The sequence below is a fragment of the Schistocerca nitens genome, chromosome 9 (genome assembly GCF_023898315.1).
Source record: "Schistocerca nitens isolate TAMUIC-IGC-003100 chromosome 9, iqSchNite1.1, whole genome shotgun sequence".
Taxonomy (NCBI): Eukaryota; Metazoa; Arthropoda; class Insecta; order Orthoptera; family Acrididae; genus Schistocerca; species Schistocerca nitens.
In genome coordinates, this window is record NC_064622.1 from 15,359,416 (window position 1) to 15,431,504 (window position 72,089).

Below are 72,089 nucleotides of genomic sequence, written 5' to 3' on the forward strand. Positions count from 1 at the left end.
GCAAAAGAGAGAGCGGATGGATGCAAAGAGCAGATTGAAGCCCTCTATGAGTGGCAAGACTCGTCAGATGACGTGATATAAGAAGAAACAGGACACTTTATAGAAGAGATAGGGTATCCACTATTAGAAGCAGAATGTAAAAGAGCTCTGGATGACTTAAAATCGAATAAGGCAGAACGGATAGATAACTTTCCATTGGAATTTCTAAAGTCATTGGGGCAAGTGGCAACAAAACGATAATTCACGTTCGTGTGCAGAATGTACCTGGATGTATGGCGATATACCATCAACGTCGTCCACACAATTCCGGAGATTGCAACAGCTAACAAATGCGAGAATTATCGCTTAATCAGCTTAACAGCTCATGCATTCAAAATCCTGCCAAGAATAATATGGAGACGGGTGGAAAAGAAAATTGAAGATGTATTACATGACAATCACTTTGCTGTAGGAAAAGTAAAGGCACAAAAGATACAGTTCTGACGTGGTGGTTGATAATGGAAGCAAGATCGAGGAAAAATCAAGACACGTTCGTAGGATCTGTCGACCTGCAAATAGCGTTCGACATTGTGAAACGGTGCAAATTGTTCGGAATCCTGAGAAAAACAGGGGTAAGCTATGGGGGAAGACGTGTAATATGTACAGAAACCAAGAGGCAATAATAATAGTGGGAAACCAAGAATGAAGTACTCGATTTAAGAAGGGTGTAAGACAGGGATGTAGTCTTTCGCCCCTGCTGTTCAATCTAAGCAATTACGGAAACACAAGAAAGGTTCAGGACTGGAATTAAAATTCAAGGTGAAAGGATATCAATTATTAGAGTCGATGGTGACATTGTTATCTTCAGTGAAAGTAAAGAAAAATTACACGATCTGCTGAATGGAATGAACAGTGTAATGAGTACAAAATATGGATTGAGAGTAAATCGAGGAAAGATGAAAGTAATGAGAAGTAGCAGAAATGAGAACAGCGAGATACTTAAATCAGGATTAATGGCCACGAAGTAGATGAAGTTAAGGAATTCTGTTACCTAGGGAGCAAAATAACCAACGACGGTTGGAGCAAGGAAGACATAAAAAGCAGACCTACACTGGCAAAAAGGGCATTCCTGGCGAGGAGAAATCTACTAGTCTGAAACATAGGTCTTCGTTTGAGGAAGAAGTTTCTGATAATTTACTTTTTGAGCACAGCATTATACGGCAGTGAGACATGGACTGTTGGAAAACCGGAACACAGGAGAAGGGGAGCATTTGAGATGTAGTGCTACAGGCGTATGTCGAAAATTAGGTTCAATGATAAAAGGTAGTCCCGGGTTCGATTCCCGGCGGGGTCAGGGATTTTCTCTGCCTCGTGATGACTGGGTGTTGTGTGCTGTCCTTAGGTTAGTTAGGTTTAAGTAGTTCTAAGTTCTAGGGGACTGATGACCATAGCTTTTAAGTCCCATAGTGCTCAGAACCATTTGATAAAAGGTAGGGAATGAGTGAATGGAAGAGGGCAGGAATATGCGGAAAGCACTGACAAGAAAAAGGGACAGGATGACAGGACATCTGTCAAGGCATCAGGGAATTCTAGAGGGAGCTGCAGATGGTGAAAAACTGCAGAGGAAGACGGAGACTGGGATACATCCAGCAAATAATTGAGGGCTAAGGTTCCAAGGCTATTGTGAGACGAAAAGGTTGACACAGGAGAGGAACTCTTGGCGGTCTGCATGAAACCAGTCAGAATACGGATGACCAAAAATAAAAAATAAAAAATCTGACGAAATGTACTGCTCGAACAAGCAAAGTGTACGTCTGGTGACGAAGTCGGCACCGTAGCGTGTTGTTTGTTGTGGGAGGTGAATTCTTCAAGTTACTCACGTCGTTATGCAAACGTCAAAACTGCACAGTGTTTATTCACAATTACCTCTGTCGTTTCGGAAGATGACTGAGCGAAAACTGAAAGGCATACAGAGAACAATAGGCCTACATCAGTGTACAGAGCACCTCTCCGGATTTTTTTAATAAAAATGTATTGGATGCGAAAATATTGCGTCTTCTCTTTTAACAACCGTAATCTCGGCTGTGCGAAGCAACGTAGCGTCCCATGTGATTACAAAACAGCTGCAGATTGTCCTAGATTCTAGTGAGAGTAACCCTGTAAGTATGTTCAAAATGGTTCAAATGGCTCTGAGCACTATGGGACTTAACATCTGAGGTCATCAGTCCCCTAGAACTTAGAACTACTTAAACCTAACTAACCTAAGGACATCACACACTTCCATGCCAGCGGCAGGTTTCGAACCTGCGACAGTAGCAGTCGCGCGGTTCCGGACTGAAGCGCCTAGAACCGCTTAGCCACCGCTGCCGGCTGTAAGTATGCAAATGGCTTTATATAAGGAATACGTTTTTGCTCTTAATCTGTAATATAACAGACGATCAAAAAGAATCCTTTAAAGGGCGTTTTTACAGCGTATAAGCAAAGTAGAGCGACACCGAAGCGAATATATAAGCACTGACATGCGGGCCAGGGTGTTAGTCTGGCATTCGTGTTGTTCCGACGAGTGTGAGGTAAACGCGGAAATATGAACTACGGCGATGTTATTACCAAATTGTTCCGAACAGGAGCGACGTGCTGTCATTCTTTTCTCCGTTGCCGAAGGATGAAGACCGGTACACGTCCAACGGAGAATGAAGAATACGTGTGGGGCAGTTTGTCTGTTTTTGAATGGTGCGCCAAGTTACGTCCTTCGGACGGAAACTTTTTGATTGACCTCTATAGAATGGCATGTACAGCATTCTTGTAAATCTGATACACAGGTAAATAGAACTACTATCAACTCTATGAAAGCGTGCCTCAGTTTACACATGTAACATACCGTTACCTCCCGTCCTTTCTTGTACGCAATACCATTAGACAATAGCGCCGAACAGGACACATTTATCTCGCTATTCACCTGAACCGAGCGAGGTGGCGCAGTGGTTAGCACACTGGACTCGCATTCGGGAGGACGACGGTTCAATCCCGTCTCCGGCCACCCTGATTTAGATTTTCCGTGATTTCCCTCAATCGTTTCAGGCAAATGCCGGGATGGTTCCTTTGAAAGGGCACGGCCGATTTCCTTCCCAATCCTTCCCTAACCCGAGCTTGCGCTCCGTCTCTAATGACCTCGTTGTCGACGGGACGTTAAACACTAACCACCACCACCACTATTCACCTGAGACATATAATGTGAGCCAGCCGCTGTGGCCGAGCGGTTCTAGGCGCTTCAGTCCGTAACAGCGCTGCTGCTACGGTCGCAGGTTCGAATCCTGCCTCGGGCATGGGTGTGTGTGTTGTCCTTAGGTTAGTTAGGTTTAAGTAGTTCTAAGTCTAGGGGACTGATGACCTCAGATGTTAAGTCCCATAGTGCTCAAAACCATTTGAACCATCTATAATGTGATGTTCGCATGGCAATGGAAACGAAACTGATGTACAATAGTTCCTCAATAAGATAACTCTTTCAAAATAATAGAAGCTAATACCAAGAAAAAGGACGTAAGGTAACTGTCTTCTTCTTTGTGTGTACAACACATGTTTGATATCGTTGTTTCTACCTTTAAAATACACTGCTGGCCACCGTAAATGCAACACCCTGAAGGAAGCATCCGAATCAAGTGAAATTTACACCATGGGTTTGCAGCGATGAGATATGCAACTGATTAGAATTTCAGCGCAGACGCACATCACGCGCGCCTGTGGCGCCACCTCATAGCGCCATTTAAGGCTTGGCGATTTTGACGAGTGTACGTTCGGCACGTGTGTTTACCTTGTGGTTGTTTCACAAGACGATCAGTTATGCCTCATAGACAACAGCGAACATCGTTTGATCAAGTATCCGAGTTCGACAGAGGAAGGATAGTGGCTTACCGAGATTGTGGATTATCATACAGAGAAATCGCTAGTCGTGTTGGACGAAACCAAACAACTGTAATGCGGATATGTGACCGTTGGATGCAGGAGGGTACGACGGACCGACGTGGTCGACCGCATTCACCTCGGTGCACCACTGCACGTGCTGATAGGCAAATTGTGCGCATGGCAGTGACGGATCGCTCAGTGACATCCCGAACCATAGCACAGCACATTGCGTCTGTAACGCATCATCCAGTGTCTGCGCGTACCATTCGACGCCGTTTACAGCAGAGTGGTCTGTCCGCAAGACGTCCATTGCTTCGTCTACCATTGACGCAGAACCACAGACGTCTCCGTCGCCAATGGTGTGATGACAGACGGATGTGGACGGCAGAATGGAATGACGTTGTCTTTACTGACGAGGCACGCTTCTGTCTGCGGCACCACGATGGTCGGATTCGAGTGTGGAGACACCGTGGAGAGAGGATGCTGGACAGCTGCATTATGCACCGCCACACTGGTCTTGCACCGTGTATTATGGTATGGGGCGGTATTGGATATTACTCTCGCACGCCTCTAGTACGCATTGCCGGTACTTTAAATAGCCGGCGCTACATATCCGAGGTGCTGGAGCCAGTTGTCCTTCCTTACCTTCAGGGCTCGGCCACAGCCATATTTCAACAGGATAATGCGCGACCACACGTGGCACGCATTGCCCAAAGGTTCTTCGTCAATAACCAGATTGAATTGCTTCCCTGGCCGGCTCGCTCTTCGGATCTTTCGCCGATAGAAAACATGTGGTCCATGGTTGCTCAACGAGTGACCCAGATTACATCCCCAGCTGCCACACCAGATGATCTTTGGCAACGTGTGGAAGCTGCTTGGGCTGCTGTACCCCAGGAACACATCCAACGTCTCTTTGACTCAATGCCGAGACGTGTGGCAGCGGTGATCTCCAACAATGGCGGCTACTCTGGCTACTGATTCTGGCAGGAACCACATGTCACAGACGTCTGTAAACGTAATCATTTGATACTTGGTCAACATGTTATCTACAAAATAACTTTTGTTGTGCTACCTCTTGTCTTTCTTGGTGTTGCATTTACGGTGGCCAGCAGTGTATTTCAGGGCTTTGTTTCTGGTCGACGGTCGTAAATATCTCTGGTGAATTGAAGGATAATCACTATCATTCAGAGACGCATGGGATTAGCCGAGCGGTCTAAGGCGCTGCAGTCATGGACTGTGCGGCTGGTCCCGGCGTAGGTTCGAGTCATCCCTCGGACATGGGTGTGTGTCTTTTTGTCCTTAGGATACTTTAGGTTAAGTAGTGTGTAAGCGACTGATAGCAGTTAAGTCCCATAAGATCTCACACACATTTGAACATTTTTCTGAACTATCATTCAAAGTTTTTTTCTGAGCGGTGACAGAATGGGAGCACTTGACCACGGAGGTCGCGCCGTACGGTGACAGCCGGGACCTGACCTAGCTGGCGCGTTACTCCGTGAGAACATCGTGTCTCACGTGATGCGGTTGACTAATTTCAGTCCTTCATTTATATCGACCTCATAGTCGAAGGGATGTTAAACCATCATATCCCTTCCTTAAACTTAATTTTATGCGTCTTCGAGTGGCATGCAGGCGTATATAGTATAAGTACACTACGCAGCTTTGCAAAATCGTAACAATAACAAATGAAGACTCGCTCGCGCATGTATGTCTCGCCATTACAGGCGATAACTAGGGACCGTGATAAACAACCGCTGGAATCCCGCAACGTTATTGTACCTCCGGTTGGTGTTTGTTCTGCGTTTAACGAGACGGGGAAAACCGCCGCTTCTGGGTCCCGCTAACCAGGTTACCGGCTCTAACGAATCCCATTTTCGCTTCCCTCGTGTGGGAACGTGTCAGTGAACTTCCGAAGTGCTGCGTGTTCTGCGGAAGAAAACATTCGGCGATGCGAACGCCTCTATCGGTGGTCGGTCGGAAAGGGCAGTAAAAAAAAAAAAGAGTGGTCGTGCAGCGGGCAACTTACGGTGCAATTAATGACGCAGCTGATTACTGTCAATGAAACCCGCAATTGAATATTATACAGACTGTAGCGTAAAAGGCACACACGCTTAATTCATCATCATCTCCATTTTTCCTGTTACCTAAGCAGGTCCTTTACGTCTCCTTTTCTGATGGCCCGCTCTACGCTTGTGTGCTGCCATGAAGCACATTGTCGAGCGTCTGACATCTGGTCCTCCATCGCCTTCTCTTTCCGTTCTCATATCCTTCTATAAACCCTTCTTACTTTCTTCATATACGTCCTATCCCTTTACTTTTCCTACTTTTTGTACATCCATTAAGTGCTTCTGCTCTACGACTCTTCTCGGCACCTCCATATTTTTCACCCTGTCTATCCAACTTTTCCGTCCTCCCTTATGTTTTCCATCTTTCATTCATGATTTTTAAAATAACTTTGGCTACTTGTCATATGGAAATGGGATGCCTACCGGGACTCCATTCACACCCACGTCTACGTCCAAGACGTCACCCTCCAATCTCCTGATGACATCTCCCGCACTGCTGCATTCCTGAACCACACTTTCGCGTCATTGGTCGGGAGGCCCCTTGCGGGTCAAGTCCGGCCGCCTTGGTGCAGGTCTCATTACATTCGACGCCACACTGGGCGACCTGCGCGCCGGATGGGCATGAAATGACGATGAAGACAGCACAACACCCAGTCCCTGAGCGGAGGAAATCCCCGACGCAGTCGGGAATCGAACCCGGGCCCGAAGGACGGCAATCCGTCACGCTGACCACTCAGCTATCCGGGCGGACGCTTGTCACACGAGAGTAACTGTTCTGTGCTCACTTTTCTGGATTCCTTGTTTCAGTGATGTTCGGATCATCATCAGTGTCTTGCTATTTGCCACTGTCAAGTGTTTTGTTGTCTAGCCTCAATATTTCTTTTATTGTTTGTTGGAGGAAACACTGTAGTATTTCTCCTAGCGTCGCACGTGCGGCTACAGATTTTCCGTTTTGTGTTGCATTTGTGGCGCACTTAACTTGTTCTATTACGATTGGTGGTAGTTCCTGATCATTTTACACACAGCATGTACCACGACCCCCCCCCCCTGCCCCCATGAACCAGAACCATGGACCTTGCCGTTGGTGGGGAGGCTTGCGTGCCTCAGCGATACAGATAGCCGTACCGTAGGTACAACCACAACGGAGGGGTATCTGTTGAGAGGCCAGACAAACGTGTGGTTCCTGAAGAGGGGCAGCAGCCTTTTCAGTAGTTGCAAGGGCAACAGTCTGGATGATTGACTGATCTGGCCTTGTAACAATAACCAAAACGGCCTTGCTGTGCTGGTACTGCGAACGGCTGAAAGCAAGTGGAAACTACAGCCGTAATTTTTCCCGAGGGCATGCAGCTTTACTGCATGATTAAATGATGATGGTGTCCTCTTGGGTAAAATATTCCGGAGGTAAAATAGTCCCCCATTCGGATCTCCGGGCGGGGACTACTCAAGTGGATGTCGTTATCAGGAGAAAGAAAACTGGCGTTCTACGGATCGGAGCGTGGAATGTCAGATCCCTTAATCGGGCAGGTAGGTTAGAAAATTTAAAAAGGGAAATGGATAAGTTAAAGTTAGATATAGTGGGAATTAGTGAAGATCGGTGGCAGGAGGAACAAGACTTCTGGTCAGGTGACTACAGGGTTATAAACACAAAGTCAAATAGGGGTAATGCAGGAGTAGGTTTAATAATGAATAGGAAAAAAAGAATGCGGGCAAGCTACTACAAACAGCATAGTGAACGCATTATTGTGGCCAAGATAGATACGAAGCCCACACCTACTACAGTAGTACAAATTTATATGCCAACTAGCTCTGCAGATGTCGAAGAAACTCAAGAAATGTATGATGAAATAAAAGAAATTATTCAGATAGTGAAGGGAGGCGAAAATTTAATAGTCATGGGTGACTGGAATTCGAGTGTAGGAAAAGGGAGAGAAGGAAACGTAGTAGGTGAATATGGATTGGGGCTAAGAAATGAAAGAGGAAGCCGCCTGGTAGAATTTTGCACAGAGCACAACTTAATCATAGCTAACACTTGGTTTAAGTATCATGATAGAAGGTTGTATACATGGAAGAACCCTGGAGATACTAAAAGGTATCAGATAGATTATATAATGGTAAGACAGAGATTTAGGAACCAGGTTTTAAATTGTAAGACATTTCCAGGGGCAGATGTGGACTCTGACCACAATCTATTGGTTATGACCTGTAGATTAAAACTGAAGAAACTGCAAAAGGTGGGAATTTAAGGAGATGGGACCTGGATAAACTGAAAGAACCAGAGGTTGTAGAGAGTTTCAGGGAGAGCATAAGGGAACAATTGACAGGAATGGGGGAAAGAAATACAGTAGAAGAAGAATGGGTAGCTCTGAGGGATGAAGTAGTGAAGGCAGCAGAGGATCAAGTAGGTAAAAAGACGAGGGCTAGTAGAAATCCTTGGGTAACAGAAGAAATATTGAATTTAATTGATGAAAGGAGAAATTATAAAAATGCAGTAAATGAAGCAGGCAAAAAGGAATACAAACGTCTCAAAAATGAGATCGACAGGAAGTGCAAAATGGCTAAGTAGGGATGGCTATAGGACAAATGTAAGGATGTAGAGGCTTTTCTCACTAGGGGTAAGATAGATACTGCCTACAGGAAAATTAAAGAGACCTTTGGAGATAAGAGAACCACTTCTATGAACATCAAGAGCTCAGAGGGAAACCCAGTTCTAAGCAAAGAAGGGAAAGCAGAAAGGTGGAAGGAGTATATAGAGGGTCTATACAAGGGCGATGTACTTGAGGACAATATTATGGAAATGGAAGAGGATGTAGATGAAGATGAAATGGGAGATACGATACTGCGTGAAGAGTTTGACAGAGCACTGAAAGACCTGAGTCGAAACAAGGCCCCCGGAGTAGACAACATTCCATTGGAACTACTGACGGCCTTGGGAGAGCCAGTCCTGACAAAACTCTACCATCTGGTGAGCAAGATGTATGAAACAGGTGAAATACCGTCGGACTTCAAGAAGAATATAATAATTCCAATCCCAAAGAAAGCAGGTGTTGAGAGATGTGAAAATTACCGGACAATCAGTTTAATAAGCCACAGCTGCAAAATACTAACACGAATTCTTTACAGACAAATGGAAAAACTAGTAGAAGCCGGCCTCGGGGAAGATCAGTTTGGATTCCGTAGAAATACTGGAACACGTGAGGCAATATTGACCTTACGACTTACCTTAGAAGAAAGATTAAGGAAAGGCAAACCTACGTTTCTAGGATTTGTAGACTTAGACAAAGCTTTTGACAATGTTGACTGGAATACTCTCTTTCAAATTCTAAAGGTGGCAGGGGTAAATACAGGGAGCGAAAGGCTATTTACAATTTGTACAGAAACCAGATGTCAGTTATAAGAGTCGAGGGACATGAGAGGGAGGCAGCGGTTGGAAAGGGAGTAAGACAGGGTTGTAGCCTCTCCCCGATGTTATTCAATCTGTATATTGAGCAAGGAGTAAAGGAAACAAAAGAAAAATTCGGAGTAGGTATTAAAATCCATGGAGAAGAAATAAAAACTTTGAGGTTCGCCGATGACATTGTAATTCTGTCAGAGACAGCAAAGGACTTGGAAGAGCAGTTGAACGGAATGGATGGTGTCTTGAAGGGAGGATATAAGATGAACATCAACAAAAGCAAAACGAGGATAATTAAGTCGGGTGATGTTGAGGGTATTAGATTAGGAAATGAGACACTTAAAGTAGTAAAGGAGTTTTGCTATTTGGGGAGCAAAATAACTGATGAAGGTCGAAGTAGAGAGGATATAAAATGTAGACTGGCAATGGCAAGGAAAGCGTTTCTGAAGAAGAGAAATTTGTTAACATCGAGTATAGATTTAAGTGTCAGGAAGTCATTTCTGAAAGTATTTGTATGGAGTGTAGCCATGTATGGAAGTGAAACATGGACGGTAAATAGTTTGGACAAGAAGAGAATAGAAGCTTTCGAAATGTGGTGCTACGGAAGAATGCTGAAGATTAGATGGGTAGATCACATAACTAATGAGGTGGTACTGAATAGGATTGGGGAGAAGAGGAGTTTGTGGCACAACTTGACCAGAAGAAGGGATCGGTTGGTAGGACATGTTCTGAGGCATCAAGGGATCACCAATTTAGTATTGGAGAGCATCGTGGAGGGTAAAAATCGTAGGGGGAGACCAAGAGATGAATACGCTAAGCAGATTAAGAAGGATGTAGGTTGCAGTAGGTACTGGGAGATGAAGAAGCTTGCACAGGATAGAGTAGCATGGAGAGCTGCATCAAACCAGTCTCAGGACTGAAGACAACAACAACAACAACAACATGTACCACGAAAAATGTTTCACATTCAGGGATATGACACGCTCGATCATTTGAAGTAATATCCTTGATATCGCTCTGAGCACTATGGGACTTAACATCTATGGTCATCAGTCCCCTAGAACTTAGAACTACTTAAACCTAACTAACCTAAGGACATCACACAACACGCAGCCATCACGAGGCAGAGAAAATCCCTGACCCCGCCGGGAATCGAACCCGGGAACCCGGGCGCCGGAAGCGAGAACGCTACCGCACGACCACGAGCTGCGGACGATCCTTGATATGGACATATTTTCTCCTCCGAATGGACCACATTTAACATACATGGAAGCAAATGTGATTATCATTTAACAGGTGACAAAATTCAAATCGTGTGGCATTGTCGCCAATGTGAAGATTGCCGGCCGGAGTGGCCGTGCGGTTCTAGGCGCTACAGTCTGGAACCGAGGGACCGCTACGGTCACAGGTTCGAATCCTGCCTCGGGCATGGATGTGTGTGATGTCCTTAGGTTAGTTAGGTTTAAGTAGTTCTAAGTTCTAGGCGACTGATGACCTCAGAGGTTAAGTCGCATAGTGCTCAGAGCCAATGTGAAGATTGTGGACACGATGTATGTGAAATGGGTACAAGTTTTCCGCACGAAATGTTCGCCTTACACGTGTGCGGCGTACACTGGCACGTGCAGGAAGTCGCCGCGTAGGTGGAGAGACCACGAGGGAGGCCCTCACACGAGAAGCACAACACGCTCTCGCAAGACTGCACAAATGCACCGCTGAAGTTGACACTGGGATACTCGAACGTTTTTTGTGAGCTGCACAACAGCTGTAATTGTAAGGTGTACGATAATACTTGAAGGTGAATGTGTCAAAATAAGATTTTTTCCCATTGATGCTTGTAAAACGCATGTTGTAGTGTTGTACCTGTGTAACTCTTGTACGGTTTTTATATGTTTCTGCCACTGTATATAATTAACCTTTACTTGCACTGGGACAAAGATGCATGAGCGCGCTGCACGAGTAGTGGATAAGATCCGTGACTCTGTGTTTCACGTAATTTGTGGTGCGCTTGCTTACCAGTCATTTGTGCAGTGCTGGGGCGCTCTTGTTACAGGCGTAGTAGCTAGCAGTCGAGGTTTAGAGACGGAGATCTGATATTTGAGAATCTGGCAGAAACTATCTGGAATACTTTACTATGGAGATGACAACATGTTTGTAGTGCTATTTTACTGATCGTACTGATTGTGAAGTTTTTTGGGGGAATATCTGAAGAATGAAATGTTTGTTTGCCAGGACTGTTAATTGAAGGAAATCTTTTTCTGTTAGAAAACGAATAATATTCATCATGTGTGTTAATTTGATCCATTTGTTTTCATTATATCTCAAGTTACTCAGGTTGAAAAGTCAGTAATTTCTGTAACGGGGGAGTTTCGTAAATGGTAGAGTCTTCTTATGTTGTACAGCATTTTCTATCAATAATCAGACTTTCATTTTTCAAGAACGATTTTCTTTAAAGTAAAACCGACCTCTGCCGTTCTCAGTAAAATTTAAAAATATTTTGTGGTGAGCGCCTTGGTTCTTATGCCACACGCAGCCACAGATTGCTTCTGACAAGCAGGGAAAAATTTAGTTTATTTTTCTTTAGCTGCTGCATCTGGCGATTCAACTCGGTTTCGAGAACATCGGTACACTAGACACAAAACAGTCTGCTCAGTATGATGTAAGTTACTCTTATTTCAGGGCAGATCTCACTTTGCCTTGTTGTGAGTAAACTGTACGTAGTCAGAACTTACAGGTGTTTTGCTAAGTAAGCAGATTAATATACAGTGAACAGTGCAGGTTGTCTTAAACAGTTCTTTCCTACCATGTTGAGCAGTATTTTATTTTTCGGATATTTCAAGTCACATTACAATTCTTCACTGACTACACAATTAGTTTCTTTTAGGATTTAATGAGATTCATTTTCAAATTCAGCACTCCACTAAGATTACAGTTCATATGCGCCACACAGGGCCAATCAGCAGTCTGTTTTGATCAGCAGTTTTCATGCGATATCTCAAGTACATGTTACACGAGGAGGTTTCTTTTTAGAAAAAAGGATATTCAGTATTCCACATACAGGTAAATTACATAGAAAGCTGTATTCAATAATAGACAAAATCAATAAGAGTGTACATTAATTGTACCACTCGGAAAAGAGCATAATTATGTCCATGTGAAGATTTTTGCATCAAATGACCGTTCCTGTCACATCCTTGTACACAGACAATATCTCATGTGACACCCTGTATAAAAACGAATGTGTGTGTGAGTTTTCCAGCTTTTGAACACCTAGAGAAATTTCAGCCAAACATGGTTAATATGACGCAGTACTGGGGCATAGCTGCCGTGCAGTTAAATAAACCTAAACAGTTATTTGTGGGGATATGTGTGGAAATGTGGTGGTAAGGAAGCCCAACTCTTAAACATGTTGAAAAAAATTTCAAGGAAACGTGGTACACATATGACTGCTACTTAACTAGGAATAAATTCTGTGCGTGTAATATTCCACTAGCGGCGTTATTCGTGCACGTGTGACCTGTAAGCATACCCCTGGAATAATTTCAACCAAACCTTGTAATCGGCGCAGTACCACGAGATAACTGCCGGTAGCTTACACACCCTTATTGCGACTTATTACCTGAAAAGAAACATACTACTCGGGTAAGACACCCAGTTGCCGTTTACCGTAAAGCACAAAGAGCTGGAATGCGGGGCATAAATGTGCGTCAGAGCAGGCTCGAACCCGCGCAGAGGATTAAGGGGGGTAGGACGTCAAACAGGCCGACTTCGAGAGGGAGAGGCACCACAGGACATTTTAATTTTCACTGTGTGTACTTTTACAAATAAATTCATAAAACTTTGTCAGCAGGACCAGGAAGGATTCAGGATTCACACTCATATCAGTGGAAGTTCAAAAACACGAAAAAATAATATTTTTTAAATGTGAAATTTCATGATTTTTTCCACTTACTGTTGGCTGCATTTGTTGCTATAGGTACACTTTTCTTCATAAGTAACAGAGATTCTTCGATGAATTTTGCACAGCTTACAAACCATACCTACAGGTGTATGAAACTCTAGAATTTATTTAATCTATGGAAAAATGAATGGACTGTTACGTTTTAAACTTCGTGTTCAGAGAAAACTCGAATTTTATAGTTAATTATCTCAATTTTTACCACAGTTTTTAACAGATTTGGGAAATTCTAGAGTTTCATACACCTGTAAGTATGATTTGTATGCTGTGCAAAATTCATCGAAGAATCTCTCTTACTTATGAAGAAAAGTGTACCTACAGCAACAAATGCAGCCAATACCAAGTGAAAAAATGATGAAATTTCACACGTAAAAAAATTTGTTTTGTTATGTTTTTGAACTTCCTCTGCTATGAGTGTGAATCCTGAATCCTTCCTGGTCAAGCTGACAAAGTTGTATGAATTTACTTGTAAAAGTATAGACAGTGTAAATTAAAATGTCCTGTGGTGACTCTCCTGCTCCAAATCGGCCCGTTTGACGTCCTACCCCCGTTAACGACCGTGGCCGGTCCGGAGCCGGTGTGCGGTTTTTAGGCGGTTTCCCACGCTCGTTTATGCAGACGCAGAGCTGGTCCCCACTTTCCGCGTCAGACAGTACGATAGACAAACAAATAAAATAAGACCAGACACAGCAGGCAAGTCACAGGATTCGGAGAATGCTGGCGCACACGCTTCTTTGCTTCAGTCGGCATCCGGTAGCAAAGTTAAACAAGTTTGCCAAATTCTGAATACAGCAGAGCCCGTACTAGACTGGATTGACGCTAACAAGAAAAATAATAAGAAGAATGGTGAAACATAGGCCTAACAGCATTAGGTATGAAGCAAATGGGCTCCAGGTAATCAACTAGTATTTCCTAAACGATTATACATAACGAAAAGCTAACACCGAACATTGGTTTTCGACGAGTGACAGTTCACAAAAAGGTGAGTATTTTGCATTAACATTAACACTTTGTCTCTTTGGTGTAAATACGCCGAAGCGCCAAAGGAACTCGTACAGGCAAGGATATCCAAATACAGAGATATGTAAACACGCAGAATACGGCGCTGCGGTCGGCAACACCTATAAAAGATAACAAGTGTCTTAGATCGGTTACTGCTGCTACAGTGGCAGCTTATCAAGATTTATGTGAGTCTGAACGTGGTGTTGTAGTGGGCGCACGAGCGATGGGACACAGCGTCTCCGAGGTAGCGTTGAAGTGGGGATTGTATCATACGACTATTAAACGAATGTACGGTGAATAGCAGGAATCCGGTAAAACACCAAATCTACGACATCACAGCGGCCGGTAAAAGATCTTGCAAGACCGGGACCAACGACGACTGAAGAGAACCGCTCAACGTGGCAGAAGTGCAACCCTCCCGCAAATTGCTGCAGATTTCAATGCTGGGCCATCAACAAGTGTCAGCGTGCGGACCATTCAACGAAACATTATATAGGCTTTTGGAACCGAAAGCCAACTCGTGTACCCTTGATGACTGCACTACACAAAGCTTTACGTCTCGCCTGGGCCCGTCAACACCGATATTGGACTGTTGATGACTGGAAACATGTTGTCTGGTAAGACGAGTCTCGTTTCAAATTGTATCGAGCGGATGGACGTGTACGGGTATGGAAGCAGGGGACTGATCAAGTTGGTGGAGGCTCTGTAATGGTCTGCATTTGGAGTGATACGTCTAGATACAACTCTGACGGGTGACACGTACGTAAGCACCTTGTCTGACCATCTGCATCCGTTCATGGCCATTGTGCATTCCGAGGGACTTGGGCAATTCCAGCAGGACAATGCGACACTCCACACGTTCAGAATTGTTGCAGAGTGGCTGCAGGGACACTCTTCTGAGTTTAAACACTTCCGCTGGCCTCCAAACTCCCCAGACATGAACATTACTGAGCATATCTTGGATGGTTGCAACGTGCTGTTCAGAAGAGATTTCCACCCCTTGTATTCTTACGGATTTATGGACAGCCCTGCAGTATTCATGGTGTCAGTTCCCTCCAGCACTACTTCAGACATTAGTCGAGCCCATGCCACGTCACGTTGCGGCACTTCTGTGTGTTCGAGAGGGCCATACACGGTATTAGGCAGGTGTACCAGCTTCTTTGGCTCTTCAGTGTAAATATAATAGAAGTGATGGTAAACTGATATAATTCTTGTAAACACACATTTCATCTTCTTCTTACTGTTATTACTCATTTTCCACTGGTAGGTCATATACGTGATCAAGTCCCAAAGGCGGTTGCTGCCGACGTTTCCCCGATCCTACAAAGTAGAGAAATCATCAACTCCGACCTGCCGCGTGCAATCAGCTCACGCCTGCAGACAGGCAACCCAATGGACACAGATTTGCAGCTGGGAGTACTGTCCCGCCTTTCTCGGCCAATTCGTGTGAGCGACTTCAATCAGTCCCACGTGCGGATTGATATTTGCCGCGTTACAGATATACCGAGAACCTGTAATGTGAGTTAAAAACTTGAAGAAATGTTCTGTCCACTAATATGTGTCTATTTTCTTTAGGTCTTAGAGATTTCCCACAGTCAGCTTCTGAAAACCGGAAGCATGAGGGGCATTCACAAAATAGTATGATCTGACAGAAATCGTGGGATAGCGAATACACATATACAGATGGCGGTAGTATCGTGTACGCGAGGTATAAAAGGGCAGTGCATTGGCGGAGCTGCGATTTCTATTCCGGTGATTCATCTACATCCATACTCCGCAAGCCACCTGACGGTGTGTGGCGGAGGTACTTTGAGTACCTCTATCGATTCTCCTTTCTATTCCAGTCTCGTACTGTTCGTGGAAAGAAAGATTGTCTGTATGCCTCTGTGTGGGCTCTAATCTCTCTGATTTTGTCCTCATCGTCTCTTCGCGAGATATACGTAGGAGGGAGCAATATACTGCTTGACTCCTCGGTGAAGGTATGTTCTCGAAACTTCAACATAGGCCCGTACCGAGCTACTGAGCGTCTCTCCTGCAGAGTGTTCCACTGCAGTTTATCTACCATCTCCGTAACGCTTTTGCGATTACTAAATGATCCTGTAACGAAGCGCGCTGCTCTCCGTTGGATCTTCTCTATCTCTTCTATCAACCCTACCTGGTACGGATCCCACACTGGTGAGCAATATTCAAGGAGTGGGTGAACAAATGTACTGTAACCTACTTACTTTGTTTTCGGATTGCATTTCCTTAGGATTCTTCCAATGACTTTCAGTCTGGCATCTGCTTTACCGACGATTAATTTTATATGGTCATTCCATTTTAGATCACTCCTAATGCCTACTCCCAGATAATTTATGGAATTAACTGCTTCCAGTTGCTGACGTGCTATATTGTAGCTAAATGATAAAGGATCTTTCTTTCTATGTATTCGCAGCACATTACACTTGTCTACATTGTGATTCAATTGCCATTCCCTGCACCATGCGTCAATTCGTTGCAGATCCTCCTGCATTTCAGTGCAATTTTCCATTGTTGCAACATGTCGATATACTACAGCATCATCCGCAAAAAGACTCAGTGAACTTCCGATGTCATCCACCAGGTCGTTTATGTATATTGTGAATAGCAACGGTCGTATGACACTCCCCTGCGGCACACCTGAAATCACTCTTACTTCGGAAGGCTTCTCTCTATTGAGAATGACATGCTGCGTTCTGTTACCTAGGAACTCTTTAATCTAATCACACAGTTGGTCTGATAGTCCATCTGAAAAGGTTTCCGACGTGATTATGGCCGTAAGATGGGAATCAACAGACTATGAACACGGAATGGTAGATGGAGCTAGACGCGTGGGACATTTTCCATTTCGGAAATAGTTAAGGAATTCAGTATTCCGGGATCGACAGTGTCAAGAGTGTGCCGAGAATACCACATTTCAGGAATTACCTCCCACCACTGACAACGAAGTGGCCGACGACCTTCATTTAAAGACCGAGTGCAGTGGTGTTTGCGTAGAGTTGTCAGTGCTAACAGACCAGCAACAGAGCTTGAGGTAACATCACAAATCAATGTGGGAGGTACGACGAACGTGCCCGTTAGGACAGAGCGGCGAAATTTGGCGTTAATGGGCTGTGAGAGCTGACGACAGAAGCGAGTGCCTTTGCTAACAGCACGACATCGCCTGCAGCGCGTCTCCTGGACTCGTGACCATAGCGGTTGGACCCTAGACAACTGGAAAACCGTCGCCTGGTCAGATGTGCCTCGATTTCAGTTTAAAATCCGATGGTAGGGCTCGAATGTCGCGCTGAGCCCACACAGCCATGGACTCAGGTTGCCAAGAAAGCACTGTGCATGTTGATGATGGCCCCATAATGATGTGAGCTGTGTTTAGGTGGAATGGACTGCGTCCTGTTGTCCAACTAAGCGAATCGCTGACGGGGAACGGTTTTGCCCGGCTACTTGGAGACCATTTGCAACTACACTCCTGGAAATTGAAATAAGAACACCGTAAATTAATTGTCCCAGGAAGGGGAAACTTTATTGACACATTCCTGGGGTCAGATACATCACATGATCACACTGACAGAACCACAGGCACATAGACACAGGCAACAGAGCATGCACAATGTCGGCACTAGTACAGTGTATATCCACCTTTCCCAGCAATGCAGGCTGCTATTCTCCCATGGAGACGATCGTAGAGATGCTGGATGTAGTCCTGTGGAACGGCTTGCCATGCCATTTCCACCTGGCGCCTCAGTTGGACCAGCGTTCGTGCTGGACGTGCAGACCGCGTGAGACGACGCTTCATCCAGTCCCAAACATGATCAATGGGGGACAGATCCGGAGATCTTGCTGGCCAGGGTAGTTGACTTACACCTTCTAGAGCACGTTGGGTGGCACGGGATACATGCGGACGTGCATTGTCCTGTTGGAACAGCAAGTTCCCTTGCCGGTCTAGGAATGGTAGAACGATGGGTTCGATGACGGTTTGGATGTACCGTGCACTATTCAGTGTCCCCTCGACGATCACCAGTGGTGTACGGCCAGTGTAGGAGATCGCTCCCCACACCATGATGCCGGGTGTTGGCCCTGTGTGCCTCGGTCGTATGCAGTCCTGATTGTGGTGCTCACCTGCACGGCGCCAAACACGCATACGACCATCATTGGCACCAAGGCAGAAGCGACTCTCATCGCTGAAGACGACACGTCTCCATTCGTCCCTCCATTCACGCCTGTCGCGACACCACTGGAGGCGGGCTGCACGATGTTGGGGCGTGAGCGGAAGACGGCCTAACGGTGTGCGGGACCGTAGCCCAGCTTCATGGAGACGGTTGCGAATGGTCCTCGCCGATACCCCAGGAGCAACAGTGTCCCTAATTTGCTGGGAAGTGGCGGTGCGGTCCCCTACGGCACTGCGTAGGATCCTACGGTCTTGGCGTGCATCCGTGCGTCGCTGCGGTCCGGTCCCAGGTCGACGGGCACGTGCACCTTCCGCCGACCACTGGCGACAACATCGATGTACTGTGGAGACCTCACGCCCCACGTGTTGAGCAATTCGGCGGTACGTCCACCCGGCCTCCCGCATGCCCACTATACGCCCTCGCTCAAAGTCCGTCAACTGCACATACGGTTCACGTCCACGCTGTCGCGGCATGCTACCAGTGTTAAAGACTGCGATGGAGCTCCGTATGCCACGGCAAACTGGCTGACACTGACGGCGGCGGTGTACAAATGCTGCGCAGCTAGCGCCATTCGACGGCCAACACCGCGGTTCCTGGTGTGTCCGCTGTGCCGTGCGTGTGATCATTGCTTGTACAGCCCTCTCGCAGTGTCCGGAGCAAGTATGGTGGGTCTGACACACCGGTGTCAATGTGTTCTTTTTTCCATTTCCAGGAGTGTATTCATGAACTTCATGTTCCGAAACAACAATACTACATGTCACTGGGCGAGTATTGTTTACAATTGGTTTCAATATGTGGTTTCAATTCCGAACAATTCGAGCCAATGATTTGGTTACCCAACTACTCCGACATGAATCCGATCTAACATTTATCGGACATAATCGAGAGGTCAGTCCGTACACAAAATCCTGCACTGGGGGGGGGGAATGATGACCTTCGCTGTTTAGTCCCCCTTAAACATCCCAACAACCACCACCACCTGCACTGGTAACACATTGGCAATCATGGACGGCTATTGGAGGCAGTATGACAAAACATTTATGGCCGGCCGGTGTGGCCGAGCGGTTCTAGGCGCTTCAGTCTGGAACCGCGCGACCGCTACGGTCGCAGGTTCGAATCCTGCCTCGGGCATGGATGTGTGTGATGTCCTTAGGTTAGTTAGGTTTAACTAGTTCTCAGTTCTAGGGGACTGATGACCTCCGATGTTAAGTCCCAAAGTGCTCAGACTCATATGAACCATATAACAACATTTATGCAGGGGACTGCCAACGACTTTTGAGTGGAAACGACTTTGGGTTGATGCCACGTCGAGTTGCTGCACTATGCCAGGAAAGAAGTGGTACGACACGATATTGGGAGGTATCCCATGATTTTTGTCACCTCAGTGTAAGGAACGCATTATTTTCCCAGGCCAAGTAACTATCGTCCAGATCAAAGTGACACAGATACACGACGTTATTTTTAAACATCAACAAGTCTCTGGAAACAACACTCGCAACGTTCTACCGATCGATCAGTTCCTCGAGGATTGAAATCCGCTCCTTGGATCCATTCGAAAACCTCGCTATTGGAAAATGGCCAATTACTGGGATTCAGTTCGTCGACTTCCTGGATGTTGTCGTCTGAGATCGATGTCGATGTATCAGCCACGTCTGTGCGCCCTCGACAAAGTTGTCCACAGCTGGTGGTCTCGCGGTCGCGTTCTCGCTTGCCGAGCACGGGGTCCCGGGATGACTGGGTCTTTCTATTGTTCTCATCATTTAATCATCATTTATGAAAGTGGCGAGACTGGACTGAGCAAAGGTTGGGAATTTGTCTGGGCGCTGATAACCGCGCAGTTGAGCGCCCCACAAACCGAACGTCGTCGTCATCATCATCATCATCATCATCGACAAAGTTGTTGGCATCGTTTCAGTTCAGCCGTACTCGAAATTAGTATTTGGTCCATATTCTGAAAGAATTTCACTGTCAATATGCGGGAAATACAGGGTGTTCATAAAATGTGTGAAATACTTGTAGGGATGTTACAGGGCAGGTTGTACTGAGACATAACTGTTAAGAAAGAAATTCGATACGTTGCGCCGTTTCCGAGTTACTTAGCATTGAAATTAGCCAATCAGATCGTCACGCGCGTAAATTCAAGTTTCAGCTAACGAGTCAAAGCCTCGTTGGGCAACACCGCCCCTGACAGGCCGCTTGAATGTGAGCGCGTGACGCCCCGATTGGCTAAATACAACGCTAAATAACTCGGAAACGGAGCAACGTATCGAATTTCTTTCTTAACAGTTATGTCTCAGTACAACCTGCCCTGTAACACCCCTACAAGCATTTCACACATTTTCTCACCACCCTGTATAGACGTTTCGTCAGAAGAATTGTATAGTCACGCCTACTGCAACTTTGGAGTACTTTCGAGTTGCCACACCATTTCAGTCGCACAGTGTGAGGCACCTGTTATCCGTCCCACAGTAGATCTGCGTCTGCATCAAACCCGGATGACGGTGTGCTACACCTTTTGTGCAATCATCTTAGGGCGGCACGACACGTGCAACTGCCTCCCACTCATGAATAATCCCGTGTAATGGTCAATGAGGGAGGTGTCGCTGAGATGAAGCTAGAGGCATCGTTGCATAAGTACGGGCTGCCGCCGCAATTCCTGTAAGACCGTGTGTGTGTGTGTGTGTTTGTGTGTGTGTGTGTGGCAGTTAGAGGGTATTCTACCATGACGGCAGGCAGCGCTAGCACGCAGGCACGCGGGCAACCCCTGGCTCAGCGGTGCGCCGCGTATTAGCACAGTTTCCAGGTAGCGTTCCAGCACTCCAGTTCAGCGCTGGCTTTCCAGCCGAGAAGGGGCGGGTGCTAATGGACGACTCCAGCGGCCGGCAACGTTCTGACGCCGGTCCAGTTCAACGTACCGCAGTCGTCCGCTCGCGATGCCGTTCACCAACCTACGTGTGGCGCCGAGTTTCGCATATAGAGGCTGCGTGGGAAAATCCACACGCTATTGTACCGTATGCCTCTCCCCCCCCCCTCTTCCCCTCCCTCGTCGTTATGCTGTCATATTCCGTTGACAGACGGTACGCGTGACGGAATATTCACTGCGCGCGTCTTTACCATCAGGAATATCGCCAGTTTCGGCGTCGTGGTCATTACGTGAAATATACAGGATGGTCCATTGATCGTGACCGGGCAAAATATCTCACAAAATAAGCGTCTAACGAAAAAACTACAAAGAACGAAACTTGTCTAGCTTGAAGGGGGAAACCAGATGGCGCTATGGTTGGCCCGCTAGATGGCGCTGCCATAGGTCAAACGGATATCAACTGCGTTTTTTTTTTAAATAGGATCCCCCCATTTTTATTACATATTCGTGTAGTACGTAAAGAAATATGAATGTTTTAGTTGGACCACTTTTTTTACTTTGTGATAGACGGCGCTCTAATAGTCACAAACATATAGGTCACAATTTTTGACGAACAGTTGGTAACATGTAGGTTTTTTAAATTAAAATAGACAACATTTTATTTCGGTTGTTCCAATGTGATACATGTACCTTTGTGAACTTATCATTTCTGAGAACACGTGCTGTTACAGCGTGATTACCTGCAAATACCATATTAATACAATAAATACTCAAAATTATGTCCGTCAACCTCAATGCATTTGGCAATACGTGTAACGACATTCCTCTCAGCAGCGAGTAGTTCGCGTCCCGTAATGCTCCCACATGCATTGACCATGCGCTGATGCATGTTGTCAGGCCTTGTCGGTGCATCACGATAGCAAATATCCTTCAACTTTCCCCACAGAAAGAAATCCGGGGACGTCAGATCCGGTGAACGTGCGGACCATGGTATGGTGCTTCGACGACCAATCCACCTGTCATGAAATATGCTATACACTACCGCTTCAACCGCACACGAGCTATGTGCCGGACATCCATCATGTTGGAACTACATCGCCATTCTGTCATGCAGTGAAACGTCTTGTAGTAACATCGGTAGAACATTACGTAGGAAATCAGCATACATTGCACCATTGAGATTGCCATCGATAAAATGGGGGCCAATTATCCTTCCTCCCATAATGCCGCACCATACATTAACCCGCCAAGGTCGCTGATGTTCCACTTGTCGCAGCCATCGTGGATTTTCCGGTGCCCAATAGTGCATATTATGCCACCCTGTATACTGGGGTTAGTAGCGTGATCACCTTGTCCAGACTCATGTCGACTGCCTGCAACTTGAAGGCACACAGATGCTTCTGTTTGAGTCCTGCGTCGCCGTACCAGTTTCGGCGCCTAACGGCAAGTCACGAGATTAACACTACTAGCAACGCAAATCCTGCAGCCCGCAGTCCAAACATCAGCCCTGTAAAGGTGAGTACCCATACGGTAAATAGTTTCTGTCTACACTGACACAAGGAGCGAAAGTTTAATCATAACCACTCCATCTATGCTTGCAATGCATGCAATACCGAGTTTACACTGTCGTGCTTTCAGCGGGGTAAGCTCCAGTTATGCGCAATTTTAAAAGTATTTCTTCATTAATACATTGCAGATTATCTCGTTGAATCACTGAAATTGGGTTCTATTTACATTCATTTCACGATCATTTATCTCTCCTGGTAATTTATTAATTCTTAGGCTGCAAAAATGTGAGAGCTGTTTCGTAAGTTAAGTAGAAAAGTTGTTAAAAAGCAAAAATTATTGTCACGGTTGGCTTTCTCGTCAGTTGGAGCGCTACCGTCGCTCTAACTGTGAGATGATAACGACTTGCACTGACATCAGTGTCGTTACGTTACGTCCTGACAACCGCAGTGGTCCCCTCACAACGAATAAACATACCCGCGCGGATTCCAGCCACGCAGTAGGTCTGCTACTACCTCGAAATAAAATACATAAAGGTGTTAAGAAATTGTATTAGTAGTAGCTATCAACAGGTCGTACAGGCACAGGAAAACCTTTCGATTCTAAAACTTTTTAGCATCGCCGTCAATATGTTTCGGGACAGAGCTGAGTTTGAAAAAAGAGCATCAAGTATGCTAGGGATAAATGGGGCTAATATGGGAGTTTTCATGGTCTGTTGTTTCACTTTTGATCAAAACCTGATACACAGAAACGCTAATGTGGGCCATAAATCAGTGAGGAAGAATAAACACAGACTGTCGCACATCCCGGTACAGACTGAAGCCAACCTATCTACATCTACATCTACATCTATACTCCGCGAGCCACCTTACGGTGTGTGGCGGAGGGTACTTATTGTACCACTATCTGATCTCCCCTTCTCTGTTCCATTCACGAATTGTGCGTGGGAAGAACGACTGCTTGTAAGTCTCCGTATTTGCTCTAATTTCTCGGATCTTTTCGTTGTGATCATTACGCGAGATATATGTGGGCGGTAGTAATATGTTGCCCATCTCTTCCCGGAATGTGCTCTCTCGTAATTTCGATAATAAACCTCTCCGTATTGCGTAACGCCTTTCTTGAAGTGTCCGCCACTGGAGCTTGTTCAGCATCTCCGTAACGCTCTCGCGCTGACTAAATGTCCCCATGACGAATCGCGCTGCTTTTCGCTGGATCATGTCTATCTCTTCTATTAATCCAACCTGGTAAGGGTCCCATACTGATGAGCAATACTCAAGAATCGGACGAACAAGCGTTTTGTAAGCTACTTCTTTCGTCGATGAGTCACATTTTCTTAGAATTCTTCCTATGAATCTCAACCTGGCGCCTGCTTTTCCCACTATTTGTTTTATGTGATCATTCCACTTCAGATCGCTCCGGATAGTAACTCCTAAGTATTTTACGGTCGTTACCGCTTCCAATGATTTACCACCTATGGCATAATCGTACTGGAATGGATTTCTGCCCCTATGTATGCGCATTATATTACATTTATCTACGTTTAGGGAAAGCTGCCAGCTGTCGCACCATTCATTAATCCTCTGCAGGTCTTCCTGGAGTACGTACGAGTCTTCTGATGTTGCTACTTTCTTGTAGACAACCGTGTCATCTGCAAATAGCCTCACGGAGCTTCCGATGTTGTCAACTAAGTCATTTATGTATATTGTAAACAATAAAGGTCCTATCACGCTTCCTTGCGGTACTCCCGAAATTACCTCTACATCTGCAGATTTTGAACCGTTAAGAATGACATGTTGTGTTCTTTCTTCTAGGAAATCCTGAATCCAATCACAAACCTGGTCCGATATTCCGTAAGCTCGTATTTTTTTCACTAAACGTAAGTGCGGAACCGTATCAAATGCCTTCCTGAAGTCCAGGAATACGACATCAATCTGCTCGCCAGTGTCTACGGCACTGTGAATTTCTTGGACAAATAGGGCGAGCTGAGTTTCACATGATCTCTGTTTGCGGAATCCATGTTGGTTATGATGAAGGAGATTTGTATTATCTAAGAACGTCATAATACGAGAACATAAAACATGTTCCATTATTCTACAACAGATTGACGTAAGCGAAATAGGCCTATAATTATTCGCATCTGATTTATGCCCCTTCTTGAAAATGGGAACGACCTGCGCTTTCTTCCAGTCGCTAGGTACTTTACGTTCTTCCAGAGATCTACGATAAATTGCTGATAGAAAGGGGGCAAGTTCTTTAGCATAATCACTGTAGAATCTTACGGGTATCTCGTCTGGTCCGGCTGCTTTTCCGCTACTAAGTGATAGCAGTTGTTTTTCAACAGAAAGGTTCTGTTAGTACAGAAAACTTCAATCTACATATTTCTGTATTTCTTGATGCAATAATTTACCAACTGGCGTGTGATTTGTAGAAGTTTATTTTATTTTATGAATTTACATTACACTGATGCCATCTTCAGGCCCCACTCGTCATAGTGGTAAAATCGCTATACACGGAAGGAGTCATATAACTGGATCCGTGAATCAATCGTCCTGCAACAGCTGTTGCAGGACAATTGATTCACGGTTTCAGTTATATGGCTCCTTCCGTGTATAGCGATTTTTATACTATGAGTGGGGTCTGAAGATGGCATCAATGTAATGTCGAAACTGGTAGCACATAGAACATAAAATAAAATAAACTTCTACAAATCACACGGCTCTTGGTCAATTATCGCATCAAGAAATTCATGCCAGCCGTCGTCCCACGATCCATAATGGATCAACGAAGATTGTTTCAGTATTAGCTCGGCTAATAGTGCAACTTGTTTCTCTTGTATAACTTCATTCCCAGATCTTATTCAACTGGCTTTCTAACTCTACCGCTGATGTAACTTGGTAAGGATCTCAGGCCGCCAGTCGACACTCAATAGTTGTTCGAAGGAGACTTCTGTGCCTGAACTCTTTCGATCGCGAATTAACCTGTTCACGAGTCTTTTAACACATGTGAGTCTTGTTTACGAATTCCTCCTCCGCAAAATGTTTGTCATCGTTCCACCTCTAACCGTTCTGGACAGAGAGTGCTAGTAGGCACTTAAAGGTTGCGACGAGAATTGCGCTCTAGCAAAGCTACATAAAACACGTAGTAAATGGTAGCGTTACGTTAGTACTGCTAGCATTTGTAGGGAAAGAAACATAAATGAACGTATAAGAGAGAAACTGGGAGTTAATCATTATCTTTGTTTCTTCAGTTTTTTTTCACATAATTGGAACCGTACATCATTTAGTGTTAGTCCACTGTGTATTGTACATCCTTACAAAGTACAAATTAATTTTATAAGTAATAAAAATTAGTGGATAGGATAAGTACTGCACTTTTATGTAACTAAAGCAATTAATTTCGATCGAAGTACAGTTTACATGCACAAATATTGTATATAATATATAATTATTATTGTTATTCTGTAGTCAATAAAACGTTTGTCATCATAATCAAAAAGGCTAGAGTTTCCCGTTGTTACTGATAAACGAGAAAACTGCTTATTAATAACAAAATATGTTTTATATGAGCTGGACGAAGTATTGAAGCGATGTATGATTGTTTTTGAGAGATGAAATTGCGTTTTCTAGCGCTAAATGAAAAATCTGCATTTTTGCTTTATTTTCCCCATAACATTCGTCTGTTACACGTTACAGATCAACGATTCTCGAATAAAACCTGAGCTAAGAATTGACAATTTCAGTTTTGCAGCAAACACAATTTATTTTTAAGCAACAGGCAGGAGGATAAGTATGTGGACCGCAAATGTTCCTAAAGGTAAGAGGCCCTTTACACATACTCGCCCAGTTTCTTGACGGTTCACTGCTTCCAGCTCTTAGGGGTATCTAGAAAGACACTGATCGCGTAGGTAAAGAAAATTATCTCTGAATGGGCAGTATTTAATCACGCACTGAGGATCCAAAGAAACTATTGTTGTTGTGGTCTTCAGTCCTGAGACTGGTTTGATGCAGCTCTAAAAAAAATGGCTCTGAGCACTATGCGACTCAACTTCTGAGGTCATCAGTCGCCTAGAACTTAGAACTAATTAAACCTAACTAACCTAAGGACATCACACACATCCATGCCCGAGGCAGGATTCGAACCTGCGACCGGAGCGGTCACGCGGTTCCAGACTGAAGCGCCTAGACCGCACGGCCACACCGGCCGGCGATGCAGCTCTCCATGCTACTCTATCCTGTGCAAGCTTCTTCATCTACCAGTACCTACTGCAACCTACATCCTTCTGAATCTGCTTAGTGTATTCATCTCTTGGTCTCCCTCTACGATTTTTACCCTCCACGCTGCCCTCAGACACTGAACTGGTGATCCCTTGATGCCTCAAAATATGGTCCTACCAAGCGATCCCTTTTTCTAGTCAAGTGGTGCCACAAATTTCTCTTCTCCCCAATTCTAGTCAATACCTCCTGATTAGCTACGTGGTGTCCGCGGCTCGTGGTCTTGCGATAGCGTTCTCGCTTCCCGCGTACGGGGTCCCCGGTTCGATTCCTGGCGGGATCAGGGATTTTTTTAACCTCGAGATGACTGGGTGTCTTTCATCCTCCTTCACTCACAAGTCACCGTCGTGGCGTTAAAGAACTTGTTGAGCGGCGGCCGAACCGCCCCGCGAGGGGTCTCCCGGCCACCAATGCCATACGCTCATTATTATTACTATTATTATTACTTATGTGATCTACCCACCTAATCTTCAGCATTCTTCTGTAGCACCACATTTCGAAAGCTTCTATTCTCTTCTTGTCCAAACTATTTATCGTCCATGTTTCACTTCCATACATGGCTACACTCCATACAAATACTTTCAGAAACGACTTCCTGACACTTAAATCTATACTCGATGTTAACTAATTTCTGTTCTTCAGAAACGCTTTCCTTGCCTTTGCCAGTCTACATTTTATATCTTCTTCACTTCGACAACCACCAGTTATTTTGCTCCCCAAATAGCAAAACTCCTTTACTACTTTAAGTGTCTCATTTCCTAATCTAATTCCCTCACCATCACCCGACTTAATTCGACTACATTCCATTATCCTCGTTTTGCTTTTGTTGATGTTCATCTTATATCCTCCTTCCAAGACACTGTCCATTGCATTCAACTGCTCTTCCAAGTCCTTTGCTGTCTCTCGCAGAATTACAATGTCATCGTCAAACCTCGATGTTTTTATTTCTTTTCCCTGGTCTTTAATTCCTACTCCAAACTTTTTCTTTTGTTTCCTTTACTGCTGGCTCAATTTACAGATTGCATAACATCGGGGAGAGGCTACAACCCTGCCTCACTCCCTTCCCAACCTCTGCTTCCCTCTCATGTCCCTCGACTCTTACAACTGCCATCTGGTTTCTGTACAAATTGTAAATAGTCTTTCGCTCCCTGTATTTTACCACTGCCACCGTCAGAAACTGCTATGCGTGCCTAATATGGCGTAGGGCCCCCGCGAGCTCGCAGAAGTTCCGCAACGAGACGTGGCTTTGTGCAGCGTTTAGCGGCAACAAGGTGGGGGCTGGCAGCACCGCCCTGAGGCTCCCAGTGCCCTCCTGATGGCTGGCAGGGGCGGTGCAGGCCGCTGGTTCGTATCCCAGCGCACGGGGCAGACGCACCGGCCACGCCCAGCAGACTTCACGCCGCGTCTTCTCGTGACAGCGGCCCAGACCGGCAAGAGAGGGAGTCCAGAGATTTCTTCGTGAGTTATCCAGATGAAGCCAGTCACTGCACTGACAGGTACATCATGTACAGCCAGCAAGTGGCGGGGACGACGAGTGCTGCGTTTCAGCGACTGTTCCAAAACAACGCACAGCGGCCGACATTACGGAGCGGCCCTCTCCGATTTCCTTCATACTTACAGCATTAGAAAGTCAGAGCTGAGACAACAAGTTCCTAAAACAGTACGACGTAATTAAAAAAAAAAAAAAAAAAAAAAAACTCGAAAAACTAGCCACTGAAGATTACAAGATTTCCGAGTCTTGTTAGGTACCAAACAATTGTCGTGTATTTAGACCTAATAGTTTGTCGATGGCTTATCGTGAAACATAATTGGGTATTAATCATGAAGTCGGTGACGACGTGCTCTTTTCTACTTTCTTCTAATTCCGAATGTACTGAGAAATGGAACTGTTGATTAGCAAATGTGGATAATAGTTTTTGAATAAAAAATCTTTTTATTTTAAATTAGTGTTTGCGTGAAAATTGGAATATTCATACTAAATTAAAATTTGGTATAAAAATTCGAAAAAGCAGATCGAAAATCAAACCCTTTTGTATTTCTAGACTTTTTATCTCATATATATATATATATATATATATATATATATATATATATATATATATATATATATATATAGGGTGTATAATAATTAATGGAGTAAACTTGTACAGTTGAAAGTACACGATACTAAGAAAAAAAGTCTCAGTAAACATAGGGTCGAAAATGCATATCTTAAGAACTATGAGCAATTTTTCATCCTCGATACTGTAGAGCCAATCTCTTCTACTGTAAGCTCTTTGCTTTCCATATTTTGGGAAGTGGTAGGGCGGACCAAAACAAGAAAAAAGGTCCGGTAAACATGTGCTCTAAAATACATAAGTTAAGAGCTATGAGCACTCTTCTGATGAACAAATGCTCATAACTTTTAAGGTGTGCATTTTAGAGAACATATATACTGGACATTTTTACTTGTTTTGGTCCGTATTATCGCTACCCAAAACACGGAAAGCAAAGAGCTTGCAGTAGAAGTGATTCGCTTCACAGTACGAGGATGAGAAATTCCTCGTAGCTCTTAAGGTGTGCATTTTCGACCCTACGTTTATTGAGACTTTCTTGCTTCTAGTATCGTGTATCGTGGACTTAATTATCATTGTGTCTCTCTCTCTCTCTCTCTCTCTATATATATAAATATATATATATATATATATATATATATATATATATATATATATATATATATATATATATATATATATACTACTGGCCATTAAAATTGCTACAGCGAGAAGAAATGCAGATGATAAACGGGTATTCATTGGAGAAATATAGGGTGGTCCAATGATCGTGACCGGCCCAAATATCTCATGAAATAAGCGTCAAACGAAAAACTACAAAGAACGAAACTTGACTAGCTTGAAGGGGGAAACCAGATGGCGCTATGGTTGGCCCGCTAGATGCCGCTGCTATAGGTCAAACGGATATCAACTGCGTTTTTTTAAAATAGGAACCCCCATTTTTTTATTACATATTCGTGTAGTACATAAAGAAATATGAATGTTTTAGATGGACCACTTTTTTCGCTTTGTGATAGATGGCGCTTGAATAGTCACAAACATATGGCTCACAATTTTAGACGAACAGTTGGTAACAGCTAGGTTTTTTAAATTAAAATAAAGAACGTAGTTACGATCGAACATTTTATTTGGGTTGTTCCAATGTGATACATGTACCTTTGTGAACTTATCATTTCTGAGAAGGCCTGCTGTTACAGCGTAATTACCTGTAAAAACCACATTACTGCAATAAATTCTCAAAATCGCGTCCGCCAACCTCAATGCATTTGGCAATACGTGTAATGACATTCCTCTCAACAGCGAGTAGTTCGCGTCCCGTAATGTTCGCACATGCATTTACAATGCGCTGACGCATGTTGTCAGGCGTTGTCGGTGGATCACGATGGCAAATATCCTTCAACTTCCCTTACAGAAAGAAATCCGGGGACGTCAGATCTGGTGAACGTACGGGCTTCGACGACCAATCCACCTGTCATGAAATATGCTATTCAATACCGCCTTAACCGCACGCGAGCTATGTGCCGGGCATCCATAATGTTGGAAGTACATCGCCATTCTGTCATGTAGTAACATCGGTAGAACACTACATAGGAAATCAGCATACATTGCACCATTTAGATTGCCATCGATAAAATGGGGGCCAATTCTCCTTCCTCCCATAATGCCACACAATACGTTAACCCGCCAAGGTCGCTGATGTTCCACCTGTCGCAGCCATCGTGGATTTTCCGTTGCCCAATAGTGCGTATTATGCCGGTTTACGTTACCGCTGTTGGTGAATGACGCTTCGTCGCTAAATAGAACGCGTGGAAAAAATCTGTCATCGTCCAGTAATTTCTCTTGTGCCCAGTGGCAGAACGGTACACGACGTTGAAAGTCGTCGCCATGCAATTCCTGGTGCGTAGGAATATGGTACGGGTGCAATCGATGTTGATTTAGCATTCTCAACACAGACGTTTTTGAGATTCCCGATTCTCGCGCAGTTTGTCTGCTACTGATGTGCGGATTAGCCGCGACAGCAGCTAAAACACCTACTTGGGCGTAATCATTTGTTGCAGATCGTGGTTGACGATTCACATGTGGCTGAACACTTCCTGTTTCCTTAAATAACGTAACTATCCAGCGAACGGTCCGGACATTTGTATGATGTCGTCCAGGATACCGAGCAGGTTACATAGCACACGCCCGTTGGGCATTTTGATCACAATAGCCATACATGAACACGATATCGACATTTTCCGCAATTGGTAAACGGTCCATTTTAACACGGGTAATGTATCACGTAGCAAATACAGTCCGTACTGGCGGAATGTTACGTGATACGACGTACTTATATGTTTGTAACTATTACAGCGCCATCTATCACAAAGTGAAAAAAGTGGTCCAACTAAAACATTCATATTTCTTTACGTACTCCACGAATATGGAATAAAAAATGGGGGTTCCTATTTTAAAAAACGTAGTTGATTTGCGTTTGACCTATGGCAGCGCCAAATAGCGGGCAACCATATCGCCATCTGGTTTCCCCCTTCAAGCTAGACAAGTTTCGTTCTTTGTAGTTTTTTCGTTTGACGCTTATTTCGTGAGATATTTGGCCCGGTCACTATCAATGGACGACCCTGTATATTATATTAGAACTGACATGTGATTAGATTTACACGCAATTTGGCTGCATCGATCCTGAGAAATCAGCACCCAGAACAACCACTTATGGCCGTAATAACAGCCTTGTCACGCTTGGGCATTGAGTGAAACAGAGCTCGGATGGCGTGCACATGTACAGCTGTCCATGCAGGTTCAACACGATACCACAGTTCATCAAGAGTAGTGACTGGGGTATTGTGACGAGCCAGTTGCTCGGCCACCATTGACCAGACGTTTTCAATTGGTGACACATCTGGAGAATGTGATAGCCAGGGCAGCAGTCGAACATATTCTGTATCGAGATAGGCGCGTACAGGACCTGTAAAATGCGTCCGTGCATTATCGTGCTGGAATGTAGGGTTTCGCAGGGATCGAATGAAGGGTAGAGCCACGGGTCGTAACACATCTGAAATGTAACGTGCACTGTTGAAAGTGTCGCCAATGCGAACAAGAGGTGACCGAGACGTGTAACCAATGGCACCCCATACCATCACGCCGGCTGATACGCCAGTACGGCGATGACGAATACACGCTTCGAATGTGCGCTCATCGCGATGTCGCCAAACACGGATGCGACCATCAGGACGCTGTAAACAGAACCTGGATTCATCCGAAAAAATGACGTTTTGCCATTCGTGCACCCAGGTTCGTCGTCGAGTACACCATCGCAGGCGCTGCTGTCTGTGATGAGTGAAACAGAGCTCGGATGGCGTGCACATGTACAGCTGTCCATGCAGGTTCAACACGATACCACAGTTCATCAAGAGTAGTGACTGGGGTATTGTGTCGAGCGAGTTGCTCGGCCACCATTGACCAGACGTTTTCAATTGGTGACACATCTGGAGAATGTGATAGCCGTGGTGTCCGAGCTGACAGTCCACGCTGCTGCAAACGTCGTCGAACTGTTCGTGCAGATGGTTGTTGTCTCGCAAACGTCCCCATCTGTTCACTCAGGGATCGAGACGTGGGTGCACGATCCGTTACAGCCACGCGGATGAGATGCCTGTCATCTCGACTGCTAGTGATACGAGGCCGTTGGGATCGAGCGCGGCGTTCCGTATTACCCTCCTGAACCCACCGATTCCGTATTCTGCTAACAGTCTTTGGATCTCGACCAACGCGAGCAGCAATGTCGCGATACGATAAACCGCAATCGCGATAGGCTACAATCCGACCTTTATCAAAGTCGGAAACGTGATGGTACGCTTTCTCCTCCTTACACGAGGCATCACAACAACGTTTCACCAGGCAACGCCGGTCGACTGCTGTTTGTGTATGAGAAATCGGTTGGAAACTTTCCTCATGTCAGCACGGTGTAGGTGTCGCCACCGGCGCCAACCTTGTGTGAATGCTCTGCAAAGCTAATCATTTGCGTTTCACGGCATCTTCTTCCTGTCGGTTAAATTTCGCGTCTGTAGCACGTCATCTTCGTGGTGTAGCAATTTTAATGGCCAGTAGTGTAATTACGCAACAGAAAGGCACAGCCGATGCGACAGACTGGCGCGGGTGTGGAGGTTTCTCTATCCGACGTCGGCGCAGACAGGGTGTGATGGGCGCTGGCCGCGCCTCGGAGCGCACAGTGAGTCAGTGGTGTGACGGGTCGGTGGTTGCGGTGCCAGGGACAGGCGGGCGGGTGTGCGGCGCTGTGCCTGGCCGGCTGGCAGACAGAGAGAGTAGAGTGTTTGCCGTGCCGGCCGGGGATGACGCGAGACCAGCGCCGCCTCCGCTCCCTAAAGCCCCTCTCACAAGGAGCAAGGTTTGCCGCAAGTTTGTGAGATGGCGCGCATGCCTGCCGGCTTGCGGGGAAAGGAGCCGGCTATCTTCCATGCCGAAGCTCTCCCACGGTGCAAGATCGGCAGCTAGTTGTGTTGTGATCGGCTGCATGTTGTATCGAACGAAGATGGCTGCTTCAGGTACAGATGTTCTGAGAAACCTGGCGTTATTAGCTGTTTTGGTGCTAAACGATGCAGAAATGCATGCTAATGAGAGAAGAAGAAAGAAAGAATGGTCGAAAAACTGGATTAAGAGAAGAAACGGTGGAGGTGTGCTCTCCATGTTTCATAAAGAGTTGAGGTTAGTTCGCCTTTGTTTGAAAAGTATCACCATTTCATTACTGTTTCACTTTATAAATATACCAATAATGACTGTTACCACCGAGCGAGGTGGCGCAGTGGTTAGACACTGGACTCGCATTCGGGAGGACGACGGTTCAATCCCGCGTCCGGCCATCCTGATTTAGGTTTTCCGTGATTTCCCTAAATCGCTCCAGGCAAATGCCGGGATGGTTCCTCTGAAAGGGCACGGCCGACTTCCTTCCGCATCCTTCCCTAATCCGATGAGACCGATGACCTCGCTGTGTGGTCTCCTTCCTCAAACAACCCAACTCAATGAGTTATATGCAACTTTATTTTATAGGATAGAAGATCGTACATCCTTTCCAAATTTTATACGAATGGATGTACATGGTCGAACAAGACACACGGCACTTGCAACTCTTTCGAGTGCTTCTGCACGCAAGTGTTTATTATAATAGTTTGCGCTTTTCACGACGTACAAACACTGTTCTTCCCTATAAGTAGATATCAATGCTTCAATCCCTTCCTTGGACCACTGCGGTGACATTATTTAATAATTATAAGAACTTCCTACCGCACCTCACAACAGCAGAAAAGCGACTATCAACAAAGGCTTCCCGCCCAAGCTTTCCGCGTCTGACGTCACAAACGAAACGTCTCCCGATTGGCCAACGCAGGTAGCACGCAGGGAACCTTGCAAGAAAAATAGCACCGGACCCATCCTGGAAATCCTACAAGGTTCCCAGCAAGGTAGCCCGCTAGCAGACGACGGAGGTGCGATGGCGTTCTCTTTAACTATCGACGCAGTTCTTTTCACAACTTAAAATCCGCATTAGAAATTACGTCACATGCAAATACTTGTCGAAGAAAGTAATGCAGTCTACAGCTTGTCGACGCTTAGGCTGTAGCAGCTGATAAAGATCATAAAAGATAAATTGAAACAATTATCTGCGACAGTCTCTTCCTATTTCCTACCACGACGCGCTTTGAGGTCTTACACTCTCATCTGCAGATGGATTACATTTTTGCTTGGTGTATGTAGCCAGATGCCTGTTTTGAGTTTCATTTTCGTAGAAATAAAGTATAATCAGCATTTGTTCACGTAATGTGGCACTATAATTGCTTAAAATTAGTTAAAATACGTTCCAGCCGAAAGAGAAGTCTACAGAAGTCTTCCGAAGTAAGAGTGATTTCAGGTGTGCAGCAGGGGAGTGTCATAGGACCGTTGCTATTCACAACATACATAAATGACCTTGTGGATGACATCGGAAGTTCACTGAGGATTTTTGCGGATGATGCTGTGGTATATCGAGAGCTTGTAACAATGGAAAATTGTACTGAAATGCAGGAGGATCTGCAACGAATTGACGCATGGTGCAGGGAATGGCAATTGAATCTCAATGTAGACAAGTGTAATGTGCTGCAAATACATAGAAAGAAAGATCCTTTATCATTTAGCTACAATATAGCACGTCAGCAACTGGAAGCTGTTAATTACATAAATTATCTGGGAGTACGCATTAGGAGTGATCTGAAATGGAATGATCATATAAAGTTGGTCGTCGGTAAAGCAGATGCCGGACTGAGATTCATTGGAAGAATCCTAAGGAAATGCAGTCCGAAAACAAAGGAAATAGATTACAGTGCGCTTGTTCGCCCATTGCTTGATTACTGCTGAGCAGTGTGGGATCCGTACCAGGTAGGGTTGATAGAAGAGATAGGGAAGATCCAACAGAGAGCAGCGGGCTTCGTTACAGGATCATTTAGTAATCGCGAAAGCGTTACGGAGATGATAGATAAACTCTAGTGGAAGACTCTGTAGGAGAGATGCTCAGTAGCTTAGCTCGGTACGGGCTTTTGTTGAAGTTTCGAGAACACATCTTCACCGAAGAGTCAAGCAGTATATTGCTCCCTCCTACGTATATCTCGCGAAGAGACCATGAGGAGATATTAGAGCCCACACAGAGGCATACCGACAATCTTTCTTTCAACGAACAATACGAGACTGGAATGGAAGGGAGAACCGATAGAGGTATTCAAGGTACCCTCCGCCACACACCGTCAGGTGGCTTGCGGAGTACGGATGTAGATGTAGATTCATTGAAAATATACACTGAAGAGCCAAAGAAACTGGTACACCTGCCTAATATCGTGTAGGGCCACCGCGAGCTCGCAGAAGTGCCAAAACACGACGTGGCGTGGACTCGACTAATGTCTGAAGTAGTGCTTGAGGGAGCTGACACCATGAGTGCGCAGGGGTGTCCATAAATCCGTAACAGTACGAGGGGTGGAGATCTCCTCTTAACAGCACGTTGAAAGGCTTCGCAGATATCCTCAATGATGTTCATTTCTGGTGAGTTTAGTGGCCAGTCGAAGTGTTCAACCTCAGAAGAGTGTTCCTGGAGCCACTCTGTAGCAATTCTCGGTGTGTGGGTTGTCGCATTGCCCTGCAGGAAATGTCCAAGTTCCTCGGAATGCACAATGGACATGAATGGAGCAGATGATCACATATAATGCTTACGTACCTGTTGTAAGTAGGCTGTTTACGTTTTTATATTGGTAACGCCATGTAGCGCTCTGTATGAAAATCTATGGTTGTGCTGTGTGCAGTCTGTGGCTGGTTGGCATTGTTGGAATATTCGGTATTGTAGTGTTGGGCAGCTGGATGTGAACAGCGCGTAGCGTTGCGCAGTTGGAGGTGAGCTGCCAGCAGTGGTGGATGTGGGGAGAGAGATGGCGGAGTTTCGAGAGCGGACTATCTGGAAGTGTGTCCATCAGAGACAGTAAATTTGTAAGACCGGATGTCATGAACTGATATATATATTATGGTTTTCGAACACTATTAAGGTAAATACATTGTTCTCCATCAAAATCATTCATTTGCTGACTATGCCTGTCAGTAGTTAGTGCCTTCAGTACTCAGAATCTTTTACTTAGATGGCAGTATTGGCACTCGCTGTATTGCAGTAGTTCGAGTAAAGAAGATTTTTGTGAGGTACGTGATTCACGAAAGGTATAGGTTATTGTTAGTCAGGGCCATTCTTTTGTAGGGATTATTGAAAGTGAAATTGCGTCGCGCTAAAAAAAAAAAAAAAAAAAAGAAAAAAAAAGTGTCAGTTTACTGCTGATCAGAATAAGTAAAGAGAGAAATGTCTGAGTATGTTCAGTTTTGCCCAGCTGTTTCAAAATCAAATAACGTAAGAGGTTTACCAGCATCGTCCTTCTTAATTTTTCTAAGGGGATGTTTCAGTGTCACCCATCAGAGTCGTATCTAGACGTATCATGGGTCCCATATCACTCCAACTGCACACGCCTCACACCACTGCAGAGCCTCCACCGGCTTCAACAGCCCCGTACTGACATGCAGGGTCCGTGGATTCATGACGTTGTCTCCACACCCGTACACGTCCATCCGCTCGACGCAATTTGAAACGAGACTCGTCCGACCAGGCAACATGTTTCCAGTCACCAACAGTCCAATGTCGATGTTGACGAGCCCAGGCGAGGCGTAAAGCTTTGTGTCGTGCTGTCATCAAGGGTGACCCTTCGGCTCCGAAAGCGCATACCGATGATGTTTCCTTGACTGGTTTGCACGCTGACACTTCTTGATGGCCCAGTACTGAAATCTGCAGCAATCTGTGGAAGGGTTGCACTTCCGTCGTTTTGAACGATTCTCTTCAGTCGTCGTTGGTCCCGTTCTTACAAAATATTCTTCCGGCAGCAGCGATGTCGGAGATTTGGTGTTTTATCGGATTCCTGATATTCGCGGTATACTCGTGAAATGGTCGTACGGGAAAATCTCCACTTCATTGCTTCCTCGGAGATGCTGTGTACCGTCGCTCGTGCGCCGACTATGACACCACGTTCAAACTCACTTAAATCTTGATAACCTGCCATTGTAGCAGCAGTAATCGATTTAACAACTGCGCCAGACACTTGTTGCCTTACATAGGCGTTGCCGCCAGCAGCGCCGTATTCTGCCTGTTTACATATCTATGTATCTGAATACGCATGCCTGTACCGGTTTCTTTGGCGCTTCAGTCTATTTTCTCCCATGACGCATTTCGAGTACTTACACTCTCATCTGCAGATGAATTACATTTTTGTAGCCACTTGTCTGTTTTGAGTGTCATTTCGGTACAAATACGGTCTAGTCAACACGTGTTAACGTAATACGGCACTACAACTAATTGAAATGACTTAAAATACGTTCCTGTCGAAAGAACTCTGACATTCATCACAAATATACGAGTACGTTCTCCTCTTCACATTTGACACATACACGAAATGATAGCATGAACAGTGTAGAGATTATACGTATGTAGAAGTGCAGCCCCTTATTGAGTCACAGAGCGATCTTTACAGGCTTACAGTGCGAATGAAAGATACGGATGGCAAACCTATAAATGTATAACGGCTTACAATCTTTTCGCTTAAGAATACCACTATTGTAAAAAATGAAAAATATTAAATATTAAAAACTTGGTAAGCTATATTTCAACATATTTAATTGTTAATGTTTCCGTTTGGTGATTTGTGTATTTGTTCATGATTTAAGTCATTGTAAAGGCGATACCAGTTAAAGTCCCTGTGAATAGTCTAGTATGCTTGTTGAATTTAACAAAGTTCAGTGCCACTGTCTCAGCTTTGTCAATGAGTGTCTGTTGCCCATGTTTTCTCTTATGAACAAATAATTTTTAGTTCTTCAAAGAGATTTAGGATGCGGCCTTTTTATGACTGTGCAGTACTATGAAATTATTGTCTATGTTGTCAACAGTGTCTCGTGTCTCGTCAGTGTGCGCAACTATGGAGATTTATTGCGGTGTTTTATCTAAACGTATTTGTATCTTCCTTAAATCTAGTTGGGGAACTTTGTGCGGTCTGACACACTTACTGTACTAACCACTGATTTCACTTTACCTTGTAGATGCCTGAGATGGGTAAGTTGTCTTTGCTGGACTGTATGTTGTGTCCCAGTGTATTACATAATTTATTGCTGGTGTAAAAAGCAACTCTTACATTATGTGGTCTCAGAACATTAGCAGTTTTCCGTCAAATGGCACCACAGTCGAGGATGTGTACTGGCTACATCCAGAAAACAAAACTGTAAAACGGTTAGTCACCTGAAGAGTAGGGTGCAAGCCCTCGAAACGCTTCGTGGGAGAAAACAAAAGGTGACTAACGCATACAGTTATTTTAATTTACCTTTTGTGCTATAAAAGGTCGCAGTTTCCTAAGCACAGCCCATCGTGAACGACATGAAGAAATAAGCATTTTTATTAGTTAAACTGCCGACTGTCTCGTGCTTTTCCCATTTAATGCTAAGTTCTTCTCGTTTTCCTAACTAGCACAGTCAAAGTCCTCTGTGATGTGTTCGGCACATCGCAGCCTCCGTATTTGAATACAGTTTTGCACTCCTACTGTTCGTTCCAGCGTCAAAGTTCGCTGACACTACCGGATGATGTAGCAGACGCCCCGTTAAGCTGCTCATCCAGCTGTTAAGCGTCTTCCATTGACTTCTCCTCACACACTCATTTTGGCACTTCTCCGTGCTTTATCTCTCAATAAAAGCCTTTAAAGCAAAGATCGCGTAAATATTTCTTTATATACAAACAACCGGTTTCGACACACTTTTTTTGTCATCTTCACGTCTGTTGGACTTCACGCCAAGATAACATATAGTTGATTATCTACATGACAGCTTGGTGTGAGGTCCAATTCTAAATGAACACATGTTACAAAAAAAAGTTTTGAAGGTACGTAAATGTGCAGTTCCATTTCTTGTAACGCCGAACTAGAACTTTTGTCTCAAATATTTCGTCATAATTCACGTACATGTTTATGTTACAGACCTGAAGATGGCAACAAAATCTGCCGAGACCGGTAGTTTATAGACAAAAAAATATTTTTGCGGTATTGGCTTTACGGAGTTTTTACCAAGCAAAACAGTTCGCTCCTTCTGATTTCTCAAAATGAGAAAATTCAGTTTATCTCTCGATTCAATTTTAACATCTTTGATGATACCCCATTCGACATTTTCGTCACATATTACCAGGTGGAAAAGCGACAAACAAAATCAGAAAAAAATTGTTTGGTTTAGTGTATAGTCAGACGTTTATTTTCGCTGTGGGTACCTGACTGCCTGTTTCGGTACCACTTACCATCATCAGGCCTGATCACTGTACACAGTTAAAATATTGTTTAAGAAATATTCACAAATATTTTTCTCTATGGTAGCTAAGGTACGGTGCAGAGTGCAATCTGAAAACATAGGCAGTCCTGGCGCCCAGTTCTCTTCCTGCCCCAACCACGTAGAGCGATGTATGGAAACACCAAAAACGCAACACATTACCATGCCTAATACGGTGGTGGCATTGTAGGTACAGGTCGGTATGATTTTCAAAGGAATCTTATGCCATTGTTCCTGCAAAATAGTGGCAAGTTGAGGTAACGATGGCGGAGGTGTATCACGCCCCCTGCTCTCCGAAAAGCAGACCACAAAGGCTAAATGCCGCGAGGAGTGGCCGCGCGGTTTAAGGCGCCATGTCACGGATTGCACGGCCGCTCCCACCACCGGTTCGAGTCCTCCCTGGGGCATGGGTGCTTGTGTGTGTTGTCCTTAACGCAAGTTAGTTTAAGTTAGGTTAACTAGTGTCTAAGTCTAGCGACCGATGACGTCAGCAGTTTCGTCCCATACGAACTTACCACAAATTTCCACTGCACAGATGCTCTTTGCGGTCAAATACACCAGCGTACCCTGCAGACTTTGCTGGGATTTGTATTTATGTCCAACCATCCATTTCTGGCGGTATCTGAATTTTTTGTTCAGCGTCTGTAAGTGTTCCGTATTCTGAAACTAAACGTCAATGCTGTACTGTGAGTAGATTCAAATTGCGGCCAGAAGTGGAAACAGTGGTGCCCGCAGTGTATATACGTTTTCTATTTCTTAAAAATGAGTCACAATATAAAAGACATGTAAAAACAGAAGTTACGTGTAATATGAAATGTAAGAAGATGGACGTTAAAAGATGCAGACTGAAACAGTCTCTACAGATCTAGATGGTAATCTCCGCCGCCGAACTCCCCAGTCTTTACCGCTGAACTTTCGATCTTTTACTCTACTGCCAATGTTTATCTGTACCTCTTTCGGGTACTCCTCTTACAGTGCAGCTTCCTTTTGCTGTTCCCACTCCAGGAGATAGCCTATACAATATCAGTTTTTTAGATTAGATTAGATTCAGTTTTCGTTCCATAGACCCAAAAAATGAGATGATCCTAGTTGGTGTGGAACATGTCAGAAAGTATAACATAAAAACATAAAACAATTTAATACAATACTTACTACCCTGATCATTTGTTAGGAAATTTTCGAAATAGGTTAATACAACGCAGTAATCTGGAACAGGAAATATTTACACAACTAACACGCTGTCAGAATGAAACACTGTTATGCAATATTAATAAATTTATCATATACAGAATACCTAATATTGACTGTTGTGACCAGGTGCTGTCAGAACTGAAATCTAACAGATATTTTTGCTTAAGCTCGCTTAACAGTCTCTGTTAACATATTCATCTATGGAGTAGAAGGAGTTGGCTATCAAAAAGTCTTTCAAAGTCTGTTTAAACCGTGTTTTATCTGAAACCAAGTTTTTGATGGTTGCTGGCAATTTATTGAAAATGTGTGTTCCTGAATGTTGGACCCCTTTATGGACCAAGGTAAATGATTTTAGGTCTTTCTGTAGATTGTTCTTATTCCTAGTATTGATACTATGTATTGAGCTATTGGTTGGAAATGCAGATGTATTTCTTGCAACACATTTCGTTAACGAAAAAATATACGGAGAGTTAGTGGTTAGAATACAAAGTTCTTTGAACAGGTTTCTACAAGACGTTCTTGAATTTACACCACAAATGATTCTTATCGCACGCTTTTGCGCCCTAAAAACTTTTGCGCGGTTTGATGAGTTGCCCCAGAATATAATCCCATATGGAAGTGAAACATGGACGATAAATAGTTTGGACAAGAAGAGAATAGAAGCTTTCGAAATGTGGTGCTACAGAAGAACGCTGAAGAATAGATGGGTAGATCACATAACTAATGAGGAAGTATTGAATAGGATTGGGGAGTAGAGAAGTTTGTGGCACAACTTGACCAGAAGAAGGGATCGGTTGGTAGGACATGTTCTGAGGCATCGAGGGATAACCAATTTAGTATTGGAGGGCAGCGTCGAGGGTAAAAATCGTAGAGGGAGACCAAGACATGAATACACTAAGCAGATTCAAAAGGATGTAGGTTGCAGTAGGTACTGGGAGATGAAGAAGCTTGCACAGGATAGAGTTGTATGGAGAGCTGCATCAAACCAGTCTCAGGACTGAAGACCACAACAACGATATAACATAATAGTATGAAAGTAAGCAAAGAATGAGAGTTTTTTGTATTTATATCTCCTACATCTGACATCATTCTCACTGCAAATACAGACTTGTTTAAGGCGCTTAAGCAATTCTGTGGTATGCCCTTCCCAACTGAATTTATTATTGAGCTGTAATACCAGAAATTTAACACCTCTTCGATCTATATGTCTGCATATGTAATACTCATGCTGGAAGGAAACCTCTTACAGGTTCTGAATTGCGTATAGTGTGAATTAGCTGTAAGGTACTTATTAATGTGAGGGAAAATTTGATTAGTAGCTATTTCTAAATCTGTACTTTACTTGCCACTTATTGCAATGTTTGTATAATCTGCAAACAAAACAAACTTAGCATCTGGCAATGTAACAGATGAGAGTTCATAAATGCATACAAGACAAAGCAGTGGAGCCAAGATGCTTGAGGAACACCTCATGTAATTAATTCCCAGTCAGATGGAGACTGACTGCTTACTGCGCAGGTATTTTGTGGCACCCTTTGTTTCGTGTTAGATGAGACTCAAACCATTTCGCAACATTGCCGGTGACACCATAATATTCTAATTTACTTAAGAGAATGCCGTGGTTCACACAGTCAAAGGCTATTGCCAGGTCATAGAAAATGCGAGTAGCCTCTAATTTAATATCTAATGAATTAGGCCGGCCGGGGTGGCCGAGCGGCTCTAGGCGCTACAGTCTGGAACCGCACGACCGCTACGGTTGCAGGTTCGAATCCTGCCTCGGGCATGGATGTGTGTGATGTCCTTACGTTAGTTAGGTTTAAGTAGTTCTAAGTTGTGGGGGACTGATGACCTCAGAAGTTAAGTCCCATAGTGCTCAGAGCCATTTCTAATGAATTAAATACATTCTCACTGTTTGTGTAAATAGCTTTCTCTATATCAGAAGCCTTAAGAAATCTAAACTGTGATTTGGATAATATATTAATGGACAATATATTATTTGCAGTCAGATGCTTAAGGAGACGCTTGAACACAACCTTTTCAAATATATTTGAGAAAGCCGGCAAAAGTATATGCAAATGTACGCTATTTACTGTAACATACACCAAAGTAAAGTACTTTTTAAATGAGTGGTGTAAAAACTGGTTACAAACGATAGTGGCTCTGTTTTTCAATTAACATGTGTTTTAAATGCATCCGTGTCACCATTGGAAATTAGGAATGTACTCTCTTCCATCCAGTACTCGTACCACTAGGATTAGGATATGAGTGTTGGATGTAAGTGGCACGAAAGGATAACATTCACTCCACGGCACGGTTGCATGAATTAGCACTGCGGTCCTTTTTTGAATTCTCTTAACATCAAAGCCCGTCGATGTTCTACACAACCACGATGTTATTCCGCTTGACTTGCGGCGCCCGCTATCGGAAACACGCGAGGCCTCGCAGTAAACACGTACAGTGGCGACGCACGCACCGAAATGCTTTCAGATCAGCTGCGCGCATACTATCGAGTGTTCCAGCGTGTCCTCGCCCAGTACCACGATAAAAACTCGCGATAAGCCGACCGAGACGCCCTCGCTCCAGACTGCAGTAATACTGGGGGTCTTCTAACAGCTTCTCAGGACGGCACGTTGCCTACTGGTTGCGGCTGTCACGGCTATGGTGGGCTGGTGGACTGCGAGACACAGCAGGGTGTGGACGAAGCGCGTTATGCGCCGCCGTCGGCAGCTCAACCGTGTTCACGTGGACGCTGCTGGCACAGGTAAACAGGAGGGAGGCTGGCAATGGTGGCGAAGGACAGTCAACTAGGAGTCGTTAAGCAGCACATAGCCACACTGCGCCGCCGTTGCCTCTGGCTGCCGGACATCGTTTCAGTAAAAGTCACTGTTGTTTTCGGTAAATAATACTATTATGACCACAGCAGTTGAGTCCCATAGTGCTCAGAGCCATTTGACCCATTTAATACTATTATTTACAGGCCACACATACTTGACTGCAATATTGATGGGCAGATCAACGTTTATAATGGTACACACCGTGTACAAACGCTGGATGGAATCGTAGCAACTCAGAATATACGTTTTATCATTTCCTTCTTCGATTCCATATTGCAATCGATTTTTAATTTTACGTATATTTACATTGCGATTCTTTACTGGGAACTAGAAACACCTCTGCACATCGGAGGAACGGTTGTCTCTCGAGGCAGCGACTTGCGTGTATTCAACGCACAGCACTAACCTTTACTTTACATATGTGATACACCTGAGTGGGTAAGTGGGCTTGACGATTGCGTGTCGATATGTTTTCAGGTTGTGCTCTATACCATGCGTTAGCTCTCATAGGGAAACAAATATTTCATAAATGTTTCTTAAACAGTGTTTTAACAGTAGCCGGCCGGTGTGGCCGAGCGGTTCTAGGCGCTTCAGTCTGGAACCGCGCGACCGTTACGGTCCCAGGTTCGAATCCTGCCTAGGGCATGGATGTGTGTGATGTCCTTAGGTTAGTTAGGTTTAAGTAGTTGTAAGTTCTAGGGGACTGATGACCTCAGAAGTAAGTCCCATAGTGCTCAGAGCCATTTGAACCATTTTTTAACAGTATACAGTAATTTTTTATCGTAAGATGGGCTGATGACCGTACTTGGTACTGAAGTAGTCAGGCCTTACCCAAAATAAAAGAGCGGCAAACGACTAAAGCGTTGAAACTTCCTGGCAGATTGAAACTGTGTACCGGACCGAGACTCCCACTCGGGACCTGACTAAAGCATTTTTTTTTTTTTTGCCATTACATTTGGAAATGCTTCCAGGTTCTCGTTCTTTGGGTGTCCGACGATCCTCGCTTCGCTTCTAAGCAATACTGCGTTGTGTGTATCGGACGTACAATTGGTGTGACTCGTTCCTCATTTCGATATTCACACCCGATCTCAGTGGAGCTACTTTGCTGAAGAAAGCATTCTTTGTTTGCAGCAATCTGCTTCTGATGCCTTCCTTTCTTCGGCCATCATCTGAAATTTTGCTCCTCATACAACAGAAATCCTTTGGTTCTTGCGCAGCCGTGCCGTTACAGAATTTGATGTTACGCACGTCCTTATCGACTTTTCTAACGCTCTCCACAACCTTCGACTTTGCTCTGATCATCCTTAAGCCGTATTTTGCACCGAGTAGCTGCTGCGTCTCTTCCGGCAGGCCTTTCCTGCATTTGTCCGTATGCGACCAGCAGGTCGGCACGTTTCGTCCGCGGACCCCAACACTGGCCCATCCACTGATCCCCGTGTACACTTTCCTGCTCTTCCAGTACGCCCTTTCGCTTCTTTCATTGCTTCTTCTAACATCACTGGCGGTAGACTGGGATCGTTACTTACACCCTTCTCAATACGGATTTGCCTCTTACACTTTCACTTTTACTACTCCTACTTCCGAATCGTCGATGTTTTGGATTATTAGCCTGTCTCTGTGCATCAACGTGAAACGTGCTACTTTCCTGGCACATTTAGCATATTTCTAATCAATAATGTCCTACGGAATAATTTTTTGGCGTAACTCATCACGTAGGAAGAAAGTATTGATTGCACAAAAGCGAACAATAAGAGTGATTGTGGTGTTCAGTCACGGGCGTCATGTAGATACCCCTTCAAGGAGCTAGGCATTGTAACTCCGCCGTCGCAATACATATTTTCTCTAACGAAAAATTAGTCAAAAGTAATCCATCAGAATTTGCAAAGACCAGTGACGTCCATGCCTACAATACTAAAGGGAGAAATGACCTTTATTGCCTATTGTTAAAGCTGTCAGTGGCTCAGAAAGGAGTTCAATATGCAGCAATAAAATGTTTTTATCTTTTGCCCAGTAACATAAAGTGTCTAACACGGAGCGACACAAATTTTAAATCTAACTTAAAATCATTTTTCTGCACATTTCCTATTCCACTGACAAATTTCTACAAAAAAACTGTGAGCCAGTATTAAAAAAAGTGTGGCTGCACCAATCAGACTGAAAATAATTTATGTTAACACTAATTACGTGTAGATATCCTGTAAACTGATTCGTCCCACATCATTTCGATAAAAGAATCTTTCAAATGCTCTGTGGAACATGTAACTAACTAACTAATGACGCCAGTTTTGTAATGTTTGTGAACATCTTATTCGCAAGTTCAGCCTTCAGTAGGGCCCATTTGAAAGTGTTGTGTTTACAATTATGACAGTAAAAATGTTAGCTGCTAATGACTCACCCCGTGCGTCAAGAGGGGGGCAAAAAATGAGTTCCGGGAGGTACAGAGATCACCATCCTACGAGACGTGTGTATTAAACTTCATAAAATGGATACCGTCGACAATCAAGAAGTCTTCAAAACAAACCATTACGTTGCACCATAAACGTAGAATGAACAATGGCGTGCCACAGTGATCACAAAGGTTCACACCATCAAGATCGAAGGCGAACTCCTTGGGAGATACAAACCGGGCAGCTAGGTATCCACTCTTAAGGAATGCATGTAGAATCTTGCTGCTGTCATAGGCTGATGAGAACTGGTGGAATGTGATGGCGCGCAGCCGAATGCGAAACAGTCTGTTGTGGAGCTTATAATGAAACTCAGTATCTCTTAAGGCACAGCTGCATATGCGATAATATGTATTATAGGCACGGGAAAAACAAACACCCAGAGACTGAAATTGTCCAGTGGTTCCACGTGGTATGAATTAGAATGTGAGACATACAATGAAGGCTTTCACAACCCGATGTTTCAATGTTTCAGCTGCCGAGAATTCTTCCGGGTTGTACGGCCGTGGTCCATGGAACTCTTCTATCCCTGACGTTTCGTCCAAAACTACGTTGGACAACTTCGGTGGTGCTCCTGGTTGTGCTGAGTCTTGCGGACTGAGTCGTTTTGGACGAAACGTCAGGGATAGAAGAGTTCCATGGAGCACGGCCATACAACCCGGAAGAATTCTTGGCAGTGTGTGAGCCACTTTTCAGGAGGGTTAATTTGATCTGAAAGAGTAAGATTTTTTACACGGAGACCAGAAGTCAAGCAAAAGCAAGTTATTTTGATCAGCTACTGACCAAAAGCAATCCTTACCACAGTTGTAGTTCTCGTATGCCCATTTTCCAACTTTTGCTTCGTGTGACATAAATATTCCCTACTACCCTTGCAAGATCACGTACACGAGAAAGAATCCTAGGGGGTAGAGCACCTCCAACTTCTCGCAGCACAATAAATAACTTTCCAAGCATTTTCCCATCCAGAGTAACAGTCGTCATGATTGTATACGAATGCGTTAAGGCATTGATGTTAGTTGATCTTGATATAACTCTCTTGGTACCTGTAATTTCCTCGGTTAGTTTCACACGCCTTTCATCTTCAAATCCCGAATGGTCGGAATTAAAAACAGATTCCTTATTGAAAGATGGGATAAGTTTGTTTATCTCATCTACAAATTTTCGGGCCGATTCCATAGTTTTTTGTGCAACGTCAAGTTGACGCTTTGTTTGAAATGTAGCTAATGGTAAGCAGTGACAATTTACTAAACCAGAACCACACGTCAAGTTGACGCTTTGTTTGAAATGTAGTTACCTTACGTCTTCCAATTCTGCAGCGCTGTTTCAAGTTATGCTACCATTCATTGCTTGCCTTGAAGTCACTGTAGTATATGTCGCGTGCAAGTTGCTGTGCTTAACGTAGTAGCTCACTATCATGCACATCCTGTAAATTGTATCGAGCAAACGCGCAAACAACAGTTTTTGTAGGAAGTGATCCTTGTGCTTTTTTACTCACTGCATGTTCATTTTGCTGCGAACTTGTTCGAAATCTGTTCATAATTGCTTTTTAACTGTGCTACGGATGATCTTCCGGGTACGTAGCCGGCCGAAGTGGCCTTGCGGTTAAAGGCGCTGCAGTCTGGAACCGGAAGACCGCTACGGTCGCAGGTTCGAATCCTGCCTCGGGCATGGATGTTTGTGATGTCCTTAGGTTAGTTAGGTTTAACTAGTTCTAAGTTCTAGGGGACTAATGACCTCAGCAGTTGAGTCCAAAGTGCTCAGAGCCATTTCAACCATTTTCCGGGTACGTAATTATGTTTAGCACCCGCATCTTGGACAACGACTGTCCTTCACAATGTTTCACTGGAGACCGCTCCCTGTCGGACAACGATGATCAACTACATGACTCGACAGCTGTTTCAGTTTCACTTTCACTTCTTAAGCACATGTCGTCATAATTGCACCCCTGGTGTACATTGTCCGAACAGTCGAGCGTATACGACACCACACATTCCACTGACTCATCTTGCAAAAAAATGTTAAAATGTGTGTGAAATCGTATGGGATTTAACTGCTAAGGTCATCAGTCCCTAAGCTTACACACTACCTAACCTAAATTATCCTAAGGACAAACACACACACCCATGCCCGAGGGAGGACTCGAACCTCCGCCGAGACCAGCCGCACAGTCTATGACTGCACCGCCCTAGACCTCTCAGCTAATACCTATCTTGCAGAAACGCTAATATTTTATCTGTCACTTCTTGCTCACTCTGCGGAATTCCTTGCGTTCCATTCTGACGAAATGTCAACTTCGGCAACTGTTGCTGTAGAAATAGTGCAATGTTTGTTTCCTTTGTTCATCGTTGCTATCGCTCTTCTTCGCATCAACACCACTAGCACTGTTGTGAGTTACTCGCCGACTAAGCAGCTCAGCTACGCTCCGTGGCCTCATGCTGTGGTCACCATCGCACACCTCCACTCCCGCCCTCTGTTGCCATTAGCAGCCAATACTGTGGTTGCACAGCGTGGGGCGTCGAATGCCTTAAGGGGAGACGGAAGGCAAGTGGGCTTCAAAAATTCGATTTTTAGATTTTAGCATATTTGAAATGCCTGGTCCTTCCTACGTGAAACAGTTCATGTTTTATATAAATACGACAATTTTTTCGTGAGATATGGTGGTTTTCCTGACGCACGGTCTTTTCCCGAATGATCCTGACACTTGGTGCAAGTACAGGAGAGGTGCCGGATATGACCACAAACATTCTTTACCTGCATCAGTAATGAATGAAATTAAACCCATACTTAGAAACCTTTGTAAAGATACCCTGTTGAAGAAATGCCTGCATGGGAAAACCCAAGATTTAAATGATTATGTGAATTCTGTCATTTGGAACCGGTTACCGAAAACTGTATTTGTTCAGCTTACAACCCTCAAATTTGGTGTTTATGATGCCATTTTATGCTTCATGATGGTTTAATTAGAAAACTGGATGTTTTGGAAATACTGCAAAATCCTTGGTGCAAATAGATACAGAGAGAATCCGCAAAGCAGATATTGCTAGTTTAAAATGCGCAAAAGAAGTCAGACAGAAAAGAAGAGGGACCAAGAGAAGGAAAGAAGATCGGTATGATTCACATGATGCTCAGTATCGAGCAGGAAAATATTAGTGGTAAGTAATTCTCATCAATAACTATACTAGAATTGCAATATTAAAATTTAAATGGATTTTTCTCAAAACTACATTTTTTTTTACTTTCAGGTACCATTATTTGATAAACTAATGGGGTTAGGAACATGAAATTTGGTCAGTTTGTACTGCAGATGGTAATAAGTTATTACAAGTAAATTGAGAACCACCAAAGAATCAGAAACTGGTTTATAATAATTAATGTAGAAAAAAGTTAAATTTTACTAGTGAAAGAAAAAAAAAATTTTCTTCGAAACCATAAGAGGTATTGTGTTCATTTTACTTGTAAACCGAGGCATATATGTTATATACATGCAGTAAAAATGTTATTGTTTTATCACTTATAGTTCTTTTGAAAAGTGTATCTATTGAAAGGGTAAAATAGCATTGGTAGAATAGGGATAAAAATTGCATTCCTTCTCAACTTAAGCATTATTGGCCTTTTGCGACGTCGCACTCGAGGGATTCCTTGCAAGCCTACAAATCTAGAAAGGTGGTTCGGGTTTTCTTCAGTCTGTCTTCACTTATTTATTGCACTGTCAAAATCGCTTCTCTGATACATTCTCCTTTTATGCAGCCAAAATCACCAAACGTTTTTCTTCCTGCTCTCTTGTATATTATCCTGCTCAGCAATTTACAAGTCTGTCTTGTCCTACTCTTGCGATGTTTTTCACATTTATCCTAAGAGAACTGTAGGCTGTGCAAAGTAAAAGAAGAGTTTGGGAACTGACGTCTGGTTAACAATGCTAACAAGTCAGGTTACATGCTAGCTGGGAGCAAACAGAATGACTTGCGGTAAGGTTAATAAATAACTTAAAGTTGCAAACTATACAAACAGCTCGCAGTGTCGATAGCGGAATCCCGCTCGCCTGGAACTAGAGTCCTCCCTGTCTTAAACAAACCGTCATTCACAGAGACTCGCCATTAACGTAATTTGCTGAATAACGGTCCAGATAAAATTCCTACGATTTTTTATTCCTTTTTTTCACTAACGATCACATTAGCAAACGCCCTTGCAGAAAATGACAATTCATGTTTCAGCCTGCCAGTGCTGATGGAAATTCTATGCTCAGCATTAGGTGTCCTCTAGTGCAATCATTATGTCTACGACACTTTCATTTATGAGTGGAAAGTTGTTATATACCTCATGCAAACATGTGCCTAATTGTGCAGTTGTTACCATTCATTACCCGCCAGCGCCGCATTTTATCGGATACTTAGTACAAGTCATTTGACATACGACCGCTCACTTAATGCCCACTTACGGCATTTAGTGCCGGGTGGAGAAATAAGTTTGTAACTCGGAACCCAGTGAGCCGTATTTGTGGTGGCTGCTTTGATGTTCGACTTTCAGGTCCACTATTATTTTGCGTCTGTCCCTCAATAAGTGACGCTGACCGATCGGAGTGCAGTCCAGGGGGCGTACACGGCACTCTAAAGTCCCCCACATATCCTGAGTGCTATTTAAGTACCACCATGTCCACGAACGTTCAGGTCTGATTCGTTGTTCCACTGACACGGAGTGGCCCATATTCTTATGCGAAACAGCGCTGGCCAAAATTAGAGGAAAATTTGTGGTAAGGTCCTATGGGATCAAACTGCTGAGGTCATCGGTCCCTAGGCTTACACACTAATTAAACTAACTTAAACTAACAGTAAGGACAACACACACACTCATGCCCGAGGGAGGACTCGAACCTCCGACGGGGGAGGGGGAGTGGGGAGAGGGAACCGCGCGAACCGTGACGAGGCGCCCATAGCGCGAGCGGCTACCCGGTGACGCCAAAATCAGAGAAAACCGTCCTAAAGGCACCAGGCACGCCTAGAGACAAGTACCTGTTGACATGAGGGCAGTTTTACCTGTGTGGCTAATGGTCAGCAGTGGCAATTTCCTAAACCAGTACCATTCAATTCTCAAAAACGAAAGAGTTCGAAAAATAGGCCTTTGCATTGCAAAATCTGTGAAGCTCTGTTAACTACAAAGATTTTTTTGGCCCATTAACGTATTCATCGAGGATCAGGTCTAATTTTTCGGGAAAATCCTTAAGGTCAAAGTTGCAGTCAGCGGTTTACAGGAGCACAGCGCACGTTACCAATATGTTCCAAAAATCAGCGCGGGAAAATGTGATGATGCTTCAGGGGGTCATGTCTCGGATACTGTTGATAACAGATATAAAGGTTCAAGTGTTTTGGGTAGCTATCGGAAGAATGGGCATACTGCAGCTACCTTACGGAATAGGATCAAAATTGAAACGTTACATATTTCCTCCAGCCCAGGCAAATTGCGCAAATCGGATCGTTCGTTTGCATTAGGTGTGGCCTAGGGTGCACATTAGGCGGCTTATAAAAGCACCGTTTGCTCATGGGCAGTTCCCGAGAAAACTAAGAGAAACCATGATTTTCGGGTACCAAAAGTAATAATTTGGGGCAATGGCTGGTTCAAATGGCTCTGAGCACTATGGGACTCAACATCTTAGGTCATAAGTCCCCTAGAACTTAGAACTACTTAAACCTAACTAACCTAAGGACATCACACACACCCATGCCCGAGGCAGGATTCGAACCTGCGACCGTAGCAGTCCCGCGGTTCCGGACTGCAGCGCCAGAACCGCTAGACCACCGCGGTCGGCCAATGGCTAGTTCTATGATTTCAATCCGTGGCGATTCGTTGAAACTTTTATCACATATGTCCTACAGATGATGTTCTTTGGGAGCCTTGAAACTTGTTTCGATATCATTATCCGTTACCGAGATCCAGACGTTCAAAGGTACCGTACTTACGCATGTAATATTGGATCTGAGGCGCAAGCGCAGTTTAAACTGACATAAAACGTATATGGCAAGGATTCTAGGGTCATCTAAAGGATTCTGATGTCACCAGACTACGTTTTTAGTCATCATTCTTCACTAATAAAATTCTATGGAGTGATGTCTCTATATAATGGGTACTGCACACCTATACAAATACGCCCAACGTGGTGCTGCAGGGACAAAAAATGGGCTAAAGAGTGTTATAACATGCCTGAAAAGAACTTAAAATGATTGGCAAAAACAGGAAACACAACAAATTCAATAAAATATTTCTAATAACATTTGTACTCTTCTAACATACAAACTATAAGCCGTACGTTTTCGATGAATTTAGATCGTTGAGTAAACTATCCAGAAAAATGTAAAGCAAACGATTTTGTGTTAATTATGTATTGTGCATACTTATTTTTTGTGTTTGTGTGTCGAAGTAGGCAACTATATCAAAGTACATAAATAAACAGTCCAGACTTTACTGGCCTACAGAATTCGTTTTACATAAGCAGCAGACCCTGCTATAACGGGGGGAAAGAAGAAAACCAGCTGAATAGCTTTCCTCACAGAGCACAAAAAGGCGAATATTCTCGTCTATAACAAACTCCGACAGAAAAGTGGGGAGCCAGATCCCTCAATCCTGATTCCGCCTTCTTCATAAAAAATTTTGGCTTTCGTACATATTCACGTGTTTGTGCTGAAAGGAGAAGCAGAGAATAGTCACGGTGAAGAGAGAGAGACGTGGCCAATGGAGAGAAAGAGAGAGGAAACGTTGATGGCGGGAGAGAGAAAGTGGTAGTCAAAGAGAAATAGATGAAGTAGTACCAATGGGAGCCAAAGAGAGAGGCGACATTGACAGTCAGTGAGAGATGGTGGCCGTAAAAGAGGAAGAGAGCTGGAGATAGAAGCAGTGGGAGTAGAAGAGAGAGAGGAGACAGCGGAAATGAAAAATGCATATATGAGTGGAGCTCATACGCAGGGTTGGGGGATTTGGATCCTCCCAAATCTCCGAACTTTAAAACGTAGATATAGCGGAGGGCGCATTTTAGAGCGAGATTTTAAAGACATGGGTATAGGGGAAAAAATAAGTTGGACCCCCCTTCGAGAATGTTTGAGCTACTGACACATGATGGAGACAGCGGCACGAAAGAAGGACGAAAGGTGGCAGTGCGAGTGAAAGAGGAGACAGTGGTAGTGGGATATAGTGTAAATCAATGGGAGGAAAAGGAGACGGTGGGAGAGAGTATATAATGACGGGAAAAATCGCAATGCCAAAAAATAATTAGCGAAGATTAATGAAATTTCGGGAATACATTTGTGTGGGTAACATATTTAAGTGATTAACATTTCGCAAAGTCATAGGTTAATATAAGAGCGAGATAAGCCATTGCAAGTATGAAATGCTGGTACAAACCGGTGTAAGCGCCAGAGGTTTGAATGCAAGCATACATGCATTTTGTACGGGCGCCAGATGTCAGTTTGGGGAATGGTGTTCCACGCCTGTTGCACTTGGTCGGTCAGTACAGTGACGGCTAACCGTGTTTGTGCATGACGCTGGAGCGGTCATCCGATGATATTCCATGCGTCCCGAAGCGAGTGTGAATGCGGCCCAAGGTATGAGCACCTACCAGATGACCGGTAAAAAAAAATAATGTTACGATAAAATGAAAATTTTCAGTTAGAAAATCTCGCAACACGATGGCATTCTCTCATCGGTCAATCGCGTTGTCTCAGTCTCTGATTTTCTCTACCCCTCCACCCCGGCTAAAAATTGGTGTTAAGTACACCCATAATATAGGGTGTACATAAAGTCCGGTAACACTTTCAATTATTTATTGCACAAGAACCAAACATTGTACAGATATCATACATATGTCATTTTGAGAAGAAACCCTGGAAGTTTTTTTTTTTTTTTTTTTTTTTTGTTATACCAGCACAGCGTAGTTTGGGTAATTTGCCGACAGTCAGCGCTAGTCGCAAACATGGCGAGTTCAGGTGCGGAGCGAGCTTTTTGTGCGTTGGAGTTCGAAATGGCCTCCCCGATCACCAGATCTCACTCCGTGCGACATTTTTCTGTGGGGACACATTAAAGATCTGGTGTATGTACCGCCTCTGCACGTGATGTAGCAGAGCTGCGGGAGAGAATAGGGGAAGCGACTGCCACAGTCGACGATGCCATGCTGGGACGGGTATGGCGAGAATTCGATTACCGTGTTGATGTCTGCCGGGTAACTCATGGTTCGCATATAGAAACTTTCACAGTTTCTCTTCAAAATGCATTATGTATGACATGCGCACAATGTTTATTTCTGAGATCAAAAACAAGCTGGCAAACATTATCAGAGAAATCTTAACAGGCACAACATCCAAAGTGAAGATTGTGGAGAATTGTCCGAACCATTTGAATTCAAACAGGTGTGTGACAGGGCAATGGTTGTCACCAATACTATTTAACTCTGTCCTGGAGAAGATTGTGAGAATTTGGAATTCCCAACTTAGAAAATCGAGGGATTAGCCCAAAGAAGAAAATCGGGAGGAATCAAAGTCAACTGTTTGGCTTTCCCTGTTGATTTTGCAATACTTTCAGAGAGCTTAGAAGAATCGGCCATACAGATCAACGTACTAGAAAGGATCGCTGGCAAGACAGGACTTAGCATCTCGAAAGAGAAGACCGAATTTATGACAAGTGACAAACATGGACCAAAATTCCTTGAAACAGAGATTGGACGGACTGAGGAGGCAAAGGAATTCAAATACCTCGGTGACGCCATACAAGAGAACGGACTGGAGAAATCTGCTGTGGGAGGCCGGATCTCAAAAATGCAGAAAGCCTACCTATTAACTAAAAACATTTACAACGAAAAGTGCATCTCTTGGAATGCCAAAATAAAAATGGTTCAAATGGCTCTGAGCATTATGGGACTTAACATCTATGGTCATCAGTCCCCTAGAACTTAGAACTACTTAAATGTAACTAACCTAAGGACAGCACACAACACCCAGTCATCACGAGGCAGAGAAAATCCCTGACCCCGCCGGGAATCGAACCCGGGAACCCGGGAATGCCAAAATAAAGCACTACGCTGCTGTGGTAAAAACAGTGTGCCTGTATGCTGGCGAATGCCTCTCAATGAATTAAAAGTTGGAAAAGCTGGAGATACTATAAAGAAGAATATTACGGAAAATCACGGGTCCAAGCCAGGTTGAAACTGGCTGGAAACTTCGTAGCAACAACGAAATCTCCAAAAAGGTGGAGAAAATCTCGGAGACTGTGAAGAAGAGGAGGTTATCATTTCTACGACACCTGTACAGAATGGACAAAACCAGAGTAACCAAAAGGATATTCGACTGCCTGTGGAAAAAGCAGACAACAACGACGTGGATTAATGAAGCTCGCAGAGATCTGAAAAGGTTCAACATTCAGGAAGTAAAGATGTTAAAGAGGGATGCATTTCGGACCATAATTCGAAATTTGGAAGGACTTCAACTCGAAAGAACTAAGAAGGCTGGAAGAGCCTGGACGGATGAACAGAAGTAACAGCACAGCGTCCATATATTAAATGACCCGCCAGGTTAGCCGAGAGCGCTAACGCGCTGCTTCCTGGACTCGGGTAGGCACGCCGGCCCCGGATCGAATGTGCCTGGCGGATTAACGACTACGGCTCGTGTGCCGGCCAGCCTGGATGTGGTTTTTAGGCGGTTTTCCACATCCTCCTAGGTGAATAGCGGGCTGGTCCCCACGTTCCACCTCAGTTACACGACTCGCAGACATTTGAAACACATTCACACTCTTTCACGATTTACACTAGACGCAGACAGCGGGGGTACACTACTTCCGTCCTGGGGGGTATGGGGAGGCGGCAGGAAGGACATCCGGCCACCCCTTAACATTAACCGTGCCACTTCCGTACTTAACCCTGCCGACCTTGCGCACAATTCGAGATAAAGGCAGTAGCAAAGGAAACGAAAGAAAGTAGTAGTTACATTAATGGCATAAAGCGTTCGAGTTACAGTGTGGAGATTCTTTTCGATGTGGAATATTGAAGCTAAATAACATGCAAGTTACATATTTCAGAAAATAATTAGCAGGATTAGACTAGTACTCATTACAGAGACCCTAGGTAAAGCGGTTATGCCAGAAGGTCTAGTTTACATCAACGTAGGATCGTAAGCGAGCGAGCGGACGTTAGACCCCTTTTCGGATGACCTGTGAGGAATAACGGCAGATCTACCAAGGCATCTAGATCAATACTACTCAAGTTACTCAACGGTGTGTGGCGGAGGGTAATTCTGGTACTACTAAGTGACCCACGTCCCCTTTCCAGTCGCGAATCGCTCACGGAAACAATGATTGTCGGTAAGCCAGTGCATTAGATATAATTTCTCGAATTTTCTCGTTGCGGTCACTTCCGGAAATGCATGTGGGAGGAAGTAATGTACGATTCCCGGAAAGTACTGTCTCGAAATTTCAACAGTAAACCTCTCGGTGATGCACAACGCCTCCTCTGTAGGTCGTACCAGTGGAGTTTGTTGGGCGTGTCGTTAACGCTCTCGCGTCGACTGAACGATTCCGTCACGAAAAGCGCCACCCTCCGTTGGATCTTCTCTGTCTCTTCTATCACTCCCACCTGGTAAGGCCTTGTAAACCGAGATTAGCGGAACAAACGCTGGTAGCAGTTAGTTCTGTAAAATATCTGGGAGTATGCGTGCGGAACGATTTGAAGTGGAATGATCATATAAAATTAATTGTTGGTAAGGCGGGTGCCAGGTTGACATTCATTGGGAAAGTCCTTAGAAAATGTAGTCCATCAACAAAGGAGGTTGCTTACAAAACGCTCGTTCCACCTATACTTGAGTAATGCTCATCAGTGTAGGATCCGTACCAGGTCGCGTTGACTGAGGAGATAGAGAAGATCCAAATAAGAGCGGCGCGTTTCGTCATAGGGTTATTTGGTAAGCGTGATAGCGTTACGGAGATATTTAGCAAACTCAAGTGGCAGACTCTGCAAGAGAGGCGCTCTGCATCGAGGTGTAGTTTGCTGTCCAGGTTTCGAGAGGGTGCGTTTCTGGATGAGGTATCGAATATATTGCTTCCCCCTACTTATACCTCCCGAGGAGATCACGAATGTAAAATTAGAGAGATTAGAGCGCACACGGAGGCTTTCCGGCAGTCGTTCTTCCCGCGAACCGTACGCGACTGGAACAGGAAAGAGAGGTAATGACAATGGCACGTAAAGTGCCCTCCGCCACACACCTTTGGGTGGCTTGCGGAGTATAAATGTAGATGTAGATTCATTCTACGAATCTCAGTCTTGCATCTGCTAGTCCTACTATTTGTTTTATCTGGCCATTCCACTTGATGTCGCTTCAGATAGATCAAGATACACTCCTGGAAATGGAAAAAGGAACACATTGACACCGGTGTGTCAGACCCACCATACTTGCTCCGGACACTGCGAGAGGGCTGTGCAAGCAATGATCACACGCACGGCACAGCGGACACACCAGGAACCACGGTGTTGGCCGTCGAATGGCGCTAGCTGCGCAGCATTTGTGCACCGCCGCCGTCAGTGTCAGCCAGTTTACCGTGGCATACGGAGCTCCATCGCAGTCTTTAACACTGGTAGCATGCCGCGACAGCGTGGACGTGAACCGTATGTGCAGTTGACGGACTTTGAGCGAGGGCGTATAGTGGGCATGCGGGAGGCCGGGTGGACGTACCGCCGAATTGCTCAACACGTGGGGCGTGAGGTCTCCACAGTACATCGATGTTGTCGCCAGTGGTCGGCGGAAGGTGCACGTGCCCGTCGACCTGGGACCGGACCGCAGCGACGCACGGATGCACGCCAAGACCGTAGGATCCTACGCAGTGCCGTAGGGGACCGCACCGCCACTTCCCAGCAAATTAGGGACACTGTTGCTCCTGGGGTATCGGCGAGGACCATTCGCAACCGTCTCCATGAAGCTGGGCTACGGTCCCGCACACCGTTAGGCCGTCTTCCGCTCACGCCCCAACATCGTGCAGCCCGCCTCCAGTGGTGTCGCGACAGGCGTGAATGGAGGGACGAATGGAGACGTGTCGTCTTCAGCGATGAGAGTCGCTTCTGCCTTGGTGCCAATGATGGTCGTATGCGTGTTTGGCGCCGTGCAGGTGAGCGCCACAATCAGGACTGCATACGACCGAGGCACACAGGGCCAACACCCGGCATCATGGTGTGGGGAGCGATCTCCTACACTGGCCGTACACCACTGGTGATCGTCGAGGGGACACTGAATAGTGCACGGTACATCCAAACCGTCATCGAACCCATCGTTCTACCATTCCTAGACCGGCAAGGGAACTTGCTGTTCCAACAGGACAATGCACGTCCGCATGTATCCCGTGCCACCCAACGTGCTCTAGAAGGTGTAAGTCAACTACCCTGGCCAGCAAGATCTCCGGATCTGTCCCCCATTGAGCATGTTTGGGACTGGATGAAGCGTCGTCTCACGCGGTCTGCACGTCCAGCACGAACGCTGGTCCAACTGAGGCGCCAGGTGGAAATGGCATGGCAAGCCGTTCCACAGGACTACATCCAGCATCTCTACGATCGTCTCCATGGGAGATTAGCAGCCTGCATTACTGCGAAAGGTGGATATACACTGTACTAGTGCCGACATTGTGCATGCTCTGTTGCCTCTGTCTATGTGCCTGTGGTTCTGTCAGTGTGATCATGTGATGTATCTGACCCCAGGAATGTGTCAATAAAGTTTCCCCTTCCTGGGACAATGAATTCACGGTGTTCTTATTTCAATTTCCAGGAGTGTATTTTACGGTGGTTACTGTTCCCAGTATTTCGTCATCAACAGTGTAGTTGCACATTATTGACTTACTTGTCCTATGAGGGCACGGTATGTTGCATTTATTTCCGTTCACGGCCAACTGGCAGCCCCTGCATCATTCATCAATCCTCTGCAGGTGATTTTGCAAATCGATACTGTCTCCTGTCGTTGATCTTATAGAGAACAGAATCATCTGCGAACAGGCTTATAGAGCTCCCGACGCTTTCTGCTATGTCATTCGTATCTATCGTAAAGAGTAACGGTTCTATCACACTTCCTTGGGGTACTCACAAAATTACCTCTACAACTGTCAGTTTTGGTCCATCACGAGCGACGTGTTGGGGCCTGTGTAGAAGCAAGTCTTCAGTTAGTCACAGATCTGGTCCGATACTCAACAAGCTGGTATTTTTTTTTCACTAAACAGCAGTGCAGGACAATGTCAAATGCCTTCCTCACTTTGAGCGCCGTCGGATGACGAAGGGGTGTTTGTACCCCTCCCAATCACCGGCCTCTCGTGATGGTAGTCCTTATCCTTCTGAGCACACCTAGGAGTCCTTCCCCTCCCACGCGCAAGTTTAACGAGGAACAATTTGCCTGAGTTGCTGGCGGCGCCAGAGCAGCCGTGGCGCAGGAGTTTCTCCTCCTTTACAACTACTGCTGTGTGTGTCTCGTAGAGTCTGCAGGTGCCACAGTGCGCTGCTGCTATGACAACAGCGAAAAGGTGGAGAGACTGTTCCCCTAATACTTCCGCTCAGTCCCGCTCCACTGTACGCAAAACAATGAATTGCGCCACTCTGACATGCCTAACAAGGGAACCTCCCCATCGCACCCCCCTCAGATTCAGTTACAAGTTGGCACAGTGGATAGGCCTTGAAAAACTGAACACAGATAAATCGAGAAAACAGGAAGAACTTGTGTGGAACTATGAAAAAATAAGCAAAATATACAAACGGAGCAGTCCATGGGTAACATAGGCAACATCAAGGAGGATGTGAGCACAGGAGTGCCGTGGTCCCGTGGTTAGCGTGAGCAGCTGCCGAACGAGAAGTCCTTGGTTCAAGTCTTCCCTCGACTGAAAATTTTTTATTTTCAGACAATTATCAGAGTTCAGGCACTCACACATAATCAACTTCGCTCTCCAAAATTCCAGGACATGTTCAGATTTGCTTGGACATATGCAGGATTTGACGGTCTACACACGGAAACATTTGAAAACGTTAAAAACATATGTTTTGGCAGAGCACAGGGAAAACTGTGCGATTGTGAAACTGTTCCATTCATTTGTTGCAGTTTATGTGACTCACACTTATGTTTTCATCACTTTTTTGGAAGTGATTATCACATCCACAAGAAATCTAAATCGGGCAAGGTAGAAGAATCATTTTACCCATTCGCCAAGTGTGCAAGTTAGGTGGGTCGACAACATATTCTTGTCATGTGACGCACATGCCGTCACCTGTGTCGTGTAGAATATATCAGACGTGTCTTCCTGTGGAGGAATCGGTTGACCTATGACCTTGCGATCAAATGTTTTCGGTTCCCATTGGAGAGGCACGTCCTTTCGTCTACTAATCGCACGGTTTTGCGGTGCGGTCGCAACACACAGACACTGAACTTATTACAGTGATCAGAGACGTCAATGAACGAACGGACGAATCATAACTTTGCGAAAATAAAGTAAGTAAACTTTTCGCTCGAGGGAAGACTTGAACCAAGGACCTCTCGCTCCGCAGCTGTTCACGCTAACCACAGGACCACGGCGCGCCTGTTCTGATATCATCCTTGATGTTGCCTATGCTGCCCATGGACTACTCAGTTTGTATATTTTGCTTATTTTTTCATAGTTCCACACAACTTCTTCCTGTTTTCTCGATTGATCTGTGTTCAGTTTTTCAAGGCCTATCAACTGTACCAAATTATAACTAAATCTGAGGGGGGTGCGATGGGGAGGTTCCCTTGTAAGAACTCAGTGGGGAGTCGAGGAGATGCTTTCGCAACTAGGCGGCGGGGCCCGAGTACGGGACAGTACGAATCGGTTTCTCGCAACAGCAGAAAATTTCCGTGACGCCCCACCGGAGAGTCGTCGGCGGTGACGCAGTTTTATTTTTTTCTAAGCAGAGCGAGCGATGCGCGGTGGAGCCGCCTCCCCCGCACACACAATTACAGGTGGGTTAGCGGCCGGCCACTAAGCGGCGCTCGTTAATTGGCTCGTCCTCAGACACCAGAATAATCTGGTGCAGCTAATGAGTGTGGCCTCTGCCGCCGCCAGCGCTGAGGCAACCAGCCCGCGACACGGCGCAGCCTGCGACGGACTGGAGGAGAACGGCTGGAGGCGCGTCCGTCAAACTGGAGCGCTCGTACGCCGTTCCTTCCATTACGACCTGGAGTGTCGTCAACGGAATGTCTAATAAAGACGGAAAGTGCCTCCCTCAGATCCGTTCAAATGTCATCAGTCCCCTAGAACTTACAACTACTTAAACCTAACTAACCTAAGGACATCACACACATCCGTGCCCGAACGAGCGAGGTGGCGCAGTGGTTAGCACACTGGCCTCGCATTCGGGAGCGTGACGGTTCAATCCCGCCTCCGGCCATCCTGATTTAGGTTTTCCGTGATTTCTCTACATCGCTTCAGGCCAATGCCGGGATGGTTCCTTTGAAAGGGCACGGCCGACTTCCTTCCCCGTCCTTCCCTAGTCCGATGAGACCGATGCCCTCGCTGTTTGGTCTCCTCCCCCAAACAATCCAATCCAATCCAATCCATGCCCGAGGCAGGACTCGAACCTGCGACCGTAGCGGTCGCGCGGTTCCAGACTGCAGCGCCTAGAACCGCTCGGCCACCACGGCCGGCCCCTCAGATCCGTGCCGTACTCGATCTGACGGGCAGGCCATAGATTGGCTCACAGTGCGTATGTCTAGCCCGAGCTAGACAAAGGCGCTGTGCCTCTAGTGCCTTAGCTAAGTAATGACGAGAGAGGAGGGGTGAGTGGTGGTGTATCTTTAACTGGATCCTAGAATTGGTACGACTCGGTGTTCAAGATATACATAATACGTGCCCCCTGGTTGTAAGTGTACCATATCCATCAAGACCAAGCTCTGTGGTAGCCATACGAAGATTGCACTGTTGCCAATATTGGCTCTTTCACTGAAGCGTGCACCGTTAAGAGGTGTTCAATCATAATTCTGTGTTGATCAGGACGCCTGATCACTTTGACCTGGAGTGACAAGGACGCCACAGCACCCACAAGTCAACAGCTGTCCAACTCGGGGACAACGTCTCACGGCCACCATCGGTACACATACATCTGCCCCATCCTCACCTATGCCACTCTGACACGAACTTAATCTCCCGAATTTGATCGCTCCCTCCAAATCGCCTAAACACACGCACCGCTCCCTCACTTTCCGTATCCTACATCAGAGGTCTCCAAACATTTTAGCCCAAGGGCCACACTGGCTTTTCCACCAAGCCCCAAGGGCCGCGACCTACCTGCAGTTTGTCTAAGTTTCCTTGAGGGCTGATACCCCAGTACCGCTGGGAACTTCTCGGTACAGTTCAGAAGTTTTTGTGGCGCTTACCACTGCTGCCATTCTTTACGAGCTGTTACTGAGTGGCACTGCAGTACACATTGCGCAGTAAACTGTTTTTTGTTTGACCTTGAGCTGTGGACTTAATTTCATTTCAGTTACATTGGTTACTATATGATTTTTTCATAATGCGGGGCCACAATCATAATATACAGGGTGTTTCAAAAATGACCGGTATATTTGAAACGGCAATACAAACTAAACGAGCAGCGATAGAAATACACCGTTTGTTGCAATATGCTTGGGACAACAGTACATTTTCAGGCAGACAAACTTTCGAAATTACAGTGGTTACAATTGTCAACAACAGATGGCGCTGCGGTCTGGGAAACTCTATAGTACGATATTTTCCACATATCCACCATGCGTAGCAATAATATGGCGTAGTCTCTGAATGAAATTACCCGAAACCTTTGACAACGTGTCTGGCGGAATGGCTTCACATGCAGATGAGATGTACTGCTTCAGCTGTTCAATTGTTTATGGATTCTGGCGCTACACCTGGTCTTTCAAGTGTCCCCACAGAAAGAAGTCACAGGGGTTCATGTCTGGCGAATAGGGAGGCCAATCCACGCCGCCTCCTGTATGTTTCGGATAGCCCAAAGCAATCACACGATCATCGAAATATTCATTCAGGAAATTAAAGACGTCGGCCGTGCGATGTGGCCGGGCACCATCTTGCATAAACCACGAGGTGTTCGCAGTGTCGTCTAAGGCAGTTTGTACCGCCACAAATTCACGAAGAATGTCCAGATAGCGTGATGCAGTAATCGTTTCGGATCTGAAAAATGGGCCAATGATTCCTTTGGAAGACATGGCGGCCCAGACCAGTACTTTTTTAGGATGCAGGGACGATGGGACTGCAACATGGGGCTTTTCGGTTCCCCATATGCGCCAGTTCTGTTTATTGACGAAGCCGTCCAGGTAAAAATAAGCTTCGTCAGTAAACCAAATGCTGCCCACATGCATATTGCCGTCATCAATCCTCTGCACTATATCGTTAGCGAATGTCTCTCGTGCAGCAATGGTAGCGGCGCTGAGGGGTTGCCGCGTTTGAATTTTGCATGGAAAGAGGTGTAAACTCTGGCGCATGAGACGATACGTGCACGTTGGCGTCATTTGGACCGCAGCTGCAACACGGCGAACGGAAACCCGAGGCCGCTGTTGGATCACCTGCTGCACTAGCTGCGCGTTGCCCTCTGTGGTTGCCGTACGCGGTCGCCCTACCTTTCCAGCACGTTCATCCGTCACGTTCCCAGTCCGTTGAAATTTTTCAAACAGATCCTTTATTGTATCGCTTTTCGGTCCTTTGGTTACATTAAACCTCCGTTGAAAACTTCGTCTTGTTGCAACAACACTGTGTTCTAGGCGGTGGAATTCCAACACCAGAAAAATCCTCTGTTCTAAGGAATAAACCATGTTGTCTACAGCACACGTGCACGTTGTGAACAGCACACGCTTACAGCAGAAAGACGACGTACAGAATGGCGCACCCACAGACTGCGTTGTCTTCTATATCTTTCACATCACTTGCAGCGCCATCTGTTGTTGAAAATTGTAACTACTGTAATTTCGAAAGTTTGTCCGCCTGAAAATGTACTGTTGTCCCAAGCATATTGCAACAAACGGTGTATTTCTATCGCTGCTCGTTTAGTTTTTATTGCCGTTTCAAATATACCGGTCATTTTTGAAACACCCTGTATATCTTTAAATTCAGTACCGCCATTAGACTGTTGTTTATTTACCGTGTTACATTTACACTTACACAAGCATGATTTCGGCTACAAAGTGCCATTATCAAGTGTTTTCTGAAAGCCGGTAAGACAATAACAGTGAAATACATAATAAATGATATAACCGTATAACAATCCATATTTGTAATGTTTACTTACAAGTGTTACAAATTGCCTAAGATGACTTTCATATATGGTATCTGATTCAGTTGTTAGCATTACTATGTCATCTTTACGTCATATAAATAAGACGTCACTATTATAACATGTAAATAAGATTTATAGCACCAAGATTACAGCCATATGTATCAATACCACGGTGTACTCATGTCTGTAATTGTATCTCATCAACCATTAACAAATAATATGATATCCCCACTTTTTATATTATGTTAAATTTAAATGTGCTGTTTAACTTGAAATCTTTTGATTCATTTATTTGCTTAAATGCTTTTATGTACATGACATGTTTCACAAACCTGTGTTGTTTGCACTTGTTCCTAAGTAATGTTCCAACACGTATAAGCCAGGAAGTTGTTTTTGAAATGATTACTCAAGACTGAAAAAATAGCACTAAACAGATTCTTAATGCGAAATAACGTTAGTTAAGCAGGTTAGTTTCTTACGTGTTTTCCGCTCGTTGTGCTAATGACTCGTAATGGGATGCGCTCGATAAGCAAGGTTCGAAGGTAATTAAAAAATAAAATACGGCGGGCCGGCTGCCACGCATGTCTGGCCCATTACCGCGGGCCGGATTGATGGCGTTCGCGGGCCGGTATTGGCCCGCGGGCCGTAGTTTGGAGACCCCTGTCCTACATCCTTCTTCCAACCAGATTCTGTACCAGCTCATACCTAGAACACCTTTGCACTTCCCGTCAGCTTGACTCCCAGCATCCTACAGGCTCCAACTAACATCTTGGAAAACAATCAACACCTTCCCTCCCCATTTTCCCAGCGAGATTTCCAAGTCTACCCCCACCGCAGACTATGGACACAGCACAGAAATCTTTTCTTCCATCTGAGCACGGCCTACCAGTCCCACTTTAAATATATGCTCCAACCTAGCTTTTCATTGCTCATCTGCCACCATACTCGTGTTCTAACACATACACGGCACCACCCATCAGGCGATTTCCACGCCCACTTTCCACAACTTTTTCCAGATAACATACTTCCCACAGCAGAACCGGTACATACAGTTACAGCAGCCGCACATTTCATCCTGATAATGAAAATAACGTACATCACATTTCTATCATCTTGTCGTAAACACTGTCGACTCTAAAATCGTAAATCATTTTATATTTTAAGCCCTTAAATTCTAAAACTACATGACTACTTTGAATTAACACTTAAATGTTTCGGAAAGGGTTCACAAAACAACTTTTACACAACTTCTCTACTGTTGCACTCTCGAACAGCAGGTGTGGAAAACGAACACTTAAAATATTTCCGTTCGAGTTCTCATTTATCTTATTTGATATCGGCGCTCATTTCTCCCTACGTATGTGGGAGGGGAGTCAACGAAATATATTGACATTCAGAGAAGTTTGGTGATGGAAATTTCGTGAAAACGGCTTTACCGCAACGAGAAACGCCTTGTTTAGCATGACTGCCACTCCCACTCGCATATCACATCCCTCACAATTTTTCACCTGCTTTGCGATTAACTAACGAGTTACCCCTCTTTGAACTTCTTCATTGTCCTCCGACAATCTGATCTAGTAAGAGCTGGCCGCGGTGGCCGAGCAGTTCTAGGCGCTTCAGTCCGGAACAGCGCTGCTGCTACGGTCGCAGGTTCGAATCCTGCCTCGGGCATGGATATGTGTGATGTCCTTAGGTTAGTTAGGTTTAAGTAATTCTAAGTCTAGGGGACTGATGATCTCAGATGTTAAGTCCCATAGTGCTTAAAACGATTTGAACCATCTAGTAAGGATGCCATACTTCGCACCAGTACCCCCGATAGGACGGACAAGGAAGGAGTAGGCAGACTATTTACTAGACTACATTATATTAATGCTAGATTACTAAACTCTCGTAACAATTACGATTACATTAGGGTAAAAAATACGGAACATTCTGTATTTAATTTGGTATGTGACATACCACTGGAAATCTAATAATTGTAATTAACTAAGGCGTAACATATAAATTATGAGTTGCTTTGAATAAATTTGTAGTAGTACAGTTGACGATGGTGTAGTAGCAATGTGACACTCTTCAGTGTTGTAGGGTTGAGTTTAAAAGCTAGGTAATCAAATGGCAGAAGAGAGACAATCTGGCCGGTGCCAATCTACTCCCAGTGGGGAAAATGTAAAAAAAGCAAAGAAACAGAAAAATAGAATCGCATAGTAGTTAACCCTGATGATGGCTGCCTGCAATGGTAACCGAAACGCCGGCTATTTAGTCGTGTCATAACGTGGTGACAAACCCAGAAGAATCTTACTTGAAATGAAATTGGTACAAAAGAAAACTTGTCGTGTATCACTCTTACGCGCCTCGTAGTACCTGAAACGGGGAGATACGAGAAACGCGGCAACAGGTGTCGGCCACGTGGCCGTGTTGACGCTGCCAGAGCGAGTGAGTGCAAGTGCCAGATTCCGGAGCCACGTGGCCGGCGTCAGCCACCGGCGGGTGCGATGTAAACAGAGCTTTATCGCCGCACTTAGGAGATCCATTGAGGCGCCGTTTGTTTCCGAGTTGGCGTCTGCGCGCGAAACGCGCGCGTACCGCCCAAAACCTCACCACACCTAGCGACGCGTCGGCCAGCTGAGCCGGCGCTGACTCGCTGTGGCGGGGCGCCACACAGACAGAGCCGTCCATCACCGCCCACTGCTGTGCCATACTGGAAACTGGGAAACTGTCGGCCCCCTCCAGACTTCTCAGCAGCAGCGGAAAGTGGGGATTAAATGTCACGCCAGCACCCACACAAACAAAACCCTCGTCTGTCCCGTTGTCACGTGTCCCAACGCATCGTGATCTAATCTCTTACTGGATTTCATCGCTCGCTCCAAATTGTCTCGAAACAAGCACTCCGCCCTCGTTTCCCTATCCTGCATCCTTCTTCCACCCTGATTTTGTACCAGCTCTTCGTCCTGAAATACCCGGAACACGTTTTGCTTCTCCCGTGAACTTGAGTCCCAACACCCTGTCGTCTGCCTCACCCTCGACATATCAGCGCGCTGCACTTTCCCTCCATCTTCGAGCGCCCCATGTCTTTCCACATCGTAATTTCAATCGACTCCCACTCCCAGATAATAAACTCATCCCTGAAATCTACCTGTCCTCCCAACCACACAAACGCTCAAGCCCGCCCTTTCCTTGCACATCTGGCATCCCATTCACGTACTCCTACATGCCAACCATCAGTTCGGTTGCACACAGACAGTCCACATCTTGAAACTTCCTGGCAGATTAAAACTGTGTGCCGGACCGAGACTCGAACTCGGGACCTGCAAGGTTCGCAGGAGAGCTTCTGTAAAGTTTGGAAGGTAGGAGACGAGGTACTGGCGGAAGTAAAGCTGTGAGGACGGGGTCTGAGTCGTGCTTGGGTAGTCCAGTTGGTAGAGCATTTGCCCGCGAAAGGCAAAGGTCCCGAGTTCGAGTCTCGGTCCGGCACACAGTTTTAATCTGCCAGGAAGTTTCATATCAGCGCACACTCCGCTTCAGAGTGAAAATCTCATTCTAGTCCACATCCTTGTTCGTATAACATACTGCTAACTCCAGAATTACAAGCTGCACTTACTACGAACACAATCATTTCATTCTCATAATGGAAATGGTGTCCATCACCTCAGTATCAATTTATCATAAGCATCATCTACCCTATACTGTTAAATAATTTTACATTTTAAGCTCTTTAAATTCTACGTCTACATGAGCACTCGGCAATTAAACGCTCGGTAGAGGGCTCGTCGGTATGCCTCCAGGCTGTTCCTTTACCGTTGCACTAGCGAACAGCACGCGCGAGAAGCGAGCAGCTACAGTTCTCCGTGCGAGCTCAGATTTATTTTGTAACGTGAGAGTCAAATATTTTCACATTCGGAGGAAAAAGTTGCCGACTCAAATTTCGTGAAAAGACCTACCCGCAACTACAAACGCCTTTGTTTTAATGATTGCAGCCGCGACTCGTGTATCACATCCTTGACACCCTCACCCCTACTGCGCGTTTAATAATAAACGAGCACCCCTCCTTTGAACTCTTTTCGATGTCCTGCGTCAATACTATCTAGTAACGATCGCATGGCGTGAAGGAATACTCCAGGAGGCACTCCCTTTAGCACTGGAAACTGTTGGCTCCCTCCCCAACGTCTCCAGCTCTTGGAAGGCAGCTAATCCTCTTTCTTTCTGTATATCGTCGACTCATCTTTCATTAGGTCGTGCTTTACGTCTTTCCTTATCACAAGGACTCCAACATTCAAACGCCTTATTACCTACAACATTCGTTATCTCGTCCCACAATACAGGGTGTTCCAGGACAATATATAGGGATGTGACAGGAACGATCATTCGAAGCAAAGAAGGTCTAGTTAAACATGGGCTCTAAAAAGCATGCCTTGAGAGCTGTGGGCACTTTTTGAGTTGAAGAGACGTGTTTCACAGTAGCGAAGACGAAGTAGTGCTTATAGCACCTACAGTATCCATTTTAGGGCTCATGCTTATTAGACTTTTTTGTTTCGAATGATCGTTCCTCTCATAGCCCTGAATATTGACCATTTCTCCTGGCATATCTTACACACCGACCCCATTTCTATTCAATTTTTGTAACATGCACTATATCACGTCCACGACTCTTACCTTTTCTATCATCCATTTGTTTATCCACTTTTCTCCAGTGGGAGACGATTAGCACTCGCGATGCTATTATTACAGGAACAATGGGCATCAACAGTAGTAAAAGGTAATCAACAAACCTAGGGAATTAGTTGTGCTTGGTCGAACTGATAGAGAGCCAGTACCAACTTCTTTAAATGACGAACTAAGAACGTTTATACACATATATCGTTTATTTTTCAGTCTCAGTTGCGCGTTTGCACAGTATCATTCGTTTCTAACTCCTTGGATGATATTCAGACCTACGTAGTAGTGTCTGTACTGGAACTACACTTCAGAATGCTGTTGTATTACAATGTATTCTGATGAGTAGTTCTGATACAGGCACGACGGATTGCTGAGGCAACTACATATGTTACATCTGAAGATGATCCAGGGAGATCGAAACAAGACGTAGGCGTACTATAAAAACATGCACCTGAGACTGGGCAATAAACTATATATATATATATATATATATATATATATATATATATATATATATATATATATATAGGGTGAGTCACCTAACGTTACCGCTGGATATATTTCGTAAACCACATCAAATACTGACGAATCGATTCCACAGACCGAACGTGAGGAGAGGGGCTAGTGTAATTGCTTAATACAAACCATAAAAAAAATGCACGGAAGTATGTTTTTTAACGCAAACCTACGTTTTTTTAAATGGAACCCCGTTAGTTTTGTTAGCACATCTGAACACATAAACAAATACGTAATCAGTGCCGTTTGTTGCATTGTAAACTGTTAATTACATCCGGAGATATTGTAACCTAAAGTTGACGCTTGAGTACCACTCCTCCGCTGTTCGGTAGGGATCCATAGGGAACGGTGATGGACCTTAGATACAGAAGAGACTGGAACAGCACATTACGTCCACATGCTAACACCTTTTTATTGATCTTTTTCACTGACGCACATGTACATTACCATGAGGGGTGAGGTACACGTACGCACGTGGTTTCCGTTTTCAATTACGGAGTGGAATAGAGTGTGTCCCGACATGTCAGGCCAATAGATGTTCAATGTGGTGGCCATCATTTGCTGCACACAATTGCAGTCTCTGGCGTAATGAATGTCGTACACGCCGCAGTACATCTGGTGTAATGTCGCCGCTGGCTGCCACAATACGTTGTTTCATATCCTCTGGAGTTGTAGGCACATCACGGTACACATTCTCCTTTAACGTACCCAACAGAAAGAAGTCCAGAGGTGTAAGATCAGGAGAACGGGCTGGCCAATTTATGCGTCCTCCACGTCCTTTGAAACGCCCGTGGAACGTGTACCTCACCCCTCATGGTAATGTACAAGTGCGTCAGTGAAAAAGACCAATAAGAAGGTGTTAGCATGTGGACGTAATGTGCTGTTCCAGTCTCTTCTGTACCTAAGGTCCATCACCGTTCCCTTTGGATCCCTACGAAATTCGGTGCTCTCCGATACACACGATCGAACAGCGGAGGAGTGGTACTCAAGCGTCTAGTTTAGGTTACAATATCTCCGGATGTAATTAACATTTTACATTGCAACAAACGGCACTGATTACGTATTTGTTTATATATTCAGATGTGCTAACAAAACTAACGGGGTTCCATTTAAAAAAACGTAGGTTTGTGTTAAAAAACATACTTCCGTGCATTTTTTTTATGGTTTGTATTAAGCAATTACACTAGCCCCTCTCCTCACGTTCGGTCTGTGGAATCGATTCGTCAGTATTTGATGTGGTTTACGAAATATATCCAGCGGTAATGTTAGGTGACTCACCCTATATATATATATATATATATATATATATATATATATATATATATATATATATACTTATCGCGAATGGACCCAGAAGGATCACGCAAAGCTTTCTGACGTCGTTTCTTCCATACTTCTTTCATTCGTTCTCCATGTTTTCTTTTTCTTTCTTCTGTCCATTTTGTTCCTGGTCTCTTTAGTGCTTCCTTCTCCGACAATACATTCCACTTTTCCACCTTATTTCTAAAAGTTTTTCTATCTTTGACATCTTTAAGTTCAATATTTGCTTTTTGTAAATCTAATTTTACTTGGCTAATCCATGGTGTTGTTGATTTGACTTTTTCTATGTAAGTGAGAATTCTGTTGGTGAGTCGTGTGGGGGGAAGTCTAGTGACATGTCCATAAAATTTTAATCTTCGCCTTCTTATGTCTGCTGCCAGGTTTGATATAGTTTCTATGGTTCTTCTTGATTGTATCCGGTATCCTTCTTCTGTTAATTTTGGACCTAAAATCTTTCTCATAATTTTTCGTTCTTCTTTTAGTATTTTTTCTAAATCACATTTTGTGTGGAGTGTGAGCGTTTCACTAGCATATAGTGCTGCTGGCTTAATTACTGCGCAGTAGTGTCTGATTTTTGTGTTCGAGGAGATGCATTTTTTATTGTATATTTCATGTGTCATACCATATGCTCTCTTCATTTTCCGTTGTCTGATCTTCTGTGCAACTTTCTCTCCTCCGGTTGGCTCCAAAATTTCACCTAGGTATTTAAAACGTTTTACTCTATTTATTTTTCCATATTTTGTGTTCAAACTGTGTGTATGGAATTTTGTACAGAAAAATTCTGTCTTTT